At 40.4% G+C, this 72,089-nt stretch overlaps 1 protein-coding gene across 2 annotated transcripts; it reads right to left on the bottom strand.

Moving 5' to 3' along the window:
* Positions 1–48,521: 48,521 nt before the first annotated feature.
* arhgef7a (Rho guanine nucleotide exchange factor (GEF) 7a) lies at positions 48,522–71,429 on the bottom strand. 2 transcript variants are annotated; one of them, XM_026296355.2, is made up of 22 exons: positions 71,127–71,429; positions 67,554–67,637; positions 62,669–62,753; positions 62,396–62,529; positions 61,085–61,286; positions 60,202–60,290; positions 59,552–59,646; positions 59,251–59,346; positions 58,899–59,021; positions 57,571–57,709; positions 57,439–57,498; positions 57,171–57,317; positions 56,930–57,016; positions 56,700–56,778; positions 56,475–56,614; positions 55,596–55,817; positions 55,405–55,498; positions 55,068–55,157; positions 54,440–54,619; positions 50,626–50,725; positions 49,574–49,628; positions 48,522–49,488 (listed from the first exon to the last, which is right to left on the bottom strand). In XM_026296355.2, exons 1-22 carry the CDS (start codon positions 71,289–71,291, stop codon positions 49,366–49,368), a joined length of 2,589 nt encoding a protein of 862 aa, XP_026152140.1. In that variant the 5' UTR covers positions 71,292–71,429; the 3' UTR covers positions 48,522–49,365. The 2 variants fall into 2 exon arrangements, with proteins under 2 accessions (XP_026152140.1, XP_026152139.1); XM_026296354.2 differs by lacking the exon at positions 54,440–54,619 and having other exon boundaries at positions 71,127–71,427.
* Between the last annotated feature and the right edge of the window lie 660 nt (positions 71,430–72,089).

Raw genomic sequence — 72,089 nt, 5'->3', positions numbered from 1 at the left:
GGAGTGATTCTTTGTTGCCCTGTGTGGACGATCATATCCTGGGGGCTCTAGGGCAGAAGCAGCACAGAGTACCCTGTGTGTGAACCACAGCCGCCCAGCGTCCCTGTAAGATGACCTCACGGAAAATAGGTCTAATTATTGCCGTGACAGCCCATGCTATCATATTCTGCCAGATCAGTCACTACATACAGGAGCGGGGGTGGGCGGGGGGGGGTAAGAAAAATTAACAGAAATATATACCGCCAGGCCACCAAAACCAACCCTCCCACCCTCCTCCCCAAACTGAGCCCATTTATTTTTAATACCCTAATCAGCAGGTCCCAAAGGTGGCTTGGCTCTCACTCACCTGCACAGACAGACACAGGTGAGTACAGCTAAGGCAGCAGGGAGAGAGGAGGAGGTAGATGGTGAGCAGAGAAGCAGGAAGAGGCATGGCTTGACCTGAAGTTTTGATCAACAAATAGAAACTTAGCCTGCTCATGGTGCACCCCTCTCATACTCTAATAAAATATGAAATGGTGTCCACATATATCTTTCATTACAGGAAAATATATTTTTTAATTAAAACTTTCTTCCTCTACAGCAGGTAGTAGATAGAGGGAGAAAAGACATGGGGCCAAGTGGACACAGTAATCACACAATGCAGAGTTTAAGGTAGACGGCAGTGATTAACTCAAGGACTGTCCTATTCCTGAAGCCGTAGTCATCAGGGTTGGATCATTATATGATAGATTTCAGGGCTATTTGCCTGGTTTTGTTCCCAGAGACAGTATTCTGAGAGACGCCCTGGGAATGGGACATACTACACCAACAGCTACCTCCATGAGAAAAATACAGCAAATATCAACGCTCTGTGCTGATGTGTGGATGAAGACTGCAACAAGCATTGTCATTTTTTGTTACACTAGTGTGGAACTACCATCTTAATTTAACATGTATTTCAGATTTGGTCCATGCATTTCCTAAAATTAACTATTTTTTTGGTTTTGTTTTTATAACATAACATTGTTGTCAACATGTTCATTGCTGAGATCTGGAAACAGAGGCACCATGCTGCAACAACATTCACTCTTGCAAGATATGAGAACTCAGTTTGTACACAAGTCAACTGTATCTAATGTCTTTATTTTGAGACAAGGCTAAAAGAGAATACAGAAAAATATCTGTAATAAATGTTCATTATACAGGAAAACTGAACATTAACAACTGCAGTAACAGTAAAGTTAAACCCCCATGTTGGTTGGATGCTTAAGCTTGACAGTTTAGGATTTTTTGATTTGAATGAATGAATGAATGAATGGCAATAAGCTAAGATCACCAGTCGTTTTGTTTAAAACCTCATGATGATCAACCTGCTTGTGTTTCCTCTAAGTTAAACAAATACTGACTATCCACAAGAATAACAAAGCAAATAATTGCTGAGAAATAAAAACTGTTTTTTTTAAAGTGACAATACGTTTGTTACAGGTAGGTTAGGTTCAGGTGTAAACACGTTGAGAGAAAGATTTGACCCATTGATCCATCATGGCTTCTTCCCGACTAAGACTTACTATAACATCACCCGCCTTCATCCTTTGCCGTCATTGTAATGACTGGAGTCATTAGACTTTGTTACTTCAGTGTAAACATATTGCGCTGGGACAATTACAGGACCAATGCCGTTGCTCTTTCTGAGCGAACAGCTTTACAAAAACAGCATTAAAATGCAGCATTAAAAAAAAAAAAAAAAAAAAAAAAAACTAAGGACAGAAACTATCTTCAGAAACTACACCATGTTTAGACATGTTTAGTGTAGTTATGAGTATGAAGGAAAATGTCATAGGTGTAAACACACACACAAATCAGAGTAATAAAGCTAATGTGATTAAGTCCTCTGATTATAGAATCAACCTTCTTGAGATAACTTCCTTTTCGTTTGTGTGTGTGTGTGTCTGTCTGTCGCTTTTTGCTGGGAAAGAAAATAATACAGCAGTAGACCTTGTAACCCAGCCCTGCCCTCCACCTCCCTGTGCTGTCACTGGCCATGTGTAGTGTGTAATAGGCACTGACAGTCGTTGCGCAGGTCAGTAACCCTGTGGCCCTGTCTAATTGAGGCTAAGGATCCCGGCTTGTCCTGCCATCCATAATTAACCACATCATCTACAGCCGTATGAAAGATTCAACTGGACTGGGAGTGTCCGACACATGATCCTGCTGTTGGTGTTTACTGCTCTTGTGTGTAAATGTGTGTGTGTGTTAGTGAATGTTGTAGCTGCAGTAACTTTGAAGAATCTTATAATTCATCCCAAAAAACGAACATTTATGAAATTCCATGCTGGTTTACTCTTTATCTCATATCTTTTGCAAATTCACAACATGCAAACATCCCACCCTAAAAATGTAATTTATGTCCCCACATTTCTGTCCTTTTAAGGGTCCAGCAATCTCAGTTTGTTGTTTGTAATGTTACGCTTTGTGAAAGCCAACTGCACAGATACCCAGGAAGTGTAAGTCAGGAAAATTTGCAATAAATCCTCATGTATCCCTCTCTACTTTCCCTCTCATCCCACTCCAGCTTGATCTTTGCCTTGACAGAAACTTGAAGTGTACTCTGCCCCTTCAAACACCTTGGTTCAGCCTTCCCCTGCCCTCTCCTCCTCCTCCTCCATTCGCTCTGCTCTCCCGGCTCACCCTACCCCACTCAGCTCCTCTCTCTTTCCTGTCGATGCCTTTGAAATACGGCTTTCAAAAATGCTGCTTTTTGAATTAATGAATCATTTTTCGCCAGGTGTCGTTGGGGGAGGAGGAGGGTGTGGGGGTGAAGGGGAAGGGGAGGGAGTGGGGGGGCTAATAAATACAGAGTGGAGAGAGTCTCACCATTACCAGTCCCTCCCCTCCCATGCCCAATGCACCTCCACCACCTCTCCCCACCTAGCACACACGCACGCACACACACACACACACCTACACACACACACACACACACGCCATTGCTTTCCTCCCACACCCCTCCACCCCAGCCCTAGATGAAAGGCCTGGCTCGTTCCTGTACCTTTAATTTAAAGCTGAAAAGGAAAACGAGAGCGGGGGTGCATAACACGCTTATGAATATGGAGAAAATTGAATGAGAACCGTCCCTTTGAATAAATCAGTATGAATGTCCCTTGGCCTTGTTGGGAGGAAGGTCGCAGGAGACCCTTGGATATACAGATGGAGAGCTGCTTGATGGACCCATGTGTGTGTTTGTGTGCCTGTGTCATGTACTATATGTGTGTCCTTGTTTTGTGTATGCAAATGTTTTGAGAAGTTTAGACTGCTCACGATGCTTTATTGTCAGTTGTTCTGCACAAAATCAAACAGGGGAATGAAATATCCATTTGTGACTTAAACATTTACTGAAGCGTCTGCTCCACTGAAGCGATGAAAAATAGTGGCGGAAACCCCCCCCACCACCAAATCTGTGGATTGAAGAAGCGACTGCAGCCTTCTTCAAATTAATACAAGAAACAGACAGACGTCATATTGGCATCATGTGTGTTACTTTTTTATGAGCTCAACTGGTCCTCTTTATTACTATTAACGATTTTCATAATGGACTAATCATTTAGGTCAATTTTCAGCCTAAGAAAAGAAAAAAAAAAAAAAAACAACCCAACAATAAACAAATAAAAGCTGTTGAAATCTTGACAATTTGGGCATGAAAATTATATTTTTGGGATTTATCATGGACATTAAACTGATTTAATAAGTAAAGGTCATTAAACTAATCCATAATAAAAATAACTGTCAGTTACAGCCCTCAGTATCAGGGGAAGAGTACCAGTACACAAGAAAAAGGCTCTTGACTGCATTCCCACAAAACAATAACATACTGTACCCCAGGACAAATGATCAAATCATGCTATTCACTGTGCAACAGAAGCATCTGTTAAGGTGTCTAACTGATCAGAAAGGCCTTGCTAAGAGTTGTTCAGTCAAATATGTTTCAGGGGACCTGAAAATCCCCATTTGCTGACCTGATGTTAAATCACAGATCATAGATGGCAGACGTGATGGCACAAAAGATTTACACGGTGCCGACTGGTTAAGCCATGTGCCATTTCACCAGTGTTCCTGTTCGATAATAACCTTTTGTGTCTGATTCTACACTGAAATGTCACAAAAAAAAGAAACTAAAGTAACAGAAACCAAACATAGTGAAAATAGCTCAGATTCATGTTTTATGATTTGGTGACTGTGGAATCAATTAACTGTATGTGTAATTAAAAAAAAAGGGGTGGAATGAGACTTTGAGCACTCTGGATGATTTGTGTCTGAAAAGCAGGTTTTCACTGGTCCTGGGTTCTCTCAGAGACACACTGAACATGTTGGTCTATTATTACTTTGATCACTCACTGCTTTTTAAATAGCATCTCACCTACACATGATATATAGTGCAACTAAGTGAACATTTAATATTGTGTCAGTTACATATTGTATCAGCAGGATTTTCACCAAATCAGTAGTTTTTTTTCATACATATGTCCTTCTTTTTAAAATTACCAGTTTGCTTATGTTTCATGACTACAGCGCAAATATCAAATTCTATTTATCTGTCCATTCATTCATTTTCTTTCTCTAGTTCAGGCTCATGTTGGGCTGAAGCCAATCCCAGCTGACACTGGTTGAAAGAGGGGATACGCCTTGGACAGATCGCCAGTCTATCACAGGGCTGACACATACAGACAGAAAAACACTCACATTCATACCTAACAGCAATTTAGAGTCACCAATCAACCTTACCCTAAACTGCATGTCTTTGAACTGTGGCCGGAGCACCCAAAAGAAAACCCATGTAGACATGGGGAGAACATGCAAACTCCACACATAAACAGGATTTGAACCCAGAATCTTCTTGCTGTGCGGCAACAGTGCTGGCTATGTCACTGTGCTGCTCAAAAACCTAAAATAACATCTACTTCTACTCACTCTTTGGAAAAAAATTACAATAAATGAATGTCAAGTGTTTCATTGCAGGACACAAGATGTCACCTACTTCAGTGAAAAATCTATTCTCAGTGTATGTGATCTAAAGAATTCAGTTTCCACATCACCCTTGAATATGATACACATTGGACCATGTCTGGTACTAAACTAGTTGCATTGTTATAAAATCTTACAAACACGGAGCCTCAGATTTAAGGTGAGCACCTCTCTCTCTCTTTCAGCAGATGTAAGAGAAAACAGCCTTCAACTCTCAAACTCTGCACATCATTGAACAGAGTGAAGGACACTGTTGCGTGGAAGAGGTCATTAAAAGATTCTTTCACCCTTTTCGCTCACCTGCTGAGACAATGTGCAGCTACAATGGACAATAACCCAACCAACTATTTTAGAGTTTGCTGATTCAACTTTGCAAATATTCTGGGCACTATAGTTTGTGCTGTTGTTGAGCTCTGGTGGATTCTGCTATTTAGTCCAGTCTCACGGACATAAATGGGTTGGACATATAACACAATAAACAACAACAATCCAACAGCACCATCACCTTCATGAAGAGAGATGATCTATTTAAGAAGTGGTGTACCCTGACATACTCGTGTGAACAGTATGCAGTGCTCTCAATGTAGTTGTACTATAATGCTATCAATGTCACTATAAAATATCACAGAGAATCAGACTAGTTTTGATTTTTCAAAGTAAGGGACTATTTGATTTCAGTGAACACGAAGATACATTTAATATCAGGTGTTAATGATCTAGCAGAGCACGTTTAGACAAAAGACACGGTCCTCTCAGGTGTTAATGAGGAGTGCTTTAACACAGCTCGCAGCATAGCAAGCTCTCCGGCTGTTCTTTTCACCAAGACACACTAAAAGTGTCACATTTCTCGTTAAACTTCAGTGCATGAAGTGTTTCCTCTGCCAAATGCTACATGCCAATTCAGAACTAGCTGAAAATAGCAAAATGAAATTTTTAACCACTGTCACTGCCTTAACATTACTCCTTCAATAGCGAATTCTTGTTCTAAACATTTATCCTTGGATTCACTTAACTTTCACCTGCACTTTACAAGAATCTGATCCCATCTTTAGCTGCTCCCTCTTCTTGCCCAGACTAAAAGAATGATGTTTTGATTTTGTAGACTGCACATTTCAATCTCAGGGGATCTCGGGGGCAGTCTGCTTTGTTTGTAAAAAAATCATGATTGCATTTAAGACTAGTTGAGTGTAAGGTGATGTTAGAAGTCTACAAACAAGCCAAGATTAGGGTTACACCTTTCATTAGGGCTTGTGTAAAAAAGTGGAAAATATTCAAACATTGTCAGATAGTCAGTAGTTAAAGCTGACTTTACTTTAGCTGATCTACAATAAATGTCTGTTGATGTAATAGCTGTCTGTCAAAAACACTGTGCAATAGAGAAAACAAATGTATTTATATGCTCATCTACAATATCCAAGTGAGTAGACTCCTGATCAACTAAAATTACACAAATCATTTAAATGAAAAGTAATTCAGTCCAAGATGTATTGCACAAATCTGTGTAGAGATGTTTTTTGTGTTGTTGATCTACCTTTAGCTTTCTAATACTTCAAAAGGTGTTCTATTAGATTCATGTCAGTGGATACACTTAGTCAGATCCTACTTGTATGATTTTTGCAGTGTGTTTGGGATAATTTTGGGAAAATCCTATCCTGCCAAGCATCTTGAGAATGAATGGCAGTCACCTTTTCATTTAGTACTGGGTACAGAAACTTGCATTCATAGTAGCATCTACAAAACCCACTGCCCCTATACTTGTTGCTCTATATTAGTGGACTCTCACGGGAGTCAGCACTGTCATGGTGGTCCTGGCTGGGTCCACACCAAACATACTGGATCACACCTGGCCCAAACAAATACAAACTACAAATATTTTGGTTTCATTTAACAAAAGAAAATGCTGCCATAATTTAGGCTTCTTTTGATCACTTCCATCTTATTTAGAAATCATACTGTTTTTGAGTAAGTTTGTTTTACAGGTTTTCTGTAGTTTCCTAGTGTGTATAATCAGTTTAGACACCAATTTCCACAGAGAAACCTAGGCCCAAGTCAGAAGCATAATTTTTCAAGGGTGGATGCTGCACCTGCTGTTATTGGGAGTATGCTCTTCCTATACCTCCTAACAACTGCTGCAACTATGTTTCAGCTTGCAGTACGTTCAGCAGCCTATCGATAGTCTCACACACTGGTTTCTTACATGTTCAGACAAATCATTACCATGTGGAGCCAAGTTGTGTTCATGTTCTTTATGCAATTAGCCTTAACTGATAATCACAGGTATATTCACCTTTGTTGCCGTGATGCTGACCTTTGAGCCCTGTGGTTAGAAGGTAGTCAATCTCTTGTTTTTAACAATACATAAGATCAAACAGTTTAAAACAATTAGAATAATAAGATACCGTTTTAAATCATTAAACATTATTGTTAGATTGCCCAGGGGCATACTCAGTTTTTTTTGCATATTATAGATTTAGCCGTCTGTCATGTACAATATTTTGGTTAGTGTAGACACTGAACTGATATGCATCTCATTATGTTTACCATTTTGACTAAGCAGTGGCAGCACTGCGCTCAGTTTAAAACTGACCTATCAGAGATCTTTTATTAAGTGTCAGATTTTGACTTTCTGAACAAAATCCAATGGGCGACATGCCACAGCTGTCTAATTTTTGAGGCTAATGGCCCAGATCACACAAATGTCTTGTGTTGCCATGTAGAATAACTGTAATGCAGTAATAGCACACCTTCAGCACTACAAATCCACAGACTGTATTTCGACAAAGGCAGGGGTTTGAGCATGTCTGGGTTAATGAGTTTTCTGTGTATAAGGAGTATAAATGAAAGTATTTTACAGCACAGTGTTTCTATCTAGAGGGTCAGGGTGATGGAGACATGAGTCTTTTTCATCCACCTCCTACTTTCACTTCTCTGACTTTCACATTGCTTAAAATGTATACTGTATACTATACTTTTCCTACCTTCCTTCTTCTGCTGTTCAGTCAAGAAAGGGGACATTGCATCATGACCACTAAGCCAAAATCACATAACTGTACTGACAAGGACCCAAGAGAATAGAAACCAGTTTCCTTTCAATAAAGTTGAAAATGTTAGACAAGCATTTCGTTGCATTAAATTCTAAGTAGTGATTGAAAAGGGCCCCAAATAAACATGGCTTGCTCATATAAACATATTTTGTTGAGAACTACAAACCACACACTCACAGACTAGAGGTTACATGGGAAAAATGTACATTGTTACCGAGTGGAGCTAAAATTTCCTTCATATAAATACAATCGCAAAATGTTTACTTGGTGGTTTTTTTTTTTTTTAATGGTTTGTCTCAGGGACATGAGACTCTTACTGCAGTGCTAATTACAACCTTATTAGCCAGGAAGGACTCAGGTGATGCAGAGTCCTTCAGTGAGGGACATCTGTGGCTGACAGTGCCTGGAAGGCCATGTCATCCAGTTTCAATGGTTAATGAACAAACAAGGATTTTCTCTCAGATTAATTATCGTCACAATGAATGAATTCCAGGTCCTTTTGGTTGCTGTTCTCAGCATATTATCTTCCCATCGGCCTGTCACTCAGCTCAGCCCGCAAACAAACCCCTATCTGCCGCCACAAACATAGATGCACACTGCCAAACACACAAACACAGATACACCCAAACATACACAAAAGGCACACACCCACTCAGAAAATCAGATCAGCTAATTAAGATGTGACGGCCGAGTGGGAAGTAAACTCAAACAAGGCTGGACAGATGTCTCACTCTGGTGACTTCAAAAAAAGGAAATAAAGAACACAGGGCCATGTAATGTGATTTAGATATAATGCTTCTAGGTCAGGGGTGATGGCTAGACTGCTGGGCAGTGGGAGAGCAGCTGACAAGCGTGTAACTAACCATGACGGATGGGAATTCAATGGACTGCCTACTCTACACACTTTGAGCTAGACAGGAACAAATTATGTGGCTGACCACCTTGTCAGCTAGAGGAGGGGAGAAGATTCATTTGTTCATTTTTTGACACGTGTGTGTACTATAATCAAGTCAGACTAGACACTATTGTGAAGGAAATCCTCCTCTCTGGCCCTGCTATAGTAATGTCCAGTCACAACAGCATAATATAATGATTAATGTGGGAAAAAATTCTTCACTGGTCATCCAAAATAAGTGACAGTGACTGTACTTACTTAAAAAAAATAAATAAAAAGCACATTTTTTAAAAAAGCAATAACTTCAGTTCTATGTGAACATCTGTATAGAATGTAAATATGAACAGAACTGAGTGTATGTTACCCACACGCTCAGAGAGAAACTCACAACCATTGTAGTTTTGTACATAAACTATTAGAAAATACACTTTATGTATAAAAATATGTCTTGGGTCACATTTACATGTGTACAGTGCAAGAGAAACATAAGCTGTTATTTAGCCTTTTTAGGCAGCTGGATCAAATAGTTAGAAATGTATCTGTTCCCTTAGACGTGCTGAAATAAGTAGTTCGTAAAACATGCTGTTTGACCATGTCAAACATTAAACCTGATCCAAACAGCCACATTTGAAAGTGGAGTGAAAAGCCAGACACCTTACAGCGAGAAATGCAATATTGTTTAATTATGGGGTTAATGGCGCATATTTTCAGACAGCCACTCCAGGAAGACATTCAAAGTGTTGCACTCAGCTGTTTGCATAAGAAGTGCCATAAATAGTTGTATAACAGAAAGCTAGAGAGAAGAACAATCCTCAGCTCCTTTTTCCTCTCTGCACAGCTGGCCAGTCGCCATGGAAAGTGGGTGTGAATGTCAGTTGTCTGTTTTCAAAAGTTACAGAAATGTTTGGACACAGTCTTTTGATAATGCGGATCAGACACGGCACTGACTGTATGGGCAATGAAAGAACATGAATTAAAAGCAATGGCATCTAGTTAGCCTAGCTTTCTGTGGAAGCCACTTTTCAAGTGGACTATAATCACAACGGGTGCTCCCAAATGTCTGCCCTAAGACGTCTGCCAAATTCGCAACAGCTGCAATATGATTGTAGCTCATATTTCCTTTCAAAAAATACGAGGTAAATAAAAACTACGGTTAACGTTATTTTTCCAATAATAACAACAACAAACCCGTTAAACCATAATTTAACCAAATTATCCATTTTGCAACTATCATCTTCATTGTGGGAAGCATCAGGATGTAGAGAAAAGCAAAAAAAAAAAAAACATTTTTGCAGCTTAAGATAAAGCTGAGGTGAGTGCATAAGTAGTGGAGCTATTAAAAGACAAGCATGGAGACACTGGAAGGAGGAGGTAAAGGAAAGGAATTAAGGCAGTGAGGGGTTAAAACATTTTGCCTATTATGCTCCCACTCTTTCGTACACTCTGAGAAATTAATAGGAGAAATTAGCAAAGCAATTACCACTTTTAATTGGACTAATTCTTCTGGTCCTGTCACAGCTGCATCCAGAGGTACACTTTTAAACCTCCTCTTACACGTCTTTTTCACCCTTTCACAAACGCTATTATTAATTTCACAAATTCCCGGGGACTTCTTTGACACCTGAACCATCGAGGGTGAACTGCTGTCAGCTTCACCTAGATTATTATCCTTCGTTAGTATCTCTCTATCGCTCTCGCACACAGATGCACTGCACCCCCTCTCCCTCTGTATCCCATCACTTCTTCATCTTGTATTCTTAAAGGAAGAAAACAATGGTACAGTCATTTGTGACAGAGGAAAAAGGTTGCAATTAACAAACGATCTTTAACTTCTTCTGCTGGACACATAATCACATAGATTTTTGATGGTATATTATATTAATAAATATTATCTTTCCAACAATATGTGTCCAAAAGTCACTTTTGCTGCACGAAACTGCCTTGCATAGGCTGCTGCAGAGTTAAAACATCAGTTTCTGTAGCCCCACTTCAGCAGTGACAAAATGGCAAGAGTCAAATATATATTATATATATTTATTTTGTTGACCCCCCCAAAGCTGTGGCAGCAGTTACTGCAGTAGGAAAGTGTGAACTGCAGTGTAGCAGGACTCCCATTAACCCCTTGTGTCAAAGATAAATTCAGTGACTTGCTGACATATAACCAGGAGGAAGTTTGGTAGGCGCAACGCCAAATGCCAATGAATTCATTGTTTCATTTGGCAATAAATTGATTACAGGAGCGAAGATGCCTTTTCTTCGTCCACAGTGTCAGGAGAGACTCACTTGCTCAACGCCACTGTCTTAGTGATTCATTGATTCCATTGATCCTCGAGCGGTTTGTTGAGATGGAGTCAAACTGTATTTTTCACACAAGAAGGTGAACTGGGAGCATCTGTTGTCCCTGATAGCTTTGACTTATTTGACTTTTCCTGACACAGAAAGATGGGTGCCTGCTTTGAAGGGTCTCAGATACGTTAGCTACAATATGTTAACCCAGGCCTGCTGCAATGATTCCCACTGGGGCCACTCACAGAATGTCCTGCCCTGATGGGCTGATGGGAATCAGTGGAAATCAATAAGCAATGATAGACTTCTGCTGTCCACTCAGCTAATCCTGTTAGTGATAGCTGTGGATTTAATCGAATGGTTGCACACACTACAGTCGCTCAGACACTGGGACAAGTGCACACACACTTGCGCACACACACACACCTCCAAGTACACTTAACCCCATAAGATTCTTATGGATAAGATCTGTAGATCTTCCACACACTCTCTGCGCTGTCATTTTGTTGAGACAAGCAGCAATTTGAGAGACAATTCATTCAGCAGTTAGAGGAGAATCAGTCAATTTAATAAATCCTTTGCTCACAGTCCAAGTTGGAGCAGATTGCGGGAACATTTTCATTGGAGCTGAAGACGTGGAATAAAGACACATTTTGTCCCTATGATCATTCGATAAAGGATCTCTTTTTTGATATGGAGATCAGTGCAATGCATGGCAGTCTATGGGAAGCAGAAATGGACTTCCTTTGACAAAGAGGATCTCTCCACATGCTGTATACATATCAAAGTGACATAAACCCTGATAACTACTCGCAACACATGAGCCACACATATGTCGCAAAGTATTTCTGGGTTAATACTTTAACCCTCCCTCCTCCCACGAGTGAATAGACATTATAAAAGCAGGCCCCAGTGGCACATGTTTAAAGGTACATTAAGAGAGCACATCAATTGCAGATGACATAATCCGCAGCCCTCTTTTCAGTCACTCTCTCACTTCCTTAATCTCTCCGTTCTTTAACCCTCATCTTCTAAGAGGCTGAAAGCTCCCTTCATCTTTTCCTCAAGCTAGCAGAGAAACTGCAAGCTGCCTGGGGAGAGAGGAGAAGAAGAGGTATTACTGAAGTCTGATTAAATTAACACTGATGCAGATTTCTTGCCTTTTCCTCTCTTTTCTCCTTATCCGACTGTGTGGCGTCTTTGAAAATTAGATGAACTTGTTACATGAGGGTTTGCACATGTAGAATGTGTGTGCATGTGTTTATATGTGCATCTGCTTTAAATTAATTACACTTGTCTGTGTCAATAGCAGGATCCATGACTTGGGATCCTGTTTTGCATAGGTGTCTTTGATAAATAAATAAATACAAGATGTTGTAAGCTAATAGGAGACTGGAGTGTTCCTAATCCACCCACTCTTACCCTGTGTAACCTCGAGCCTCGCCCAGCTCTCCTCGAGGCAGAAAGCGGAACCATCCCCTGTAGAAGTACTTTAATTACAAGGTTCCTACATCCAAATAACAAGAGGTTTACATAACTCCCGCATGAGCTGCTCGTTATTCAGAAACTATTCTTGCTATCCCTGTTTCCCACCTCTAATACAAATGGTGTTCAACAATGTGTAAGCTCCCACAACACACATCCTATAAGTTAAAGTAAAAATTAAGCAAAGCTCACTTTGTCTGACCTTACGTCCAATTTTTCTCCTCATGAGTGGACTGAATTCCAGCTCAGACACTGATTGAATTCCTTCTATCGGAACCTAATTAATCATTCCCATTGTGTCTAATATTGTCAGAAAAAAGAAAGGTGCTTAGTTGACACTCTAATTCATACAATATGACAGTGTGATCAGTACAATATGACAAGAGTAGCGAGAAACAGAATCTAGCTCCAATATAAATTATAATCAATGTAGACACTGACCAAGACAATGTCTATGAAGATGATTGTATAAATGGAAATAGCTTGGTAATATAGTCACTCAACATTAAAGATCACAGTCAGGTTAAAGTTGCTTGGATCTCTGTGCGACCATGTGGACTCTACAGACATGTAACTAACTCAGTATAACAATGAAAACTGCCTTCATCAGCCAATCTTTCTTCCCCCCTGCAGAAATCTGCAGTACATCCTTAAATCACATTTGATCCTAATTTATCTAAATAAATAAAATAAAATAAAATTGGCCACCATATGGAAATTGTGCCATTTTATTATTTCTGGCCATTCAGTGCCTGAACCAATGCCATTGTCCTGCTTCTTCTTCATTGACCCCATCCTGCCTCCACCCATCTGCTCCAACAAGGTGATGTTTATCTCCAGCAGGAGGAAATTAAAGCCTTGCTTCATGAGCAGCAGATATGCAAATCCAATACAGTGCAAATAGATTGCAGAGCTCACATGGTGGATGGTGTGTATTGGGCTGCCCATTGAGCCCCACTGATTTGAAATCCAAATCAAGACACATGGAATTACAAGACACACGTGGCTTCCTCAAAAATCTGGGCTTTGAGATATTAAGGCAAATAAATAAAGAAAAGATGATGAAGAATTAATGGTGGGCCTAAAAAAAAAAAAAAAAAAAAAAAAAAACATTATTTATTCAGCTGGTCCATCAGGGTAGATATGGTTTAATAACTCTTGTTCGACCACAGGTGAACGCTTATCTGAAACTCTGACACACACGGCATGGAAATAAGTTCCTCTGATATGACCATTACATGGGATACGCATTTTCTTGAACTCACAAAATTGGAAAGTAATAGTGGCCATGCAAAATGCCTTGCAGTTGTGGAGTACGTAATTTTGATATGCATTAGTGTTATTGTCAGGCAGGGTGTATGGGCTGTTTCCTTGTGTGATTGCAGGTCTGGCTTGTATTGTGGGAGGGAAGCAGACAGGAGAAGATAGTATTAAACTTGTCCTTGCCATTCCAATCGGTCTGCATGTTTCTCTTTATCATTCTGCAGTTTCTATCCACTTACGCTATAATTAAGTTTCCTGACCCCTGTCTTGCAGCCTTAACTAGGCATTGGGAAATATACAGCCACTGCAGATCTCTTAGCCTGATGTGCTCTCTCTCCCGCCCTCTCTCTCTCCCCTCCTGCCTCCCTCTCTCATCTGCTTCCCTGTTTCTGAAAATCTCTCTCTCCCACTGTCCCTCTCGCTTTCTTTTTCTGAGTCTCCATGGCACTGTAATGGAATAAGAATTATTAATCGAGTAATTGTGTGGAACACATTAGTTTGCATTGAATTTCTCTCTCTCATTTTCGATGCCTGATTATCAGGCTGTTGGGCAGACTCTACCCCCTCCCTTTACCTCTCTACCCACAGCACTCCAAACACATAACACATGCCCACACACACACACACACACACACACACACACACACACATATATATATACACACACACACACCCACCGGGCTGGATCACACTTTCCTAAATGGCATAATCTCTCCCTCTTTCTCATGTGCATGCATGGGCACACACATACAAAGTCACGCACAAACACAATGGGTTGAAGTGTGTTTGCATCACACCTGACGCTTAATGTGTGTGTGAGGTGGTGCAGGGAAAGGCTCCTGGTGCTTTGGAGATTTTTTTATTTTTTTTGTAATGTCCCTTTAACCCTTCAACCTGTTTGATAAAAAAAAGCCAGGCAAAAATAACCTTCAGCATATGTGTAAACATAAATTACAAAAACAGAAAAAAAAAAAAAAAAAAGCCTAAAACCCTAAGATCAGAGACAGTCATGCTGGCACTAACATTCATCATAAAAACCCCCTCTTCAATCATAATTAGTCTAATTAATTTAAATCAGTGCCGGATGCCTATCTAAATACAGTGTCAACACTAAATGAACATCCTCCCTGCAGCACATAGCCTCAGCCTATACGTTCCCATAGTGAAACACACCCTCGTAGGATTAGAGCAGAAGAATAGGGGGATTATTATTTCATGACCTTTCAATCCGCTGCCTGTCAGGTTGAACTAAAGCCATATATGCTGCTGGAGGACTAATCTCCTTCTCCCTTTGTGTCCGCTAGGGATGTGTCATTTCTTTATCCCCTCTATCCAGATTTACTCCATAAAATAAACTTCCTAGCCTGATCTGATAAGAAGCCATCTCCTTACCGGGATAAGGCTGTGGTGCCTCGTCTCCCTGCTTCCCCGTAGCCGTATTTTTGGGTGTCAGATAACTCAGACGGGGATGGAAACAGTCAGGAAATGCCACTTTGTCTGTCTGGGAGCAGGTGACAACAAAACGACAGTGACTCTGATTAGAAAATACCCTCCTTCACTCCCTCACCACCACCACTCTCTCTTCGACTCTCTTTCTTAAACCACAAGAAAAAAAAAAAGAAAAAAAAAAAAACATCACATATCAACACTTGCCTGGTAGTGGTGAATTGAAAACACAAATTTCATATTTACAGACACAGCTTTAGACACACCAAATTCACTGCATCACAGACACACACTTTTGTTGCTCTTATTATCGTCCCACTTTAATAAGTTATCACTGCTCCAGTTGTCAGTTGTTGTTGTTCTGGTCTGAGCGCTGCCATCTGTCCATTTCTCCTGCCTCGCTTTTTCTTTCTTTTCTTTTTTTTTTTAAATTATTATTAAATGGACCTGAATCATACTTTAAACACCACAGTCTGAAACACTGACTGTTTGGGTGAACCTATATAATAGAGTTGATACACACAAATATTTCAGAGATTACAACACACACACTCTCCCCTGTTGCCTAAAGGTCACAGCCTACAGGTGGCAGAAATGAGCATTGTGGATTGGAAAAGCACAGGTTTGCAGCAGTCAGCACTAAAGCACTACTGTAAAAAGTGAAACATCAAAATATGTCTGGCCCTGATCATTTTCAAAACATGGAAGCCAAAACTACTGGACAAGTGTTTGGTGCTGGAGGGAATCAATGCATTGAAGGTATCAAGTATCAAGTCTGTGATTTAAAACAAAAGTTTTACATTTTTAAATTACACCCAGGGAGTGACCATGGCTACTCAGACTACACAGAGCCAGTTATTAGTCCGCACTCCATGGCCTCGACTCTTTAAGATAAAAACTCTTCAAGATAACAGAGGGAAACATGTGGACCAAAAATAAAATAAAATGCTTACAAAAAAAAAAAAAAAAAAAAATCAGGTTATGCTTTGCAATAATCAGCTGCTGGGTCAGTTTCCATCAATTAAATATCAGGGCAGAGATTTGGGGGCTGAAGGAAAAAAATATTTGACTGGCTAAACAGTGAAAAGATTATAGAGCAAATCCACCACTATATGTCTTTAATACCCATCCATATACCTTCACTGTCCACTGTTTATTTACTATTACAGTTTCCCTGGTGTTATATTCGAGGATATCGTTTATGTCTTCGGTGTGATTTAGTCTGATAGAGGAATTTGCGTTCATTTAGCGTGTTTCTCCAGTGGAGACAGACACTAAAGTGACCAATTTACCCCAAGTGTAAGTGGACCAATTCATTGAGAGCCATGCAGGCGCTGAATTGTCCTCCTGCCCCGGACCTCTCGCCGCGGCCGGACCTTCAAACACCTATTCATCTGCTCCTTTTGATTTCAGGCTACTGTTCCCCCTTCGCTTGCTCCTCACCTCCCAGCCTATTGCTCTGATTGGCACGGCGCAACATTTCTGCTCGCCTGCCTGCAAAACAGGATCCCCACACAGGCTGCACCGACGTCGGTTTTTCCCCTTTCTCCTCTTCAGCACGACACAATTTGAAAGGCAGGTGCATTTTCGGGAAAGCACTTGGCTATTTACGCGCAGACTGTGTCACCAAATTGCTTAAAAATTTTTAGCGAATCCAACTGGGGAGGAAAAAACCAAAAAAACAAAAAAAAACAAAAAAAACTCCAGGCTGTCTAAAAAGGGACAAAAATGTCTCTTTTAAAATGTCAGAGTTATGGTGATAAGAATCTGAGGATGCAGGGAGGACTTTGGTGAGAAGTGACTAATTACCCTGTGGACCGTCCTGATAGTGGAGAATAATTAGATTTGCACAAAAGACCGTAAACCAGCATCTGAATAACAAGAGCAACATTCTCAATAGAAATTTTAATTTGATTTTGTTGCGAGTTCCCTCCGTGCACTCGAAAGAGAAAGTGAGAAAAAGCATTATAAGGACAAAACAAAAGAAAAAAAAAAAAACGTCTTCCCGGGACGGTTTCATGCCTGATTTGGTAGGAAAACGCTGACAAAACCCACGGTAATCAAAAGAGGAGTAACACGGCCTGCTTATATATTCACAATTAGAGACCGATTAGATAGCAACACATATTGACTAAACATGAATTCAATTAAATAATGTGGCCTATTATGAAAGCAGCGACTAAAAGTTTTGTTATCGTTTCCTCTCGTTTTTATAATAAAATTGGAAGAAATTAAAAAAAAAAAAAAAAAAAGTTGAAATTTATCCATTTCACAAAAATAATTAGTTTACAGTTTTGATAAAAGCTTTTCTGACAGTAAAGTTGTTTAGAATTAAAGCCAGGTCTGAAAATGTAAGGATGTAAGGCTATCTGTGAAGCAATAAATCAGTCAAACACAAACTTTGAAGAATTTGAATGCTCTGAAGGTGACAACAAAAAGCAAATTAAAGTGGCTAAATGTAAATATTTTAATCCTAAAAGCCCGATTATTGATTTGTGTGAAGAACAGAAGCTGCATTAGAAATTTTAGTTAAATGAGGTAGCAATAAAACAAAAAGACGGTGAAATTGATGACTTTAAAACACAAAAATTACTCTTCCATCACTGTATAAAATATTCTTTTTTAGCACAGTCTATATAGACAGGCATATGCTAACTATGTAGGCCATATTTCATGCAAATGGTGTATGAGTGCTTCAGAAGATTAGAAGATAGACACCCGGCCCACAGTGGGCTGAGAGGAGTGGGCTCTCCTCCAAGACTGTGTCCTATCTCCTCAGGACTGAAAAAAGCATCCTAATCCTTTACCTTTCATAGTGATCTAAAGCCGATTTAAAACTGTCACTACCCTAGTTTGTGTTTATTTCATGTTCATCTGCAGCTCAAGGCGATACTCTGCACACCCACTTATGACATGAGCAAAAAGATGTGTGTGTGTATGTGTCTGTGTGTGTATAAGGGAGACAGAGAGCAAGACACTGCAGGATAAAGGAAGACAGAGAGAGGGAGAGAGAGAGAGAGGGATGCATGCAGCTACCTGACCAGCAGATGAAGGAATACCCTGTGTCTGTGATGTGACTACAGAAAGTGTTGTGTTTTCCTTTCATGTGTTCAGAGTTTGTGCTTTTAGTCTCAGACATCCACCTCTTATTTCATGCGCTGTCTAACAAAACCAAGCAACTCAGCTTGAATGCACTTCCAGAAATACGCACTCATACACCAAGAGATCGTCCAGAAGACAGATGAGTAAACAGTCTCCCTTTCTCTCACAGGCGCGCACATGGTAAGACAAACCATTGACCGCTGAGCCGGCAGAGCCACAGGCGGACCACCTTCCTCTCCCCTGCCTCCTCCTCCTCAAGGCCTTACTGTATTATTCTGTAAGCAGCAAGAGCCCAGCTTTGACAGAGCTAATCACTGGAGGCAAGGCCTCACACACACACACACACACACACACACACACACACACACACACACACACACACACACACACACACACACACACACACACACACACACACACACACACACACACACACACACACACACACACACACAATGATTGACACACAATGGCAGCAAATCTATGCAGTGCCCCCCCTGTCTTGCTTTTAGCTTTCTCTCTCACAGCTGAAAAAGACAAGGGGGGAGGCTATAGAGTGTACGTGCATGTGTGTGTTGGTGTGGGGGGCTACAAGGAGCGATGTCCAGCAAACTGAGGCGGAGCCAGAGAAGTGAGGATATCAGAAGATGAGCTTGTGACTAACGCTGTTGCTATCCTTACTCCTAATCCCCCACTCCGTTAGGTGCAACAGCCAATCTGGAGAGAGTCTCAACCCTTCTCATATGAATATGATCCCTGTGCTGGCTGATCCACAGTGAACCACTGATCCTGTTATCATCCAGCTGGGTAGAAAGAAAGGAAAAAGAGGAGAGAGAGGTGGGAGAAAGAAAGGAGAAGTAGGGAGGTGCATTGTTTACCGCTTACTCACGCCTCCCGTGTCATCCGCCAGCACTTCGACTACCCACAACCCCCACTCCCCATAAATTTTGTTACTTATTACTGGTGTTATTTATATGAGTGAGCTGTTCATTAATGAGGTTGTGGTTGGTGGTTCAAGCCCCTGGTTTCTGTAAAATAGTCTTTGAGTAAGATATTGACTATGAGAACACTGAACAATGATGTGTAAGTATTTTTTAACATGTATTCAATGGTGACAGAAAGCTTATATTGTTGTTTAACAGATCCATTACAGAATCAGGCCTGGCATTGTCACTGATTGGTTAGTATGAGATATTAAAGGTGCAAACCAGGAATCGACTTATCCAGTATTGTCAAGGTACAAGTGAATTAGTGAGCAGCAACTTGGTGTTTTAAGACATTCTTAGCAGGAAAATGAAACAGATTAATTAAACATAGTAAATCTGGACATTTCTCTTTTAAAGAAATTTGACATCCTTCCTTCTGGTCAAAGATTTGGGTTTCCAAAAAACTGTTGCAACAGATTTTTGTTTTAATTAATCTAAAATCCAGTGCATGCTATTAAGTGTAGTTGCCAATAAAATGCCCTTTTAGTATCTTTAACAGTCATTTTGTCATGTGTTTATTGTGTACTCAGTTAACACAAGTCAAGTTTTGGAAATTTTGTCATGAAGTAAAACAATATTGAAAATAGGCTCATTGATATGATGAAAACAATTTAAACTATTTTGACCATGTCCTCTAATCTTGTGTTATCTGTTATTGTTTTGACACTTTGAGCCTGGTCGTTTTCTGGCCGCCATGTGCTGGTTGGCCAAAGTGACAGGAAGCGGTGCGGTTAATTAAAGAGTGGACAGTACTCCAGACTCCACTCACACACTCCAGGTATTGTCATAAGCACCACTCCTACCACACACTCCCTCAAGAGTCATTTCCCCCTGTTTCTTATAGGACATGGAGGGTTGAGCTGTGCCCTCCATGCTACTGAAGCACACACTGCTGAGTCTCTCATGGACATGTGGAAGCCTGGATACATGCAAGTCCACAGCTGCCATCTCTGCATAGACTCATCCAGATAGCCAGTGGATAAGACTTTCAATTCAGTTTGATGTTATCATTTTCCTTTTCCTAGAGAAATATGAACCTGTCACATGGGGTACCTTACAGATTTGTTATATAGCTCCATAGTAGATAAATCCAACAATAGGGGCCAAGGCCTTGCCCTCTCTGCATGCAGAGTTAGAAGGAATGCAGCACTAATCAGAAGGAGAGAATCACATCTGGCCTGACAGCAGCTGCATCACTGTTTAGAGGAGCTGCCAGCATGAGAAACACACAGGTCGATTCCCTTTTCTCCCTGGATAGAGTGTGTGTGCTCTTCTAATTCATTTCCTCTTTTTCAGTCCTTTTCTTTGAGCTAGCCAATTAACCTGGGAGCAGTGCACTAATGAGATCCCTCTGGTGGCTCTGCACTGCTCAATGGAGAAGAGGGACGAGCAGGGTGAGCAGAGAGGGAAAAGAGAAGGGTCAGACAGGGACAGAACAGGGCTGTGTGGGGGTGGAGAGGTGCAGACCTGGCAAAGGCGAAGATAGGCTAAGAGAGTTAGAGAAAAGGGTAAAGAAGGGCTGATAAAGGGGTGAGGAGAGGGGAGGGGGAAAGGCAGAGGGGTTCAGGGCTAGGAAATATGGGATGGGTTGATGCAGCAGGACAGGGGACAGAGCACCATCCAGTTGGCCACTATGGGCCTATCACCAAGACATTGTCAGCCAGACAATGGGCTTATCAGCCTCCTTTTCACACCAGTCTGATTAACTGGGAGGAATGGGAGGAAGAGGAGGGGAAGGAAAAGGGTACGTCCTTGTACCAGCCCAGTAAATGTCAGAGATCGAGCCAAGCATCTGGACTAGCCTCATAGATTGAGTATACATCACTGAGAAAATGGGGACAGTTTTAAACCTGCTGTAAAACCTGGATCCTTACCATATGTGTATTAGCACTAGGGGCAGGTTTGCCTGTAATAAATCTACAACCTTTGTAAATTTATCTCACTAACCAGATTAGCAACGAAGTGATAAGCACCTTTAAGCGCCATTAGCTAAATCTCTGTGTCATCAGCCACAGAGCACCATAAAGCACAGTAAGGTGCAGTACAGAACCATGTTAGTACATGGTACTAAAATCAGTAGCTACTTCCCAAAATAATTTCCTCCACAGAGTCAACAGTGCACGTCAGTTTCAGTCTGACTTACAATTTTAACAGTTAATATTGCAGTAGAGATATACTTTTTCAAGTCATATTACCCCAAATCTTTCTCAATACTCAACAAATCACAACTGTAAAAAGGGAACAAATAAATGCCACTGCTTTTAATGTGAATATATTCCTCTCTGTGGTTATTTATGAATTATCAGATATGTATAAATTGCTATAATGAATTGTCGAACATCTGTGTGTAATGCTGGTTTGTAGGTACTAGCAGATATTGTGATCAAGTCGGTCTTGCCTGCCAGCCACACTTTTTAAGCTTGGTGACAGCCATCAAGAACGACTGACTAAGAGCAAGCTTCAGCAAAATTGTTTGTGTCATTGTTCAATTAGTCTCCTGGGATATTGATCCTGGCTTGTTTGTTTACTTGCTCACTGCTTCCCATTTGTAAGGCCTTGACAGCCATCTGTCACACAGAGAGACGGTGAGAGAAGTGAGGCAGGAGGTGGGAGGGAAAGTGATTTGCAATGTGAGTGCTGAGATAAAAATGGATGAAACAACTTCCAACAGGTTGCGAGTAGAGACTTAATATAATATGAAATAAGGATGGCAATGGGATCTTTAGTGATACAGAGCTTGAAATGTTCTCTGCAGTGAAGTTCTTTGAAAATAGAAAATTCCTAATTCAATGAATCCGTAAAACCTTGCGTTCTCATTGCTCAATGATGCCATTTCAAAAGGGGAGTGTTAAAAAAAAAAAAAAAACAGTGCTTGCAGCAACAAGTGGTTGGTGGTCCACTTGCTCTTCGTTTCCTTCTTTTTTCTCTATTTCTTTTTGCAGAAGAATGGATGCAGTAATTAGAGGGTAGACCAGGTGGAAGTACACAACTCAAGAGCCCAGTGCTAGCTTGCCCTCTCCTCCACAGGAAGATGGGAAGAGGGAAATGTGGAGGAGGATAGGAGAGGGTGACCATGACTGAAGAGGAGAAAGTGGAAGAAGAATACGTCTAGGTAGAGAGGGGAGCAGCAACCGGGCTTGGGAGCATATTGGGTCAAAGAAAATAAAACGTGTCATTTAGCCAAAGAAAGAAGATGAGAGCAGTGTGCATTATGGAGGGGTGGGGGGAAGCTAGAGCTGAGACGGCTGGGCGAGGTGAAGGGGAGGGTGGAGGCGACGTTAGCTGTTAAATAAGGTGGGGGGGTCATAAGAGAGGGGGAGGATGCCCACCGTGATACAAATGAGGGTCTGCAGGCAGGGGGGCCACCCACAGTACAACTTGGCCAACAAAGGTGCTTCTGTCTTGGCCTCCCTCCTCCACAGACCTCCTTGAGTGGGCAGGATTCCATTAGCAAGCTGCAGAACCTGGGGTCTATTCAACCTCCTGTCCAGGCCTGACTAGTGTGTTCATGAGTACACACACACACACACACACACACACACACACACACACACACACACACACACACACACACACACACACACACACACACACACACACACACACACACACACACACACACACACACACACACACACACACACACACACACACACACACAATGACCCACACCAAACACACATGCATGCACTCATTCACAGTCAGTCACACATACACAACACAGCTAATTAATCCTCAGATTACCCAGCCAATTATTACCACACTTGTACTAATTAGAAATTATTTAAAGCATTTCCCAATTAGAGTTTACATGCTCAGTTGGGCAGGAGTCTGCCTCGATAAACCAACTGGTTTTATAGTGGGGGGTGTGGGGGGGGGCAAGCACATTCATATACACACATGGATGTGTGCACACACACACTCTCTGAAACATACACACACACACATTTCTGGATCTGACTGTGGTAATCAGGCTGTCTCAACAAGTTCCTCTGTTAGGACGAGGTGGATGAGGACAGACGAGAGGAAGAAAGAGAAAGAAATAAAACAACAAAAGACATGCTCCTTCAGTGCAGCAGCAATACTGTAGGTCGCTCTTGTTAGGGCTGGGGACAGTGATTAGGAGAGGCCACAATAAGACCTGCCAGGAAACGCATGCCAATTACGTTACCAGGAGAACCACAGGCCCTCATCGCTATGGGAAACCCACTAGTCTCTGCACCACACAGCCCCCTCACACACAAACACGCACACCCATGGCATCATCCACTAGCTTTTTCAACCCTTTGATTACATTATGACATGGATAAGGGGAGGCCAAAGGAAAAAAAGGGTAGAAAAGAGGAGATGACACTGCAGTGCAACGGACAAAATGATTGTGCTGAGCCAAGAGGGCAAAATGGAAAAGCAGCAGTTCATGCTAGAGATCAAAAGTTAGTTGCTAAGATGGACAGACTTTTACAATCTCTCTGTAGATAGAAAGTTTGTCCTCTGGTTGTCTAAACCTTCACTGAGACAATGATGGAGGAAGTGAAAACAGGAGAGGGAGAAAGAGAAATGGAAACGCAACAAACAGGCTGTGCTGGGAAAACAGGGCTGGGACTCGAGGGAGAATTATTAGCGGAGAGAATTACAGACTCATCCATGGGTGACATGTAAGCCTCAGCTACACACTCAAATGTTTACAACACTGATATTTGCTCAACCGTGATGTTATCAGGCCTCAATGTAATACTCAAAGCTTTTGTTCTGACTTGCACGGCAACACTCACCATGTCTACAGATGCAATAACCAAGAAGGAGATAGCAGCGGCACAATGTTTGCCAGCAATGATTCCTGAGAAACTGTGACATGACCCAGGCAGAACAGAGAGAAAACTCACTCTGGAATATTTGCGCTGATGTGATGATGGCTGAGATGTTGATTAATGTGCTCGGTCCCTGTTATTAAATAAACAGGGTGAATACACAAAATATATTGAATAAATTAGAGCCTGAACCGATCTGCTCTGCAACATCCAGCTCATTAGAATGCATGAGGAAACGATGTTCTGATTGCGACAAGAGTCACTCATTAAGCCATGTTTGTCCCCTGCCAGAGCACCACTCCCTGCACACTACCCCCCTCTGTCCCAAAACACTTACCCCTCTTGCCTGCCATACACTCCACACCAAATCCCTCCCTACTGCACACTCTCCTGCTAAAAGCTCCCTGACTTAACATCACCCCTTCCCAGTGGATGTCACCAACAAACCACTAACCCTTTTTTCACCTCATCTTCCTTACTCCCCCACCCGCACATGTCCCCCATTTTCCTCCACCCCCTCCTCCTTCTCCTCCTCCTCCTCCGCTGGGATCTGTGTCATCATTTTAATTAATTTCTAATCAGGCGAGAGTAAACTAATCAGGGGAGGCGTTAAACAATGACAGCTCTGCCCGCTCAGCCTCACACTGGGGGCCGCCAGACTGCTCTGCATGCCGAGAGGAACTGCACATTGATAAACAAGTCGTGTAGACGAGGTTATCTACACACATCTCTTCGCCCATACATGTTAATATGGACCTCGATATAATGCATATGTGGTCCATTTGCATGTGCACAGATTAAATAACCAATATTCCACAATTGTAGCCACTGTATGGTGATGTGCAAGGTAAGAGAAGAGAGATAGGTGACTAAATAAACATATCCATCCATGGACATAGGATAGAATTCAAAGGAATTGACCAGAATGGAACACAAACACTGTCTGAATGGTACACTATGTTTCTGCTCAGGATAAGTTGCACAAAGACTACAGTTATCTGTAGGTGCCCAGATCCTACCAAGGCTGAGCCAGAGAGACAGACAGACAGAGCACTTTTGGACAATACATTAACTGAGACAATTTAACAAGAGAGCGTTGATTAACCTCTTCTTGGCTTACCCTGTGCCCAAAACACCTTAAACCAACATAAGTGAATCATAATTGGCAAATTCTAACTATATGATTGCACGACAATGAAGCTGATGACAAAAAATTAGTTAATGACCACCATCACACTGGTTGGTGAAGCGAAATTTTGAAGGTTCATTTTCTGGTGTAAGTGTGTGATTGGCATCTGAGTGAGCCTTCAGATGTGCCTTATCCTGAGCTACATGTCTGCAAACTGAGGCAGGGTTCACACTCAGTTCTTATAGTTCATGTAGCTGTTATAAAGAAAGAGGCTCTCATGTCTCTCCCATCAAAGCTTTGTAACCGGACCTGATTTCTCCTCCAGCCAGAGCTATGGCAACTGATGACCATCGACCTAAGAACCAAAGACCACTGTTTATTTACATGATAAATAAACAGATACACACCACAGACAGTCTTTAGTTTTAAACTTGTGTGTAAAGTCATACAATAACAAACTGAAGAACAAGAAAAAGACAACATTACAGTGTAATCTAAGGTTAAATCAAATGTATTTCTGGGAATAAAGAGGGTATTTCAGAATTAAATACAGATGGAGTGTGTTTAAAAAGATTTTTTAAAATATCAATGCCCCTCCCCCCACCTCCCCTCCATCACCACCTCCTTCCTTGCCCTCCTTGCCAAGTATTAGATTCCCATGCCAACCTCTTCCCTGGGATAGAATAAGGATTGCGGAGGTGGGAAGCTGAAACCCTTCCATAACATGTCAAACAACGCTGGAATCCAAAACGCAAGAGGAAGAGAAAAAGGGTTAGAGACAGATTTTCTACAGGGAGAAAGAAACTGTCACATCATCAGATTGGTTATTCTAAGTGGAGGGATGTGGGTATGGGGGCGGGGAGCGAGGGGCGGGGTGGCAGAGGCTTGGGCTGGCAGAATCTGGCAGTGATACACGATGGCGGTATTTCCACTAAAATAATCAGCCCCCAGGCAACGGAAGGGGTTGGTGGGTGTTGTGGAGGGGTTGCAGGGAAAAGACAGAGGGGTTAGGGATTGTAGGGGTAGGAGAAGGAGACAGGGTGGGTGAGGGAGAGGGAGGATATAAGGGAGGGAAATAGCAAGATTGAGAGAAAGAAAATCTGGGAAGCTAACCAAGGAAATCTTGCTTCTAAGATATGCAGCTGTGGAATTAAAATTGGTATAAAAACACAAGAACAAAAATATACTTCACACTTCACAAGCCTATTGAAGGGTGAGGGGGGGTGGGAGGAGGAAGATGTGCCACTCTATGTTGGCACTGATACCTCAGGCACAAGGGGTAAACAGCTATTCTCCTCACTTCACTTTGTCTGGTGCAGTGGTTTCAGGGCGTGATTGAGCAAATGTATGTGTGTGTGTGTGTGTGTGTGTGTGGGGTGGGGTGGTGCCTGCAGGGGTCTCCATCAGGCTAGAGGGCGAGCTCAAGAATAAAGACACGGGCCATCAGAGACCAAGAAACGCAAAATGCCCCATGAAACAATTTCTACACTTCTGTGTTCCCTCAAGCACATCACAACGAAACAGCGAGGCATTGATTCATGATCAAACGACCGTGATTGTCACTCAAATTCAATAATAACAACCTTCACAATCAAAAGCGCTCTAAATATACTGTACCTCCACTTCAGGCCAGGATTAGGCCTTTCTGTGTGCACATTTGAGTTGATGTGCTGCATTACAGAACAAAGAACTATCAGAATTGAAAACAACCATGCAAACACACAGATAAACGACAAATCAATTAATTTTAAACGTGGTGAAATAAACTGTACAAACAACACAGTGTTTGATTGCAAAAATATGGTTATTATGGAATGGTTATTATAAAGAAATCCTACTGCAGAGCAGTATTCCCCACTGTGTACAATACACTAAAATCGCACAAAACAGAAAAAACAGGAGATGCTTTTGTACATATTGACATGCATTAAATTCAACTTCAAAAGACTTGAAAGAAATTTCAAGCTGTATTTCACTCATCTAAACCAACCAACTTCTTTCTTGATAGAAAACGAAAAAACCAATTAATAACTATGAGCTCTGAGAGTCATGTTATCAAATCCAGCGTACTGGAGTGTGACACCACTAAAATAATACAATCATCAAGTATAATGAGTGAATTAAGAAGTTCTTCCTAAAGCATGTATGAGTGTAAATGGTTACAGCTGAGTATTGTGTTACTTCACCACTGCAGAGACTTGATTTTAATACAAATCTCAGGGGAGTGCAGGCCTAGTTATGTAGCTTGCCTTTCCCATCTGGTTTAATTAATATGTGCTCTTCTGGAGAAGTATTCTATTTAAAAAAAAAAAAAAAAAAAAAAAAAAAAAAAAAAAGGCTCCTCTTTTAGTTTTATCAGAAATTAGATGTTGCCATACATAGTAACTTCAAAATGTTGTGTGCCTGCAGGCATGAAGAAGTGCGTGTTTTACTTAGTGAAAGTAGAATAAAGTTGGGAAAGATCATTTTGGTTGAAAAGACAAAGTTATCAATTTAAAGAAATTTTATATTTTGGACTTTTATGCTACATTCAGCCCTATGTGTTTAGTTGAAATTATTAAATGAGCAGAAAAAAAGAACATGCTCAAATTTCCGAGATGAGATCGGAATATTAGAAACAGGAGGACAATTAAGCAACCATTAAAAAATGGAAAGAAAAGCAAATGAACAGCAAATCCACCTTATTCAGAAAGCAGTGTTTTGTTGGAAGTAGTCTCTACTGAATTCGTCGGCTTTCATTTTATTTCTCTGACATTCTCTCTGTCTGACCATCCAAGTCCTCTCCTGAGACAGATGAGTGGAAGCAGAGTTCCAGAGAGAGCTATCAGGATTAGGATAATTAATATCATCTCATTTCACTGTGATCCTCTCTGCAGCCCACTGCACACACAAGGACAGGATGCAGCGAACACAGTAGCAAGAGTATCCAGTCTGCTGTCAATCTAGGCCGCAGTCCCCCCCATTCTGCACGCACACACACACCCACACAACTCACACACACAAACGCACCCTCCTCAGCGGCTAAATTGCAGTTTGAGAGACACAGGGGAGAGGCAGCGGTGGCAGTAGTGGTGGTGGTGGGGGGGTCTGCCGGGCCTGAGGGACGCCATACAATGGAGTGTGTGGCTGACCAGCGTTCAGGTGAAATTGAATTGGAAATCTTCCACGGCTGGTTAGCATAACAAAGGGCCTCGTGGCTTTAGACAAAGGCTGCTTCTCTAATGCACAAAATCAATCTCTCTACGGGCTCGGTGCATTGTTCCTTCCCGCCATACAGGTGTTCCTTCAATGGTCCTTAATCAAAAGTGTCAAAACAAAGTTAAGAGTTATCTCTGCTCCTCCACAGCTGCTTCTGCAGTGCAGAAAGAGGAAAAGAGACCAGACACTCAGGATAGAAAACAGCTGAGGTACTGTGTGTATAGGATGCTGAATGCATTCACTACATCCTACAGTATGCCATGGTCTGTTGGCGCTAACGTTGAACCACAGAGGAAGAGTAATCTCATTTCTACCTGAGCCCTGTCCAAATGTGAGCAACTGGTACTGTTTGAGGTGACCGTTACGAAAAAGGAGGCAGAATTCTGTCTGGCTTAGCTTATTTCAAAGAGTATGAGGCATATGGAAGGCAAGGCAAGTGATGCTAGAAAGAAACATCTATTCTTTTTTTCGTTTTTATTTACAGATGCAGCCTCCGCATCATTCATTATCTACATTCAATCTGAAGGCCTGATTGGTAATGGCTGACTTTCTACCCAAAGGTTGTTTAACAATAGAAAAACTCAAGTACAACCCCACCCCCACGCCAACTCCCTTATGCTCCTGAACGTAATACTCAGCTCGCATTCTCTCCATTTCTCTGAAGGCCCAAGACCTTGACTTGTTCAGGGTAGACTGCATGAAATAAGGAGAGTTAAAACACTGAATAAAGGCCTTAGCCCACTTCCTCTTTCTCTTTCACTCTGTGTGTGGGCTAACCGATTCATCCACTAAGAGATGGTTAGTGTTGTCATTCCTTCCATGCTTTATCTACTGTCTGTCCTGCTTTGACTGTGAAATGTGAACTTTAAGCACCCTATGTCTGGCTGCGGTAGCCATAAAGCAAAAATAAATACAGGCAAACAGATCTAGTCTTCAATGTCCACACATCCTTACATATGTTTTTGTCCATTTCCTTCACCCCAAGCTCCTTAAAGTGCTCGGCATACAGCGCTGTGTGAGGGCATTACAGTGCATGTATCATCTGTTCTATATGGCGAGAGGATGCATTTGATGATTCTTTCATTTGGTAAAGTGAGAATCTCTGCCGTCACTAATAATATAAATATTCTGTGGACTTCTAATATATGGCATCATGGACTATGCGACAATGCATGTCAACCAATACACATTCAACTCATACTGTATCCCATGGTTTAAAATGCCAGCCGAGTGGCAAGAAAATCTCTGTATGAAAGCTGACATTTTCATGATTGTGAAGAAGGATAAAATAATCTATCAGATGGAATCATATACAAAGATACTCAATATATATCTCAATCTTATGTCAAGTTTATGAAAATTTAACAGATGTAAATGACTGTTTTTAGTTAATATCTGACATATCAAGTTGAAAAATCCTATAAATATACACCATAAAAAGCAGGTGACAAGTCCATATAATGTCAATCAAACTTACAGTGCAGAAGACAAGGACATGTGGTGTAACTGTAAGAAAATGTATTGCAAGACTGGGTGGGACATGAAAACGTGTTGGCTGACTGCCCATGTAGTCCATGTAATGATCAAATAAGTGCACTTCTTTGGAAGAACAAAGAAAAACATTTCAAAGTCCTATTTCTGTGTTGAGCACCACTGCTGAAAAAAAATTCTAGGAGAGACGTAGCAACAGAGACGAGTGGAAGCTCTGCAATTTTAGAGAAAATAATTTCGTCTTAATTCATTAACACCAAATAACTATTTTTTTTTAACCATTTGTGGCACTTTTCATTCAAACACCAAAGTACAACAGTGAATGTCTTCCTGGACATTCGATGCTGTACTTTGAAAACATTTTGAAGTGATGGAGCATCTCTCCTCTTCCTGTGAGGGCTGGCTTTTGACTCTGTCTTTGAATGTGACCGTGATTGTGAATGTGATCAGGTATAAACACTTTCGATGCCCAATGTGGTTTAATAACACATCTTATAAACCACACAACTGATAGTCCATAAACCAGTGCTAAGCTTGCCAAGACATGGTTGGAGCTTCTCTAACTCTAAAAACTTCTTGCCAAGACCTTTTTAGTGGCCTGTACCTCTCAGTGATGACAAATTTTAGATGCTAATTTAGATGTTAGTAGCTTATTATATGGATCACAGGCATTTGTGTTGATTTGATATGATTACTTTGAAATCATAAACTCTGTGCAGCAGGTAGCTGTAAAACATGTTGCTATTTTCTGCTTTTTAGTTTTGTAAAAGTATATTAAGAAAGCAAGGCAAATCTTAGTGGCACAGCTATTGCATAACCCAGGGCAGTGAGGGATGAGGCAAAACTCTGTCCTTGCAAGTTGAAAAGGTTTCAACTTGAGCCAAATATTATTCCAGCAGCTTTAGGAATCTTAATCATAAACAGAAATGACAACGACTAGAGAGAAATGAAAGAATGATCAGAGTTGAACACAAACACGGTTCTCATTTAGCATGTATTTCAGTTTTGTTTTTGCAAATAAATAAATAAATAAATAAATAAATATATATCTATATTAGGTTTATTTTCAGTGTTTTAAGACAAATCCCCATCAGCTATAGTAGTTGCTATAAGATGAGACCCTTCTCTGAAGGCTACTAATATCCAATAATTTCATAAGCCATTAAGAGTGTTTCTCTTAATGTTGTTCTACCAACTTTGATATTTTCTAGCATGAGGAACAATGAAACCTCAATCTAACAGCTGGCCTGTACTTCTGTGAATCCAGTTTCCTTGTTACTGTACAACTCATCTTTTCCTGATTTGTAATCACTCACTGAATTTGTTAATATCAGCTCACAGCTGCTTCCAACAAAAATCTACTATACTGTATGTGTACAACATTGCATGGAAAGACAATGAAATTACATCGGCTCCATGACAACAATGAAGTATTGATTCTTTGCGTATTAAAAACACAGCATTGGTTTTCAGAAACAGCAAGCGGGATTAGAGTATGAATGGGGATCTTAATGAAACTGAAAAACACTGGCTATACGTTTTAACATATAAACAGCATTTTCAAAATTAGCCAGATTACTATGGCTATAGTCTATAGCTCTTTGCACTTCCACTATCACCAGCCAGCCATCCTGCAACCCTGAGCTCAATCTCTCACAGCTTCTGCTGCTTCGGCCCTTGGGAGGACTCATGCAGACCAGTTGATTAAAAATCACTTAGTGGAGAACACAAACAAAGCTGTCAGCCTTTGGCTTGCCCTTGGGATTGGAGTGAGGGGGGTTGCAGAGGAGGGGGTACAATGAGCATGTAGAGATGAAGGGGAAGAAGAGCAGATGAGAGACACTTGGGTTGAGCTACATTAGACAAAGTTGAAAAAACAAAAACAAAAAAACCTCAACACCATGATTCTGAAAAAGCCTAATTATTACTAACATGTCATTACTGTAATTATTTATAATACAAAATTACATTTTCTTTAATTAGAAGTGTAAAAGTACATTTAGGTGTACTGTCAAACTGGGATTACAATGAGGTTTCAGGCTTAGTTTGAATATTTTTGCTTCTTCTTTGGTTGAAATCTAAGCATTTATTCTTCTTAATGAGAGGGATGCACAACTTCAAAAGTTCAGTAGACAAACTTTATTTGGGCTATTTTATTCAAATACAACAATCCAGAGTCATTTCCCAACTCATGCCAAAGATATTTCTTACATGGGTAAAGTTTTCCCATTTAGGTGAATTATAGAACGACTGGAAGGGAAAATTGTTGACATGTTCAAAGAAGCTCTGAAATTGAGAGTTGTCTATGGGCTTCTTATCTCAGATCAAACCAGACATCCTTTAACATATTACCAATTGGTAAATGGATTAACAAACACAAACAACTGCAAGAATTTTGTATGAAACAAAATGAACCCATAAACTGTAGATATGGCGTAATCCACTCATCCTAGCTCACCTTTTTGTCTCAATTTAACCATTGGCTAACTTTTAAATTACAAAACATGGCAATGACCCTGCCAAATTTTATACAATCAGTCGCATAATGTATTACCTTTTGAAAAAAGGGCAGTCCTCCCCAGGCTTTAAGCAAACTAATTTCTCAACTGTTTGACCGGCAAAGCCTTTGAAAATAGAAAAAATACCCATCACAGTTTCCTAAAGAACAAGGTGATGTCTTCTTGTTGGCTTGTTTTGTCTAAACAGTCTGATATGCATTAACATTTAGGAAAACAATTGATAGAAAAACAGATAAATAGCAGCAAATTCCTGAATCAGAGGAGCTAAACAAATCAATTTAGCACTCCTGTTTGAACAGCAACTTTCACATCTAATCCTTGAATTATTTCCCTCAACAAGAGCCAATCTAGGACCTGGCTCCTGTTTATTCCACCACATATAATTGTTAATATAAAAAATAATAAACACTGTTTCTCATAATTTCATAAAGAAAGACTATTACAAATTAAACAAAGTTACAAAAATTGCTGTATAAGTCAGTCGGAGGATCGGTTCAGCTGATTAGAAACTAGATGTGTCAACACATGATGACCATCACTGGTTTGATCATATTGCACACAGCTGCCACTGACAAGGGTAGGTCAGTACAGCTCCAACGGTTTACTGGCCTTCACTACCAGATGGTTGTTCCCACTGGTTCTCTCACACACACACACACACACACACACACACACACACACACACACACACACACACACACACACACACACACACACACAACACACACACACACACACACACACACACACACACACACACACACACACACACCACACACACACACACACACACACACAGCCTCTTCTAACACACTGAAAACCCACACATGCTAAGACACATTCTTAACACACTCTACATTCTAACAGTCATATTATGTCCATTATATTCTGGCTTGAAGGACTTACTGCATCCATGTCCTTCAGCAAATACAACATCATGTTTAACAAGCTATTCAACAACACATTTTGCCCTCCACAGTCAACACTTTATTGACATTACTGAGAGGAAGTCAAACCCTGAAAGAGTTTGCACTTGATTGATTTGCATTATGGCCCAATAAAGGTGGGTCACACAAAAAAATCCAACACTGACCTGGATGAACATCCTCAGCGTACAGGAGCAAGGTGAGATGTGTCCCTGAGGAGGAAAGTTGAGAGAGAAATTCAGAGTGTATAGTAAAAGAATGAAGTACACAGATACAATAAAAGAGAGATAGGTATATGGAGGGAATAAAAAGGAAACAATGAATATGGAAGTCCCCTAAGCTGCAGGAGCAAAGTCACCCCATCGATATCCCCACTGGGGCCTTTAAGGGTGAACTCAGAACTAAGAAGTACATTGGTGTCCATACTGCCTGGACAGACAGATGGGAGAGACACAGCCTTGTTTGGCAAATTATACATACATTCAAGCACGCACACGCACGCACGCACAGGTTACACTGTCTCTCTCTCATGTCAACCTTCCTCACCGCTGTTGTGATTCTCCATCTTATTTTTGCTGACCTGTATGTGGCGGGGTTGACAGAGGTGAGCACACAATCTCTCGATGCCCAAACACAGAGAATTGGATCACCCCTGGGCTGACCTCCTTGGAGCAATGCTTTGCCTATCTGCACCCCATGCTGTCAAGGGGACCATTTAGGGCAGACGGTGACCCCTGCTTGGCCCTTGGGTCCGTGGCTGCTCTGCCTCAGCTGCCGGGCAACATGACAACCTATACATGGCCCTGTCAAACATATGAATGACACATCCCCGCCCATCACAAGCAAAATCAACACCCGCCACAGCAAATTACCCCAAATGCCAGACAGACAACTACATCCAGGCTCTGTATTTTCGCTCTTGTCCTCTTCCATATGTTACACTCCTCTATTATGGATTAATTTTGTCAAATAATGTAACACTGGAATGTGCTGCAGCTTATAAGAGATGAATTCATTTTTTTCTGACTGAATAAAGGTTGTGCAAACTGAACCAAGGCCACAAGACAGACTGGATATAAAATGGAACAGGTTACATGGTAACTAAATCAGAACAAATACACTGAAGGCTATTTAGTCATTTTTAAGTTTTTCCATCCTATTGTGATTGATTTTGTTACTGCCTCAGGCCAGTCTGATCACACACTGATCTTCATAAATCACAATATCTGCCATGCCTTTGCCATACCTGCGGCGGAGATTGGCGCACGCACGAACACAAACAAATTGCAGGCGCACATACAGAAAACCCATACACACAAACACAAAAAGAGGGTCCCCGCTGTGAGAAAAAGAGCTACAGTACTCCCTACATCAACAGTGGCCTAGATAAACACAATACACACAAAAGAGTCACCCCATGAAAATAACCCTCCATCTAAGCATCACTGCACTTATCTACTCATAAACATAGGGATAAATCAATTCAGTGAGAAACACATTTTTTTTTCTCTCATTTGAAATTACAGCTGCGGGACCAAAGCTAGCATGATAGCATAGGTCAAATTCACTAACCTCCTTTCTCCATGGCAACAGTCTACCTCTTACAAAAAAGGCTCTGTGTGGTTTGTTGAAGTCATTGTGAGATGTTTTTCCATGACCTGCAAATGTGTGTGTCACGAGTGTGTTGGTGTCTCTTTGCGTGTGTTTCACAAGGACACAAGAATGCATCCATGTACATGTGTATACGATCACATGAAAGGTGTATCTGCCTGTGCTTGAGAGTGCATATGTGTGTGTGATGACAACCCTGTTATCACAGCGTCTGTATTAGCATTGCAGCGTCTCACCGCTTTGTTTTACCCTGACCTGTATAATCAGTGTCACATTAGCAACACAACAAATCAAACGCTATGAGTTTCCCGCCTGCAACCTCTCTCACACACAGACACACACACACACACAAACGGCATGTCCTCCTTCATGCTCCCAGCTGGCCACCATACTGTGTCAGACAGATGCTAATTAATATGATAACTAGTACCTACTACACAACATACAAAGCTCCAAAACCACTAATTTAATTTCTTCTTATTCAAAAGCAAAGAGACGAAATGAATTAAGTGCTCTTCTTCATGTTATGCTAGTACAGTAAATATCTGAGTAGGCAGTTACTAAATCAAGCTCAACTGTGGTTACTATTGTCAAGTTTTAAATTCCTGTGTTATTAAAATTTTATTCTTTATTTTTGATAAATTAAAAAAAAATCTGTTTAAGAACCAGCGTGATTGGATGTTTACTTGACAAATCAACAGAAAAATAATTTGCACTGCATTATTGATTAATTGTTTAAGTTGTGAGGATTTTCTACTTTTTCTTATGTGAGAGCAAACTAGATATCTTCAAATTTCAGTGCTTGTTGAACAGAATCAGAAAATGTAATGTCACATTTTACGAAAGCACAAATGGCATTTCTTCTATTTTCTGGCATTTTAGACAAAAAATGAATAATTTAGACATTTCAGTACAATAACACTAATAATTTGTAAAGCAAATTGCATTTAGTTATTTATATGTAACAAATATGTAAATGTACCTCATCTTACAGTTGCTCAATCACATATAAATGTCACCCTAGTGCAGTTTCTGAAACAAATGCATACAGATACAGATGCTATCCAGTGTCATGAAGATAAAGTAAATAAATTTATACTCCTTATAAACATCAAATCTTGTTTTATGAACCATTTTGACCAAAGGAAAAAAAAAAAGAAAAAAAAAAAAAATCAAACAACAGGGAAGTTTTAAAAATTTTATGGCTGAAAACATAATATGAGGTAGGTTCTTTACCTTGACAACCTTTAACAAATATCATTAACTAAGAATCACAGAAAGTCCTTTTTTAAGCAAAGGTGAAGAGTACAGTAAGGACTCTCTGAGGGGAAAAATACTTGCGGAGTGGACAATTAAAATAAAGATAGTACATATTGGCACAGATCACCAGCAGTGCAGACTCTTCTCCTTTCCTGATGTAAGAGCAGGAAAGTCAGCATCCACTCTGCTCCTGCTACTGTAAACCCTCCAGTACTGAAAAAAAGAGAAGAAAGAAGAGAGGAAGGAAGAAACTGAGAAGAGGGAAGAAAAACAGAGGAAGGAAGGGAGAGAAGACAGACGGAGACAGATGGGCAAAAAGGACAAGTGCGGAAAGACAGACGGGAAGAGGGAGCTGAAAGGAGAAGAAGAGGAGATAGTGGGATAGATTGAGCGAGGACAAGGAGGCGTACTGTAGGAGATCCAGCTGACATTAGCGGGTAAGTTTATGAGATGTGATGATTAGCCAAATCCTGCTAATCAATGATACATTCACACGGGTTCCTGCTCTGTTGCTAAACACTAATTGGTCTATTCTGCAGCAAATAGGGAGATGCTGTTCCCCACTTCACTGTAAGCAATGTGAGCTGACACGGGGGCACATATGGGTGCACACACACACACGCACACACACACACACACACATCAAATATTACTTGCTTGCACATACTTTACATCTGTAGCAGATTCTGGTACACAAAAGGTCAAATTGAGACTGATCCAATTTGAGAGTGGATGAGGAGAAGAAGATCCTGCTTGACTTGCTCTAACAATAAGGAGAGAATGGGTTCCTAGAGCAGGCCAGTTGAACTAGCAGAAAGAGAGGTGGGGGTGAAGAAGGAGCCCTAAATTCAATTTAATTTTGTTGAGTATTTAGATAATGTCTCCTAATGTAATGCTGGGCCGTGAGTGGATCCACAGTGTAGCTGTAGCAGTCATTAATCACAATGTAGCAGCAGTGCCACCACTGTCCAAGCGCAGGCATTGCATCACTGGGCAGAAGGCTGCAATCAAACACCTGAAGACTTGATACAGGGACTACACCTGCAGCTGTACTGAATGTGGAACTGTAAACATTCGCTTTATGTCATTCTTGGGAAATGGCCAAAATGATATTACATCTACCAAACCTATAATTACGCAATAACATGTACCTGCACATATTAATCATAGTCATCATATCTATTATATATGTACATGTGTGCACACTTGAAGGGCTGCAACTAATAATCATTTTCATTCTTGATTTAACAGATGATTTTCAATTAAGTGGCTCATCATTTGGCATACAAAATGTATACAATTCCCCCAGCACAGGTTATGAAATTGCTTAGTTTGTCTGACCAACATATAATGTCGCATAAGACAAAGAAAAGCAAAAAATCCTGAGAAATGAGAGGAATTAACCTTTGGGAATGTTTAAAATGTATTTAAGTTAAAAAAAAAAAAAAAACAAAACAAAAAAAAAAAAAAGGTCAATTACATTTCTGCCCATCAACAAATTGATTAGTCGCCTATACATTGCTGCACTCTATACATGCAAATACACACACACACCGCTGCAGTATGTAAAAATCAGTTATTACAATACCATTATCATCATCACTGATTTAATTAGATTTCTGCAACTATTATAACTGCAGTATGACAATAAATATTGTAACTTCATTTTATTCCCTGAAAAAATTAGCCAGAAAAACAATCAATAACTTGAACTATTGATCATTTAGTTTATTTATCAAATAAAAAGATTCAAGCCTCTGCACAGTTCAGTTTTATGTCATTATGAATTGAATCTTGTTGGGAACTGTTTAACAGCTTTGTGAAACAACTGTCATTTTATACAGATGCACATTTTGTAGATTAAAGATTTGATTAATTTATTTTAAATAATTGAGAGTTATTGATAATTGTTGGTCCTATTACATACAGCATTTTCATTTACAGATACATATACACCTTCTCACCTTAGAGGACAGGACTGTCATAATATTTGCACATACACATCTCTCAGTCTCTGTAATACAGTACACAGCCACACACATACAGCACATCCACACCCACATCATGATGAGTACGGTCAATGCGGGGTCTATTCCTCTCTCAGTGAGTGCCAGTGGTTAACAGTACTTTGCGTTGGAGAGGAGGACAAGAGGAGGGTTCACTCAAACACATGACTGTTACTACCTAAATATTAGTGCAGGGACTCTCCCTCTCTCTCTCTCTCTCTCTCTCACTCACTCACTGAGTGCGCCTAGTGTGTCTGCGCACATGTGTGTGTGTGTGTGTGTGTGTGGATGTAATTATGTTCAGAGGAGAGGCTGTTTGGGGGTAAATAGAGTTGCAATTATTCTTTTAACCTGTTAGATTGTCAGCTCAACTAACGCACAGGGCCAGGACGAGCCAGAAAACAGACAGAGACAGATAAGTACTACATTTAGCAACAAACGCATAACTCAAAACTAAATGCCTAAATTTCTCTATGATCGGTATTAGCAGAATTGTGATTAATGCTTACATGTTCTAAAGCACTGACTAATGTATGCAATACAATATTTTTATTATTTTAAATAAACTACTGTAGCACCTATGATGATTGAAGTGAAAAACAATGAAACCGATTTTGGCATTGCTTTTTTCATATTTCAACACCCATCGGATGTACAAGGAGCGTTTAAAGCAGGTGCTAAAATTACTGCTATAAGTGATTTGATTTCTGTGTCAAGACATGATAACATGGAGTTGATTTAATTTGTGATACACTTGCTGTTGACAGCTGTTTGACTGAGCTGAAGTGCAACGCTCCATCAGCAGCAAATGGAGTAACCCATTCAACACCAACACTGCTGCATTAGAGACAGGAAGTACATTTCATTTTCCCTCAATACTTTTCTAAATGGCCTCATAGCAAAAATGATGACTAGCTTTTGAATTATACATTTTTCTGCAAAGATTTCATGTGGGAGGAGAGTAATTCAGACCTTTCTGAACATACTCACCACGTTTAACAGCAATTACATTATATTCAATAAATTAATATTAAAAATAAATTAAAAGTCTTAATCAGGTTTTTTACAATACACAGATCACTAAAGAATTAAAAGAACAGTACATAAATCTGTCTAATCAACTGTTCAGTTTTGAGTGATACCTCATAATATCAAATACTGTGTGAAGAATTATTACAGCAATTTTCCTTCTCCCACTTTTCTCTTGCTATATTTTGCACACACCCCACAGGCTAATAATGCTATCAACTCAGATCACCAACTCAGCAGATCTTAACCACATGTCACCAACGATAAACTCAACGCATGCGTGCAGACATGCACGCCCGCACACACACACACACACACAGACACACAGATGCAGAGTTGTGTGCCCCTTGTCAATAGGATGTTAAGAGTTTTGGCACTAATGACCAGTGTAGAGATAAGAGAGGAGAGGTTAATGTGTTGCTGTGGGTGATCAAGATAAGACCGATCCCCTCAAGCTTGCAGACAATGAGACAGTGAGGAAGGGAGAGAGAAAAAACAGAAATACAACAGCAAGATAAAAGAAAAAAAAATGCACAGAACTAAGAAAAAGCATCTTTTGGCCTTCAGACAATATGTAATTGTTTTTGCAAAACTTGTGTACACCACTGTTCATCATATTGGATAAATTAAATAAAATAAGAATTTAGTCTACCAGTGTGGTGCACATAAACATGCACACAGCACAGCAGAGCACTAAACACTAAAAAACTCAATAGCTACCACCAACTAATCGAGTCTTTTGCTGTGAATGGGTTATCTGTCCGGCTGAAAAGACAAATATACGACCCTGTCTCACATACAAAAGAGGCTTTATTTGGAAGCTTTCTTTGTGCAGGTCAGGATATGTGTATTTACATGCAGGATTTTCACTATGTGCGCAAATCTCAGATGATTTGGATTGTTCAGCCTGTTCTTAACCTATTGCTAAAGTAGTTGTGCAACCTTAACAGGCACTAAATGCATGTATATATATGTATTTATACACACACACAAACACCTTTCTTCCTGTGATTGAAAGTAGCATAAAATGGCTGCCCCCCCATCTGTGTGGCCGGCTGGGTCGGCTGACATTTGGACACTTGTCAATCATCTCTTTCAATAGCCAAGCGGCAGGAAAAATTGAGTCGGGGGGTCAGCAGCTCAGTGTATCGCCATGGCAACCACTGCACTGAAGTTCATATGCCTGCTGGGACTGTAGTTCTAACAGTGTGCATGTTTGTGCAAGTGTGTGTATGTGCGTCCATTTTTGTTTCTGGTTCAAGTGTGTGTCCTTGTGTGTCCAATTGTTCCACATCAGCCAGAGGCAAATACTCCTCCCATTTCAGCTCTTCCACCTCTCACCTTGCAACCTCACATGCAGCTTTAGTCTTTTCTCCCTCCTTCCCTCTCTCCCCTCTTTTTTTTAACCTCTTTTTCCTCTAACCATCAGGTCAAGGAAGAAGGCCCTGCAGGAAGTATGGCATCAAAAAAAAAAAGAAGAGTACTTAACCTTTCACCACCTTGGCCTTTCCCTCTTTTTGCCCCTCTGACCCTTGACGTTTTGCTTTTCCTTGCCACTGTGTGTTTCACTGTGATCCTCCACTTGCATCAGCTCTATATCTAATTGTTTTGTCATCTTCAGTAGTTGTGCTTTCATCTGTTTGCCAGCGCTGTTTTTGGACTTTGCTGTTGAGTGGGTGAGAAGTGTGCATGTTTTATCCCGTGTACAACCGGTTCTGTTTTTAGTCAAAGAAAAAGAAAACAGGGCAACTGAGCAAGCAAACACAGCTACAACAGCCTACGAGGAGCCTGCGCCATTGGTGGTCTGTTTATGGGATGAATATGGAGGATAATTTGTGTTCGCAGTCAGGAAAAATAGCTCAGATTGAGCCTCGGAGGACAATCTACTGACCCGTTTACTGAACACTTATCGCAGAGAGGTTCACCGTCACTATTCATCCTCCTGGGGCTCCAACAGCCCCATACAAGCAAGCAACTAGTCCCTCCTATCTACCCAGACTTTAATGACAGCACAGTGTGCAGTAACAGCAGCCACACAGAAATGAATGCAATACAATGCTCCAAATGGCTTGAATACCTGTAGCTCTGGGAATAAATACCTCTCACGACAATGCTGACACACTCAACATTTACACAGCAGTTTGTTCCAGATTTTAGGGATTTTATGATAGCTCAGTTCGACGATTGAAATTCAAACCTCTCTGGATTAGGTTCGAGTACAACTGTGTTTCTTTTTGGCACAAAAAAAAAAAAAAAAAAATGTTTCTTGGAAAGCAAACATGCTGACTGTGAGAGAGAAAGAAGTATACAGGTTGTTAGATCTATGTTCATTTTTGTGTCCTTCCTCTTCCTGTAACTAGTGACTTTTATGAGTAAAATCTGCTGTTAATAGCTGTTTGATGTGAATTAACATGCTCCATTACCCCAATGTACCAACACTGCCAGAATCATTACAGCGCACACACAAACACAGAAATACCCGCTCCATGACACAGACACCAATACTGCTCCATCCAAATCTCCCAGACAACATGCACATGTGCACAGACACACAAACTCCATCGTCCAACACTCTCCCTTTTCCCATTCCCATCAATGGACAATGCCTGACTGGAATGGCGTAATTCTGGGGGATAATTCATGGATAATTTTGGGATAATCTCCAGCAAACCATTCGGAGCGCTGCCACCCAGTTTGCCCGCAGCCTGATTACCAGGCTCTGAATGCCAGCCACTTGTAGTGACCAGCACCGCCAGCAACCACTTTGCTGCATGCAAATAAACAAAACAAACAAGGACCTCCAGCAGGGAAACATCCAGCTCTACTTACACAGATATTCACTGCAGGTTATAGAAAAAGCTCACACAAAATAAGGAAACCAAAACACACAAATGTAAAATCATCTTGTGGTATGCAAAAGCATGCCTGTTGAGAACATACACTCTCAGCTTCATCCATGCCCTCTGCCACAGAAACACACACAGCCCCAGACAACTGAGAGCATTTCCATTGTGTGATTGCCATCTCGTGGTAGGAGCAACCATAAAATTAAAAATATATCCAAAATATATTAAATACAGTGACATAATATATTCAAATGCATAGTCTACTATTTTAGGTATTACAAACATAAAGGGAATTGCTCTGTTTTTTGCTGACATTAGGATAGTGAAAGTAGCGTTATTTAAAATATTAAAAACACTTAAAATATTAACATATCATCAGCACTAATTTACTACTGCATGATAGCTTGATGTTAAGTGTATATACACACCAGTCAGTTCTATCATACTGTGCATAAACACCATGCAGACAAGACAATTGAGTGGAGATCAGCACATACATTTCATTTTACAGTGAATTTGGTTCAGTGTAAAAAAATGCAAGAGGTGCTGCAAGTTCAGCCATATATTGATATATACTGACATCTAGTGGCTCAGACCAAAAACTCACTGTCAGGTGCATGAGGGTGAGCCATAGTTTGTAAATACCACCACCTCTTGGTCAATACTCACATATCAAACAAATAAGGAGGGTACATATAATTTTTACGCAGTTCTTTGGTTAATAGCCAAAAAAAAAAAAAAAAAAAACAAATTCTGTTTTTTACTCACATTAGTACATTACATAAATTTCTCATAAGAACATTTTCATTTTTGTGTAAATGCTAAACTTGAATAGACCTGATACAAGTGATATTCTACCCATCCTTTTAAAACCTTTTCTCAATATCTAACAAGTTATTCTCTATTGAACTTAATGTTCCATATTCAGCCATGTGTTTACATAGAAGCAGGATGCACACACATATTTCTTTTCACACTTCGTGGAGACTTTACTTTGACTTACATTCATTCCCATTCATACCCTGACTTTAGAAATAACCACTACTTGCTTAAATCTAAGATTTACCCAAGTCTTAACCTATACTTCAGCTAATTTACATGGTAGGGTCCAACACAACATGAGTAATACCCGGAAGACGTATATGCACATGCACAGAAATACAGGCAGGTAAATGTACAGACAAGTATACATAAAAATTAAAAAAAAAGTCATTTCATAAGCCATTTTGTGTTCTCAGTAATTTTTTGTGTGATATTCTGCTATAGATATTCTTGATGTTTATTTCATAAAAACAAATTATGCCAACTGTGCGCTACTTCTCATACTTGAATTTTCTATCTTGTTCCCTATTGTGTGCACATGCAGATGAAGTTCTTCCTGTGAGTGCAAAAGCATGCGAACACCAGTCACACTGTCAGACACATGTACAAACTTAACTCAAGTCCACCCAAAAAGTCTTATTTCAGGTTTTACTCACCAAGAGGCATAAAAATCACATCAGAGTTGTTTACAGTTTCACTTTTCCATTCATGTCTTCAACATCCTCTGTCTCCACTGTCACAAAAAATTTTCCAGGTTATACTGTTTTTACTGTCAAAAAATTAAAAAAAAAAAAAAAGGATAAAGGCTGGAAGTCAAGCGTATAGTACAAAGAAGTGTTTGTCCAAGAGTATCCAAAGGTATGGGTGTCTTCAGTCCAACAAATGGTACAAATCACTCCCTAATGGGAAAAAGGCTATAACATGAACTGAAACAACTGCTAATAGCAGATACAGGAAGCCAGGTCTCCCCAGTCTGTCACTCCACAGAGCACTTAAGTCCAGCACTTTCTTGGTCCTGCTGTTTGAGAACATCAAAGAGAGAAAAACTCACTTCTTTAAGAATGTGTAGACTCAGCTGAAGATCAGCACAGAGAAGCAGCTTTGACCTGTACAATTACAGATGATAACAGCGAGCGATACCCTAAATACACTGATGCATCTAAGTGTCAGGAGCTCACCTGATTTTAGCCACCCATCATGTCTCCAGGCGGTGAAAGCCCTTCTGTCAGATTTATACTGCTGCAGACACACTGGTCTCCTCTCCTCTTCTCCCCTCGCCTGTTAGAGATTGACTGCTTTTACTCTGCTGTATCTCTACACTTGACCAATCCACTCTATCAGCTCCACCACCTTCAACTCCACACAGATTTGCTCTCTGCAACCTATCCATTTTTATGATTGTCTCAGTCACATGCCTTCTCTTCCCAATGCTGCCAAACCAGTCACCTGTAGACTTAGAGGTACTCAAAACCATTTCCCAATCTCCCGCCCTCCTTGCCTCATTCTTATCTTGTCTATCTCTTCTATTCCTGTCATTTTCACCTCCCTTACTCCCACTCACTTTTCACTCCTACCCACTTTTAGTCCTTTCACTTCCTGTAATAAGTCGTCTGCCTCTACTCAACCATTACCAATTTTCTCTGACCCACTATTTGCTATTAGCCCCTCGTCTTCCTCCTCCCCTTCCTCTTATCCCTCCACTCTCCATCCCTGTCTCTGCCTATCCTCCTTATATATCCTCAGCCTTCGCTTTGCCTTCTCCCCATCTCCAGCGGCATGAATATATTATTATCTACACAATGGGGCCCTGCTTATTGTTTATGAATTACCAGCCTTGCGGCCAAACAAAGCCTATTTTCATAAGAAACCTCCATTTCATTTCAGCTCCAATTAGATTGGGGGCTAAAGAATAGGAGTCCTCAGGCCTCAGCCCCTAAGGATGGCAGGTCCATTCAGCTTCGTTCAATGGGGCCTTATTGCTTTCCCATACAAAAGAGCACGTGGACAGGCTTTCAGACTGAAACACCAACCAAAAATGACTGGGAGACAGTACTGTACAATAACAAATCTTTAAAGAAAGGACACTGAGTGCTTATCCTCCCATCCATCAATTCATCCCTCACTCTTTGCTTTCTTCTTCTCCTCTCTTGGTATATTGTAAGACCTGGACATTAATGACAGACAGTTGAAAGAGAAAGGGAGTGAAAGAAAGAAGAAGAAAGAGGCAGAGCAGCTCAGTTTTTCACAATACATGTCAAGTCTAAATGATCACTGGCTGCTGAATAGACAGTGGGAAGGGAGAAGTGAGTTGTGTGTATGTATGTGTGTGTACAGCTGATTGATTCTCTGCTTTGAAAAGAGAGAGAAAAGAGTGAACGAAAGAGAGAGAAAGACCTTGATGCTTTTTCTGAGCTCCACAATAGTCGGGGGGTCTGAGCTGTATTGTGGAGCACCCACAGTGACAAGCTGTCACTCCATCCCGGTAGGAAGAAAGAAGCAAAAAGAGTGAAGAGGGGCTGGGGCAGGTCAGAATCCTGATAATACATGTCTGCCTCTTCAATTCACAAGTTTCTCACCCACCAGACACTTGACAGGAAGAAGAAGGCGCTTAAGTTTCTCCCGGTAAAGAGGGAGTAAAAATAAGGGGAAATTGGAGCCCAAGTGTTACAGCATTATTTAGTTATGTACCACCACCTGGAAAGCAGGTAAGATCAGCTAAGAGATCCAGATAAACTTCCCAGTATCAAGCCAGTGACTGTGTTCACGATCTGGCTCATTATTGGGCAATGAGTGGCAGTCGGCCAGCCAGAAACTGCGAGAGTCAGGCCAGCAAGGTCAGAGCACGACAGCACTGGCTTGGCTTTATCTGCCAGGATCAGATTCATAGGATGAATGTGAATTGTGCTTTTGTTCTTATGAAGGAATATTCAATGTGAAACAAAAGGAAACTGTTTTCATTACTAATGAGTGGACAAGGTGAGAGTCACACTGAAAAGGTTGACATCTGTGCTTATTCATCCAGCAGCAGCAAAATGGAATCATCTCCCCCACAAAGCTTGTCTCGATTATCAAGGTACACAATAGATTTCAATAGACTGGCCCTTTAGAAAAGGGTTGGCATACACACGAATACACACAGACAAATATATACACATCCATGAGCATGAATGAGTTTTTGTTAGGGTCAAAGACGAGATGCAATCAATATCATTGCTGTACAAATTTACTTTTTGTATGGCTTTCATTTAATTCAAAATGCCACTATGGGTTATTTTTATGAATCTATTTCAGTCATAAAACTTATGGGGAAAGTATTTGTAATGTGAACACACACGTATTCACAGACTTTATTTCTACTCCATCATCACTTCATGCCAACACCAGTAGGACAGCACTCCACTCTGATTGTGTATTAACGCGCTGAGGACAGTCAGAAGGTGCAAACTGACAGTGTTACAGGTGTGTGGCTTTACGTCACAAAGCACAGCGATGCAGCCATTTCTTGGAGTCGTAAACAGTTTGTATTGAAATAAGGAGCTTGCAACAACAAAACAAGTTTCACCCTAACACAGTTCATAGCACAATAAGCACCAATATAAGAAATCAGACCAATAACAGATCCAAGAACACAGCAGGTCTAAATGCATTTCTTGAAGGTTAAACCACCTCTGTGACCATATAGCACAATTTACTGACAGTATGATTAGATATAAACACTGAAATGTCTGGCTACTGACAACTTAATATGCTGGACATCCAAAAACACATCCCCAAATAAATGTTAACATTGTTCTATGTCTGCTGAAAGTGTACATAGACAGTACTCCTTAGACAGTAAGGCATCATTCAGGAAAATCAGTGAATGAAAATAATCCATTCAGATGTTAATTATTCCACAGTTTGGATAATATACACTACCAGTCAAAAGTTTGGACACACTTGACCATTGAATTGAATGAGAAAGTGTCCAAACCTTTGACTTGTAGTGTATCTTCTTATGAAATGCTACATTGTGTTGATAAACTGTGCATGGCCATCAGTGCAGCAGTATAAACTGTACAAACAGGAGCTTAGCAGCCTAATAATTCACATTTACTGACAAATACACAAATATACTGGACAAACCAACACTTACTTAGTTTGGTGGAGTGAAACAGTTGTTCCTTTAGCCCAGTGGACTCCTTTGGAAAGAGCTGCTGACGGTCTACAGCTGCCTTAGTGTTACCAGCGGAGTGAAACATTTACTTCCAGCTCAAACTAGGTGGGAAAACCGGGATATTTGGAGCAGTAAGGTGAGCGATTCAGCGGGAACAGCCGCCGCCCGCCATTACAGAAATACGTCACCGCGTCAGCCATGTTGGAGAGGTCGCGCCTCCTAACGCAGGTAAAGCAGGAAGATGCCTGTCCTTTAATTAATGAGCACAACACGCTGCATTTACAACCAAGTTATCCAGAACTGTGTCTGTAGCTGAGGACACTGGGGTGTAGCTGGATTCATCCACATTTTGAGGGGAAAAACCCATTCCCAGTAACCCAGGTGAGGTTATCTGGGTCATGCTTTTTTTTTTCTTTCTTGTTAGGTCTACAGAGAGTGAGAAAAAGAAACAATAGGCTAAAAGAAAGGAAACAATGAGAGTTTTTAAAATATAAGGAACAGGCAATATGGAAATATGGGAGTCCTTAGGTGTGAAAGGGTCTTGATCTTTCCAGGGATAAAATGGCAGCATGAAAAATAGGACACAAGACCTACACTCCAACCTAACAATAAAGACGACATGAGTTAACTTCCAGGTGAATATCTAGATCAGGGGTGTCCAACACCGAGCCTTATGGACCACTGTTTGGGTTCTAACTATCCCTACCCTAGTCATTCCAGATTACCTGGATTAGGTGTGTTCAATCAGTCAGAAGCTGGAAGATACCATGTCAGAGGGTCGCGTGGGGGAAGGCAAAGTGAATTGGTATCTCCCAGCTTCTTTTTGGCTGAACACACCTGATCCAGGTAGTCAGCTGTGAGCAGAGTAGGGATAGTTGGAAAACAAGTAGGACACTCGACAGGACAGTTGTTTTTGAATGTATTAGTCTGTAAAGTAACTAGTAATGAAAACTTTTACATAAATGTAATGAAGTGTAACTATGGCACAAAGTGGCACGAAAGGTATTTTGCTCAAGTACATGCAAGTCCCTCAAAAGTGTACATAAGTGCAGTACTTCAGTAAATGTACTTTGTTCTCTGTGCCTAATACAAAATACTTAATGCTTCCACACTAAAAATCCTCCAAATAAAACCATCTGAGAAAAAACCCACTCCCAACCCACCTCCAGGTTCTTATCTAGTGTAGTGCACACAAATATAACCAGTGCTCCATTGATGTTGTACCTCATCTTATGGTTTTATTTGTATCAGGTAGTTTGAGACTATTTGATTGGACACAGCTTAGATGTAAATTCCATGCAAGTAAATTGTAAACTTAGCTCAAAGTCCATCTTCTAAAGAGGATAAAGGCTCGTTTCAGCAATATTTACATTATACAGTACACGTTCAATAGCTGTACAATTCCCTAAAGATCCCCACAAAGAAAGTCAAACCACAAACCGGTCTGACAATAGAAAGGACAGAAAAAAAAACAAGCTTCCTGGCATAGGCCCAGGCTGTCAGAGAGCCAACAAAGATGAATTCATAAAAAATAAATAGCAAAAAGAGGATATGAAATGGCAAGGATCAAGTTCACACTTGTCTAAGGCCATATAGTACTAGTACTCTTTATGTACCGCTGGACAGTGCACTAGTAAGTGACTGTAAACGGAGGAGTTCTCCGATTGTCCTCCACACGTACTGAACATGGCTAAATATGCTGGTGATGAATGTTGAAGTACAGGACATGATTTCCTCACCTTCTTGCTTGGTGTTCAAGGAATGTCAAAGTAAAATATATGCTCGAGACTGTTCAGCATTACACAGGACTGATTCCTGTATTTATAAAAAGGGTTAAAGGGAAAAGTTAATGACACCCTTGTACCACACACACACACACACATCCATCTCAAACAAGTACACAATTACCTGCTTACAGATGCACTCTTGCTCTCACTCACACAATCAGCCTTAAATTATGTATGAGTGTGCTTTTCACACACGGTGCAAGCAAGTCCACACACATACACGATCTTCCTTTTTTCGAAGCTTCCGATGGAGATGGTGTAGAGGAGCCTCACAGGTTTGTCTCATCCCACGTTGGGTCATTCATGCTCTTTAAAACCCTCCTCACAACCTTTTCCAGATCCTTCCGTGCTCTCTGCTCCTCCTCCAGTGACCTCTTCATCTTCTTATTATCCTGTGGCAGAAAATAATCATGTAATGCAAGCCTTTTGAAAGGGCCTTTAGTGACAGTGTCAAACCTCTAAGTTTATAACATTCACCTGTTTCAGCTCCTGAACCTCATCCCTCAGGGCGTACACCACATCCACCAGGCTCCTTTAAGACAGCAAGACTTAAAGGTCAGCACATCAGTCATCAGTCACAAGACTGGTTATTAAAGGATAGGTTTACGTTTTTTAAAGTCGGTTTTGAAGAAAACACTCACATTACAATATGTATGTCTCAACAGCAAAGGTTTGCTGAAATCATTGTACTTTTGCATAGAATGGGTGTAGATTTTGTCCTCCAACATTTACAGTTTACTTTAGGTGTGGGTCAGTATGTGCAGGAGAACAAATTAGATCAACTAGAATTCGTTTCTTTGCATATATATGTGTGTGAGCTGTGTTTGGCCACACATTTCAGGATATAAGCATATCCCATTAACTCAGAGCAGTAGTATAAACCAAAAGCACCTGGTTTAACAATAATGATATTGAGTTCCAGTGAACATTTCACTTAAAGGACAAATATGGCTACATTTATATCTTCTTAATGTCTACAAATATAACAGTAAATTAAAATGAAAGGAGTAGGCATGCGATTTCTTTGACCCTAAATATTGGAATATGTTACCTTTCACTACTAGATCAACTTAACTGATGTGTTTGCATTTTATTTGGTTTAATCTCATTGGCGTTTGTTTTTATCATGCTCGATGCATTTTCTTTGCTATAGTTTATTTCTATGTCACAGAGTTGCAAATAAAAATGAAGTGATGATGCATATGAAGGGGTTCTGTGGTTTGTTTGGAGTTAAAACAGTCCTGTTGTAAAAACTCACTTCAGCATCATGTGTATTATTTTGCAACTAAAAATACAGCCCAGCAAATGCAATATTTGTTTGAATGTGTGGAGTTGAAAATGACTGATTTTTAAATGTGAAGTTATTTATTTTTAACAATGTTCTAAAGATTATTTTGAAAGTCTTTAATAGAAATGAATATGCTTGGGTCTGTGTAGCCAGACAGGGTGGACTTTATATGGGATTTATAGTATATAAAAACTGATTTAGGGTAAAGAGACGCATATTAAAGATGTATCTATTATCTTACTTTTCCTCCACTGCACTTTGTCCATTGCGACTGGAATCTTCCACAAGGACTTTCTCCTCACCAGGAATAATCACATGTAGGCCTGTTTCCTTCTGCGGCCCTGTTTCAGAATAGAAGAGCACTCAAAAACTGGTACTTTATTTTTGTCTCTATATTTTTTGTCTCACTTTATAGTAGAGTGAGTCAGTACCAAGCCATCTTCAGAAAATTGCTTATTATTACAGCATCATCCACAAGCAAACATACACTGCAATTTGTAGTAGTAGTGTGTTAGTCATGCACAGACCAGTTATCAGACAAGAGCCAGAAGACAGTGAAAGAAATGAATAGCAGTGGAAATATCGGGCAAATAAATAAATAAACCAAAAAAGAAAACATAAATCCCTTCATTCATTCACAATACAATTCTATATCAATCTGAAATTAATGAGAATTTTCCCCAAATGAAAAGTCAAACCACACATACAATCACATCTCCCGTGCTAACAAATCACCAGAATGCCATTGTCTACCAAAGGACAGATTTATTCAAAACTCATAATACAGAGTTTGGGACTTGAACACTTCAGCAGTGTAGAACAAATACACTGACGACGCTGTTTGCAGAGAAGTCATGGTCACGTGTGAACTGAATACAGCATTAGAGCACACAGAGGACAATGTTGGTCAAAGACAGTCTCTTCACCCTGCCTGTCCCACAGATTGACTTAAGTTTTAAACCACAGAATACACCTGTCACAAAGTATAGCACATGATATAAGGACAGTGATATTCTTAGCTCAAATACTCATAGAATCATCTTTTTTTCTTATTCCATGACATCTAGTATTTACAGAAAAAGGAGACTATGTGCTCTTTATATTTCAAGTCCGTTCTGACAGTATTCTGAGGTTGAATGAGTAATTCACATAGAAATGTTCCTGTATAATCACAGTCTCTTGATTCTTCTATTTCTTTTTTTTCCCTCAATGCTTTCAAAACACTGAAGGTGAGCATTTACACTACGAATGAGCATTTACTTTACAGTAACACTGAATACTTAAGTCTACCTTTTGGACTATATCGTACACACTCTAGGTAGACGACAAAAAGTACAGAATGTAACAGTTTCTATCCCCCCCACCCACTGGCCCGTTACATGATTGTGCAAAATAATTCAAACATTTCATGTTAAGTAAAAAACAAAAAAAAGTAAAAAAAACAAACAAAACAACAAAAAAAAAAAAACACATTCCTTCAGGGATCTTTTTGTAAACACTCACCTACAGAATATCATATAAATAAAAAAATGTCTGTATACAAAATAATGAATACAATAATGAAATAATTTCAGAAACATTAAATACTACTGTAACAGACCGATATATTCCATATGTCACTCAAATTGCTTCCTGTAAGAGGAGATAGATGTCAACCTGTACTTTAAGTAACAATACTGGAAAAATACTTCTTCATAAAAATAGTTATTAATGCAAGATAGCATGGGAAAACTTGTAAGCCATGTCTGGCTTGTGAGGCCGAAGCATAGGTGCTAGTTTGTTACCTTGTGACACAAGGGATGTTTGGGTTTGATATTCCACTAACCAGTTCAAATGATGGCAACAGCTATACATTAAAGAATTACAGTGGCTTTAGAAAGTATTCAGGCATGACCAGCAGTTGAAGTGCCACAGCAAAGGGTCTGAATATTTGATTATTTTCATAAATGCAAAAGTTTCTAAAAACATATTTTCTCTTTGTCATTCTGGGTTATTGAGAGTAGACTAATGGCAGCTTTATTCATTTCAATTTAAATCTACAACACAATGAACAATGCAAAAAGTGAAGGGAGCTGAACACTTTCTGAAGCCTCTGTTGTTCAAAAAGTTTGGGAAATATGCTTATTTGCTTTCTAGTGTGGAAGTGAAATGACCAGCAAGATACGTAGAGTAAAAATGAAGCTGGAGCTAGGAAGAACGGAAGCCGAGAAACACTTGTTTTCTTTCCATGAGTATGACAAGATCGATGTCAATATCTTATTTGCACAACAGCTGAGTCTGAGAAATGGCTCATCTGGCTCTGTCTAAAGGTAAAAACATCCACAACCGGCACATGTGAAGCTCAGTAATTAATATATTTTGTTTGATTATTTAAACAGCAAACACTAAAAGGAGCCATTAGGTCTAACCTGGATCCCACTTCACAGTAATATTCAATTAATAAATATGAAAGTGGGGTTTGTCTTCATGTCTAACTCTTGACCAGAAAGCAAATAAGCCTATTTGGCAAAATGCCGACCAATTCCATAACCAACAGATTCATATATTTCAAATAAAGACATTCAACTAGTACTACAAGACCGAAGCTGTGTTGGGTTGTAGTGTATGGTTAGTTAGTGTCTGGCTGGTATGCTGTTCTGAGTTGTACATCAACTGCTATATGAATGGAGTAACTTGAGATTTAAAACATAATGTACTATAAATGCAACCCTGTAGAACCACTGACAGACAGCAAAATTACTGGACCTAAGACCAGGCTTAAAAGGACGAGGCATAGGAGACTACACAGTTCAGTAAATTATTAAAATTTATGGCTTAAAGGATCAGTTCACCAAAAAATACACTTAACTCTACTAGAGTTATCTAGTCATGCAGATAGTTTTGTCCAGGCTTCACGCCTCTAGTCTAACATACCAGACAGAAGATAGAAGAACCAATAAATAACTAATTAAAAACAACTTCATTGTGCCCTTTTTGACCACATGTTAAACAGTTTTCAGACAGACCACTTTTTAAGTTCCAGCTAAAACTACAGACAGTGAGGTCTACGAGTCATCAACACTAACTGAACACTATTTCTACATTATAGCCGAAGATATTTCTAAGAAAACACATGAAAACCTGGACAAATAAAATAAAAATCTACAGTATCTGCACGGCCAAATACTATTAGCGGTAAGCGTGAAAATATGTGTTTTGGAGGGTGAACAGACCGACCATTCACCATTCCTAGTCCACTAGCTTTTATGCCATTGGTAAAAGCTGGACTACAGAGTGAAGTGTATGTGATGATCTCCTCTTTCTGTAGCAGCTACAACAAAGAATGGACTGAGTTTCAATTGATGTCAGCAAGGAAACTGAATATTTAGTAGCTGTCTAGTTATGTTATTCTGCCAAGGGCTGGAAATATGGACAAAACTTTAAATTATGAAAATGAATGAATATAAATGTTAAGAATTTGGATATTACATTTGTAAGCTGCTGTATTTTCAGGCAGCAGGAGCACATGTGCCTGAACCTGTGTGTGCGTATGTGTCGCGTCTGTGCTATATTTGAGCATACATACTCTAAAAACACATACTGGAGAGAAGTAGTATATGGTAAATTGAATACACTCATTCCTGAATTACATCTGAATATCAGACAGGAAAAGCTCAGTCCTCATCCCTCCCTCCCTCCCCTATATCCACTCCATCCTGCTACTCTGCTATGAGAGTATGCCATATTTGTGGTCAAACAATGGGAGTGGTCACATTCAAGATAAATTAACAAGGATTACCAACTACAGAAAGAGAGGAGGCACATAAAAGGGAAAGTGGCAAAGGCAACGGGGAGATGCTTTAAACATCTTAAAATAAGCTGTTGAAAAATAAATAAATCAAATAAGTTAACAAAAAAAGAACAAATATCAAATAAAAAATAAATACATAAATAAAAAAATCTAGTTTCTTTTAATACATTGAAGGTAAAAGAGGTAAACCTGCTGTACGTTACATTACAGTACAGCGTTGCAGCACTGTACGTTCTTTAGTTCTGGTGAGAGATGCAGCTCTTGCGCGGAACTGAACCCATTCTGTAACTGTGGGTGGTCCAGATGGAGTCATAGTCAGAGTCCTCCGAAAGGTCGGAGGTCAATTCTGGCCGTGACACGCTGCTACGGCGACCTGGCGAGTCCACACAGGACCGGTCCACATCCGCCAGCACGTGGTTGTGCATCAGGTCAGTGCCCTGCCAGGCTGGCCGGGGCAGGCCAAGTTGACAGTGAAGTTGCAAATGTGTAGGTAAGAAATGGAGGGCGATGAAAGAGGAGAGACAGTGCAGGGGAAAGGAGGTAGCATACGTAATACGCAACAAATGGTAAATTGTAGAATCAATAAGCGATGCAGGATGAGATGATGGAGCAAATCAGAATACGTGGAGGAAATTATAGTACAGTATGGAGAACACAAAAGGAAAAAAAAGCAGGAACGCCAAATAAACCGGAGCAATGTAAAGAGTGAGGAGTGAAGGAGAGACAGGAAAAAAGAAAGACACTGTTAGAAGGATCGGCTCAGAATACCAGTGTTAAAGAAAGGCACTGAGCAATAGAATACAGATATAGCTGATATGAAGACAGCAAGCTCCAGTATGGCCTTCTCTTTATTTGTGCATGCACATGTACAGTAGAATTATGTGTTCTCTTACTGGAGTTCAGAGTCTGCCTGGTTTTGGCGCTGGTGCAGTACGCCTCAATAACCTTCAGGATCTGGGCATCTTCTTCCAGGGCAGCAGTGCCTGATAACAAGAGGGTGCATGGGGAGACACTTTAATCAACTTGCATATGTCCCTCAGATTGTTGGTCACTGCCTTTCACCTACTCTCTTACTGCTGAGAGTGAGATGAGAATATCAGTATCAATCTCACATCTGTTAAGTAAGAAGCTACAGCCAGAAGATGATTAGCTTAGTTTAGCTTAGCATAAACATTTGTGTTCACCACACACTCTGGACACACTCTGCCTTAGGAAAGACAATGAACATACTCTTCCTCAAAGCAAATTCCTCCTCAGACTGTTTCCTCTCAGGTTTCCGTTTGGGAAGGAGTTTCTTCACACTCTTAGGACTCTTACTAAGATCCTGTACACAAGATTTTTTAAATAAAAATTAGAGAGTTTACATTTAAATTAAACAAACATATAAAACATCAAAATTACATAGGAAAACAGTTTCTCACCTCCTTATAGCAGAGAGCAGCAGAGGGCCGCAGTGGGGGTGCAGGCCGTAGGCAGCTCAGGCTCCAGGGCTTGGGGGTGTTAGGTGGCTCCAGTGGGCCCCACATCATGGTGCTGTGAGACATTCCATGGGAGGAGGGGTGAGGCAGAGTGTGATAGGTGGGGGCCACTGTCATGGCTCTCCCTTCGGCATGCCGTGATGGGGTGAAGGGGTGAGATGGAAGCTGAGGAAAGCAAACAACAAGGCCTGATTGTTACACAATAGACTGTTCTGCTTCTCCACTGAGTAACAAACACCGACTGTTTAGCAAAAACATGCCCTTTATTATGCTTTTACTTATTACTGCATAAAACTCATACCACTGACCTCAAGGACTGAATAGAAAATCTTTTACTTAGGCACTGTGTCTCGTGTTCAGGGTCAACTTCCAGTTAGATACTCTCAAAATCACCTCAATATTAGAAAGCTTGAGGCACATCACACCCCCTTCTAATAACTGCAGATCAATTTCTAGATATTAAAAGTTATTCTTCAGTTACCTCTTACCATGATGCAGCCACTAAAATGCAGACAAAATTATCATTACTGTTGAATCTTTATTCCAGGGCCTATGCTTCTTATTATGTATATGTACTCATTTCATTAAATGCAACAGCCACTCTTGTAGGAGAAATAAGCTACTTCACACTAGACTTTATAGTAATTGTAGATGACTGCTATGCATTATGTCAGCCAGGCTCTCATTGTATGTTGATTTGAGGGTTCACATTGTAAAATCACTAAGAAATCAACATATACATTTAGTGTTACCACTATGACAGGTATCAAATGCATAGAAAGAATATAATCTGCATGTGGTAAGTAATCATCAGCTCCTGACCGTGTGGCAGGGAACAGTGAGTGGTTTGTGGCTGGGAGCTGTGGCTGTAGCATGTTTGATCTGTCTGCTCAGGTGTTCGACCCAGTCCTGCAGATCCTGCTGGTTGGTGCACACCACCTGGAGACGGTCAAACATTGTGCCTGCAGCGAAAGAGTCAATGTTGTTAAAGACACTGCTTTTAAATAAAACTGAACTCTGCATCTTGGTCATCTCATGTACCCTTACCGCTGAGCTCAAAAGCATTTTTATGAGCTTCACAATCTTCTAGTTTGCTCACTGTCATACTGGCCAGGGGCAATTTTCCCTGCAGAACAAAATCAAAACATCAGACAAAAAGACACAAAAGAGAAATTACCTTTCATCTACTGTGTTACGTACATAACTCTGGTATTAAGTCTCAGAAAAGGAAGTTTCAATCAGATTGATCTGAGTAAGTTATTGAGTAAGTTACTGACCTGGAATATGAAGCCACTCATCCTGGGACTGGCAGACAACATGAGGAGGACATGGGGGAAGAGCATGAGGTAACGCTCACTCTTCTCCTGACAAACAGGAAGGGGGTCAGGAAAAACAGAGGAGATGGAAGAGAGTGAACACTAGTGTTATTTTAGAAATGCAGTGGTTTACAGTAAACAAATGACTATTTGCAGCAATTTATAGCCAAGTAAAGAGCAGGTGAAGGATGTAAGCTGGTACCTCTGAGCCAGGACTCTGGACTAAGACCTGGCTCATGTAAAGCACAGAGCCTAGGGTTTTAATGTCATCCCCCTCCCACAGGCGGATGGTCTCGGTAAGAATCTGCAGCTCCAGCTCCTTACGCTTCCGCACCTCCTGGCACTGAGCCTAGCATGATGGGAACAAACAACTGCTTTAAGGCCTGCTGTTAATTCATGTACTTCAATAACAAGTCATGTTTACAATGTACATCTGACTGTGCAGGAAATACATTCAGCTTTCAGCTTACAGACAGATTTTTGAAAGATGCCATGCACTTCTGAATGTCTGGCCTGTCAGGATGACTCTCCTGTAAGACAAGAAACATATTGGTTATTGAACAGAAACAGCTCTAGACAGGTGTTTATGCACGTACACGTACCTCCATGTGTCTCTCCAGCTCTTTGAGTAAAGTGGGGTATTTGTCAAGTCTCATGAAGGGTTTACTGAGGCCTGTGGTCAGGGTGAGGATCCCAGGATTTACTGCCCCCCTTCCTTCCATAAACTCCCCCAGGACTTCACTGCAAGAGGAAGGAAAGAGAGAGAGAGAGAAAATTTAACAAATTACAATTTACTTAGCTACAATCTAATATTTGCTATAAATGTAATTCTTAAAACAGATACGTTTAACATTGCTTTCTCCTGAAATATATTTACACAACAGTTGTTTTACATTTGTTCTGTGATTTTAATTTAATTTTATCCTATTGTATTTTATTTATCCTTGTTTTCTGTAAATCATATGAATCGTTTTGTATGTTTGAATTATTAATGCTTTTTGTATAGATGCATCTAGGGTTGCAGCTAACACTTATTTTTATAATCAATTAATTTGCACATTCTTTTTATATAATTGATTATTTTTATAGTCTATAAAATGATCTAAAATAGAGAAAAATGCCTGCCAATATTTCCTGAAGCCTAAATTACATCTTTGTTTTCACAATGTCTTGTTTTGACAGTATGTACCAAAAACAGGAACACAGCAAAACTACACAAAGACAAACTTTAACAATACAGACTGAACAACATGATCACAACATGTTTAAAACAGTTCCTCTTGCACAACCTTGTGCATGATGGGGGCTGCTCACATGCGTCATGTGATGACGTCAGTGTCGGTGTTGTATGTCTAGACTGGTAAGGGCTGTCCACATTTGGGTCTGGTTTAATGACTCTTGTGCGGTTCTGCTGTTTTCTGGTCCCTTATTTTGAGAATTAATTTATGCATGTCAGGTTTAGGTAGGTTTTTCACAAACCTGTTTTGGATTTGCTCTGACTTTTGGACCTTCACCCTGTTGTACTGTGCTTACTTTAATTAACTCACGATGTGGAAAAATATTTTTTCAGTTTCTTTCCTCAGTTCTACTTGGATTATTTTGCTTTCTATAAAAAAAAAAAAATCCTGCCTCAGCTGCGAAGGTTTTGCAAATAATGAAAAACAGACTGCAAAGTATGCACTTAGTCTCCAGAATCACAAACCACAATAGCCACAGTCAGCAAACAGCAGGTAGCTACAGCTGCAAAAGTTAAACTCCATAAAATCCAAAAATACACCCAGTACCCTTTCTCTATTCTAACAATAGTGGTTAGAAACAGTTTATGTAACATGACAACGTTCTTCTTTTTCCATGTGACCAAATGCGTTGCATAAAGGCCAATCGAAGACACAGTAAAATCATACTAAATGTAGCTGATGCATAAACATACCTGTGTTGAGTGAGCACATTAACCGCAGAGGGGTGGTTGGAGCAGTAACTGGCATTGAGAGCCTTCATCTGTGGCATGAGATTGAGAAAGAAGCCACCTACCCTTTGCTGGCTTTCTGGAAGCCTACATGAGAAAAAAGATCACACACAAAAAAATATTCTGAAACACAAGTGTATGGAAAATGTATGTGTGCAGTGGGCTGCATGCATTCCAAAAATCACAGTACTTCATATTCCTGTAAAAGGGATAATTTTGCATTCCTGTAGTACAGTGAGTCCAACACTAGATGTCCCTCTGCTTATTATGAAACACTGCTGCTGCAGTGGGGTTGTGCGTGCAGGGAGGGACTAACTTGGTGCAATCCTCCAGTGATTGGACGAGCATCTGCTGGAAGGTGCTGATTTCCTCGAGGTTTCCTAGAATCAGAGCCACATCTGAACTGTTCAGTCTGGAAGGAAAAAAAAAAGGTAATGAGAAAAGCAAAATGGTGACTACATATTCAGTGACATGCAAAAGAAAGTTAATCACTCAACCCAGATTTGCTGTTAGGAAAAAACATCAAATCTGACTGATTCAGGATCCTGCTGTGCAACAGCCATGTTAAAATAACCAGTTTCTGGTTTCATAAAGCTTTATTTGTAAATGAGTCGTACTTATCAATACTCTGAAGAGGTCGCAGGTAGTTTGTCAGGAGGCTCTGAAGGTCCTTGGAATATTCTGTCTCTGTTTCTAAAATGTTCTGCAACACCTAAAACAGAAAAAAGGGGAAAACACCTTAAATTAATTGTCCTTAATTAAAACACTGGAGGGGGCTTTGCTAAAATAGCTTTGTTCTTTATTATACAGACTCTACGTGGGCAATAGTGCCACAGTTTAGCATTACACAAACACAAAAACACTACAACACTTGTTTGTTGATTATAATGCAACTGTCACAGCTTTGCAATATCACTTCTTCCTTCGGCTACAGCAACATTGTTGAGAACAGTCAGAGCATTTTAGACAAGAGAGGAGAGAAAGTGTGTCAGCGAGTTGTTTAGAGACAGCTGCTGAAGAAGCCAACTAGATTTTATCCCAGCACTCCATTTAATTATTTTCAGACAAGACAATTTTACAAAAGCTTAATGGAAAAAACATAGATAGACAAAGATAAAAAAAAAACAGGCACTAACAAAACCTTTCTAAACAGAGGTATTACCTTTGTCAACATGATGTTAGTGGAGAAACCTAAAGACAGAAGCAGTAAAGAAAAACAACTGGAAAATAAGAATCATTTCAATAAAGTGCCGAGTTGTGTCCTTACCAAGTTATAGTATGTCTTGCTGATTGCAGACGTGTCAAAGCCTTTAGGTGGGCTCTTAAGAGTGCCAGACTTGGGGGACACTTGTTTGTCTGTCACCAGAAAGAGAAATATGTAAGTAGGGAACATCTACCTATATACCTGAATGATTAAATATCATGTAAAATGGACTAATAGGCAGTGTTTTGGCCTAATCTGCCCTACCCACGTACATTTATATTCAAATAACCTTACTACTGTAGTACAGTATCATGACTTGTAATTCCCAAATTATCTGCATACTTTGCATTGAATTTCTTTTAAAAATCTGTGTTTTCAAACCAATGTGCCTTCTTCTAAATTCTGAGACTAAAGACATAATTGGCTGTGTAAAGAAATGCTGCATCTTAACCAGTTTTAAAAACAAACAAAAAAAAAGAAATCCCAGCAGGCTACGAGAGGCAACTTTAGTTATGTTACTATCATGAGGGCAGATGACAGTGATTATAAGTGAGCTGTGATGTTGTTTACAATTTGGCAGTTTTTGTCTGACAGAGACTTGAGAACGTCTGTTTAGAAAATTGTTTAATCTGTCAAGCTGCTACGTGATCATTCAGAAACGAAGGCTGGGGCAGCAGACCTATTCACAATTTTGTGGTTTGAAGGCTGCAACTACCAGTTTTGGAGATTGGATCGAATGCAGTCTGATATAATGAATCACCAATGTTAATATCTTGTGAGTCCAAGTTTGAAAATACACACAGAAGCTTTCTGTGAAAACATATTTAGTATTTACTTGTATATCACATCACAGTGTCTTCTAATCTTATTAAATCATGAAATTCAGGACAGGGTATCGCTGTCATCTGTCATATTTATACTACCTGCTAGCTGCTGAGGCACCTACCTGACCCTTTGACCTCACGGACATAGTTGCTAGGAAACCACCCGGTCTTGCCATTGAGCATCCCCTCCCACCAGCCCCCCTCCTCCTGACGTGTCACATTGATGATGTCTCCCTTGGTAAAGGTGAGCTCATCCTCATTGGTCTGTTGGAAGTTGAAGCGTGCCTTCACCAGCAGCTGCTGTCCGCTGTTTTCCGACATGTCCTGGCAAACGAGGGAATGTTGTCACCAAGGTGGGAATGAAACAAAAAGAAAGTTTTTTTTTTAAAGAGTTTTGTTATGATCCATTTTTTGAAAATAAAAACTGTGTAATATTATTTCTCACCCTACCCATTTTTTTTCAACCCTCAGAGACTATGTCGCCTGTTCTACAATGACTTCAGAGCTGTGGCAGACAGCAGGTAGAAACAAATAACTACACATTATGGATTTCATTGGAACATGCAGAATTAAGACATTCTCTGCTGAGTGTTCTTGAAGCTGGCATTGTTCCTGATTACTTGCATTTTAAGAACCCTTAGGTGATTTCAATTTAATTTCCATTTGGAATTATTTATTTGTCAACGACAGAAACAGTTAAGACAGTGGCTGCTTATGTTACTGCAGCACGACTGTGTGTACAAACGAAATGTCATGCACTTTTTGCTTTCTGATGAAGAACTATAGCTCAAGTATGACAGTGCTGATGAACTAGTATACAGATGTAATTGCAAAGATGCCGTATATACTTGTTTTGCTTCACTTTTTTATTTATTGTAGAAATAAATTTAAACCAATAAACATCTTCAACACAAGTAAACCAGGCGGAATCAGTTTGTGGAATCATCTCATCATATTGCTGATGTTAATGGGGAGATAAATGTAGATTTATTTCCATGCAGGGTCTGGTGGTATACGTATTTCGCAGAATAGCTCTTATGACCTAAACAAAGGTCTAATCTGCAGAAATAACTTGAAACACTATGTGTGGACGTGCAGGGCCTTTAACTATCCATTTATCATTATATAATCACATCCTGCAACAACTTGGAAACCAGTCTCAACATTAAAACACTCACTGAGCTACTACAGTTAATTAACCACTTTGTTTTGTTATTGATTATTGATTAATTCTTGACTGTTGCAGTAAACTAGCGACAACACTTTACCATTATCCAACAGGATCATTAATAACTAAATATTAAAAGCTTCACAACAATAGACTTAATGGCTGCTTTGGATTACATTATATTTGAATAGTATCATTTTGTGCTATTGTGTCTACATTTTGGTTTAGCTCTATTGTGCTCCTAATCTTAGTGTGTTGACCTCACCAGACTGCGAAACTGGTTCTGCAGCAGCTTTGAGGTTCGGCCCAGTGAAGTCTGAGAGGACAGTGACTCAAACGACTTGATGCGGTGGGCTGAAGAGTGTCGGGAGCACACTGAATCACTGCCCACGCAGATATCTGAGCAGAAAGGACAAAATATAAATACACCAGACGTGGTAGTTGCAGTCAGTGCCCACACACCTATGACTACCCACCTGTCTTTCATAAAAACACCCCCACACCTATTGTGAAACACATATTGCACTGCTTCACTAACCTGCTGTTACTTTATTCAGAGCAACCAGACTGCTCAGCACCTTTGAGAAGTTCAGCCCCAGCAGCAGGTCACTGGCTTCAAATGGCTGTGGATGAGAAAGGGCAGGGAGCTGAAGATCACAAGGGCCAGAAAGTCATCAGCAAGTACATTTCCCCTTTAAAGCTAATCGCTAATTTCAGTGCAGCAGGATTGCGTCATCACTTGGCCACACTGACAGCACTGAGCGGTCAATCGATAGCTCTTGTTATCTCTGACAGCAGCAGCTGGAGAAACACATAGGCAAACAAATATATCTGCAGCAACTACAAACAGACACAGTACTAAAAGGTACTGACGGAAACTGAGCTTCTCTGTCATCAAAACGTAAGACTGGCACTGTTAAAGTTTCTGTTACCGCTGTCATAGCTCATGAAGTAAAAAACAATCCATCTTCCTGACAAGTACTGTCTGCAGAGTCAAACCCTTGTTTACTAAAAATGCCAAGAAGTTCCCAGGGCCCAAAGTGACAACTGTAAATTACTGGGTGTGTCTGACCAACAGTCAGTAACACAAAGATATTAAACTTTTATATAAGGATCATAATGATTAATGGAATACTCAAATCTTTTCTGGTTGTACAAATGAGCCCTGTCGCACTGGGTGACATGTACATTAATCCACAGCTGAAAATAGTAAAAAAAAAAAAAAAAAAAAATTGGTCCAAACAAATGCACTATTTACTCTTGGGTGGGTGAATAGCTAGGAAAATTTTACCAAACAAAATATGACCCTAACACCGAGTAACAAAAACTGTACCAGTGGCATCAAATATGTAGTCGAAGAGTCAAATCTTATTATTTGATGAGGTAGTCCCCGTCTTAAATGTTAATTTTACTGATTTTAAACAGCTCTTTGTGCCAACATAACATTTCAGTTTTGACATCTTTGGCTTGTTAAACAGGAAAAGGGTTTGTAAAAACCTATTTAAACTTCTGTATGTCATTCTGCTATCCTTATGGACACTCAGGACCACACCAGTACTGGTATGGAAAGGTTTTCCCCTGCCCTGTGTTTGAGTAGCTCAGCTGTTTGGGGAAATTACTTTGGCTCTTTAAAAATGACTTCTGAGCTGTGTTTATCACCAGTACGGATGAATGGGCGTGAGGCTGGTGCTGCATTCATGTCACGAGTTGTATCATACGCATGGGAAAACGCATATATGATGTATAGAAAAGATACCCATGTTATCGCCTTCCAAGCATTCACATCAGACAACACAGTTGTATGATTGCAGAGTTGGTTGAAACACTATAGATCCATCACATTTGGGTTGAATCACATTAAACAACAGACTAATATCAACCATCCCAGGTTTTCATGGTTTCCGGTGCATCTAATACACCAAGTCAAACATGTCAGAGCCTTCAGAAAAATTTCTTTCCCATGACTGAGATGGTGAAGCGAACGCTATTTAGAAATCAAAAACTTGTAACTACTATAATGAAGATAAAATGAACACGTGTGTCACAGACCAGAAGGAAAGTCTGAAAGTAAGAAAAAAAAAAACAATGCCAGCCTTATGCTTTAGCTGCAGTAAAAGCGTAAGCACTGTCTGCATCACTGCGTGACTCTCACAAGCCACTTCGTTAGTATGAATGGCAGTTATTGTATCTGTGTTGATGACTGTAGCTGTCCTTTCTCTTCCTGTGTAATGGCTCCAAGTGATTAGTTACTTCAGTTCTACTAAGAGTGAGTGACTGTGAGATACGAGTCTCTTTCATCTTCCGCTCTGATTGCAGATATGTCCTCAGGGAATATGAATTTGAAAAAGTGCAACAGAGAGTACTTGTGTATATGTGTTTGTGTGCGTGCACGTTAAAAGATTTGCCGTCACTGGTGAGCATTCATGTGAAAGCACTTCCTCACCTGTCTATACTGTCACTGGGACTTAAACAACAGCCCACATTAAATATTTATACTTTAATCTTCCATGAATACTGCAAAATCTGAGCTCTTCCTCCATCTTATACGCTATTTCAATAGGATTCCCATTAGAAAAAAAAAAGTCACCCATCTCTTTAACAGTGTAGCACAGTGACTGATGCACATTAAACATTCATGCAGGGAGATAATGAACATGACTAGCACGACAAGCTTAGACATGTCTGCTAGGCCTGAGCATCACAGTCAGGTAACGATCGCTCCGAGCAGGCTGAGACAATAATGCAACACCCCTCTGTGACTCAGCAAGCTGCAACAGCGTGACGAACTGCTCCCACACTTGTCATGATGGAGCAAATGAGTGTTTACCTGCATAGGGTATTACAACCAACGACTCAACGTTTACTACACATAAAGGGTTATGGTCACACATGAGACCTCATAAACAGAGATAAGAGTGATAGTGAAATATTAATGTTTCTATAGTAACAATCTAATATTGTACAACTGTGAGAGAGTCCAGAATACATGCAGTGAGGAAACAAAACACGGGGGTTACGGACTAAGTGTTAGGAGTTTTCGCGATGGTCACACTGGATGGACTCATTGTCCTTTCTTTTTTTTAACAAATGGTCCCCGAGTTTTAGGACAATGCAGTAGGACAATAGTCCTAAACACACATACAGCCCAGCCAAGTAGTTTTCCATCCATCCATCCATTGTCTATACCTGCTTCTTCCTAACCAGGGTCACAGGGATTTGCTGGAGCCTATCCCAGCTCTCTTTGGGTGAAAGGCAGGGGTACACCCTGGACAGGTCACCGGTCCATCACAGGGCTAAGTAGTTTTCTTTAGCACTAAACAGTGGGAGAGTCTTCACTGGCCTGGTCACTCACCTGACATTACCTCGACTGACCATATTTTCCCTTCACGATGGCCAGACTGAAGATAAAAAAGCACCCAAGGCAAGCAATCACTACAGAGTTTTTTAATCTGATTTGATGTTTTGACCTTTCTGCTTTATGGGTCTACCTCTGGTGAAGAATGCTGCAGTACAGAATTGCTGCACTTGTTTTGTTCCACTTTGTTTTCACATTTGTTTAATCAAACAAAAGTGGCAAACATGATCTGGTTCAAGCTTCTAAGATGTTATGATTTGCTCCATTTTTGCATTTTACATTACTTTAAATTAAATAAGAGTCAGATAGCTCAAGACATCTGAAGATAAACCCAGGAGAACTGTGGTGGCCATTTTTCTCTCTTTTAATTAGTTTAATTAGTTTTTTTTTATAAATAGGTTCCTTCAAATATGTTAAAAAGCCTTTGCTTTTATTTTAATGGCGATGGACAGATTCAAACTCTGCCATTAGTTGAGACAGATGGATCTGTAATTACTGCCAGGGTAGACGCAGGATAAGGTTACTATTCCAGAGGGACCAATGAGGTCATGGGAACTCTAATGATCACTTCCTGCGGTCAAAGGCATTAAAGGTTAAGGGTCAGCAACAGCAGCTGCCTAAGTGCCAGACATGGTCATGAGTGCCTAATCCTCAAGAAGTATCCAAATTATTTCGAAAAGATCAATCCTGTTGAAATATTCCAACTAGACACGCAAACACCAGCACGGTGATGCTCAGGCAAACTTAACTCTACTAATACGAGGTAGGTCAGGACTGTAGAAAGCACAGCCTCAATCTGTCCGTCTTTCATGTGTAAGCAGCCTCTGCTCTAATCTGCAGCCGCAGCTACCTCGGGTCAGAGCCAGCAGTATTCTGGGCTCTGGAGAAGATCCATCTTTGCTCTGTGGTGAGCGGGAGCGCTGCCATGTCCCAAACTACAGTAATCCTGCTGTCTGGTTCACTCAAAACAACACAAAAAAACATCACATACATATAAAGAAAGTTTCACACATAGGGCCCAAATATAGTCTGAAAACACAGGAAACTGATGGCAAAATAGAGCACTGCACATTGTCCTGGACATACAGGATGTATGGGTGTGTGTGTGTTTATGCGTTCTGACGGGCAATTAGACTATTTTTTATTTTAAAAAACTGTAATTATTGTTCAACGCTGTTGCCAAGACCTGTCCCTGTAGCAACGTGTCCCTGCTTCTGTCTACTAAATGGCTTGTTTCACGCTCGCACTGTGATGGTGCTCTGTCTCACCCCATCTCCATCTCTTGCTCAGTGGCTGGAGATGCAGCTGGGAGAGGCAAAGCTGGGGAACACTGAGTTGCATTGTCAGACTGGACTGGTTCAATGACCCTCTATGCACTGGCCAACACACAGCCTTAAAACAGCACGTTGCCCTCAATTTGCAAGAGACCATGGCTGTATTTTCATTACCCACAACTAGACCATACACTTCTCTTATCTCTAGATGGGCCTGAGGTACATGTTTAAACTCCCAATAATAACACTGTAATTACAATACTACAAACCCTACTTACATAACAATGCTCCTATATGGTTCATTGCTGCAGTGGCAATGTGTTTTGTTTCTTTCTAGCCAACTACTTTAATACCATGGCTACTGTGAGCTGGTGGTGACAATACAGCCACGCATGAGCCCGACCACAAAGCCTTGCATTAATTAGAAAGCGTAAACATTATCCAGGCGCTTCTACATTTAAGTGACCAATCTGAACAGGACACATTGCGACTGTTTCATCGATCAGTGTCACTTCGGAGTTGCCAAAATGTTGCAAATGCATCGCAAGTGGACGGACGAGCAAAGATCTCTCCACCCGGCGATGGGTGATTGTTCTCGGCTGCTACTTCACTCCTCCTCCCTCTCAGCCAGGGGCTCCGTGCGTCCACTCCACGGACCCATTGTTTATTGCAGCAGAGCCTCCTCTCCAACATGCAAACAGTACACTTCAAACAGCACCTTCCTATGGTAGGATATGCAGAACAAAGTGCCACATAAACACCAGATACGAGCCCAAACGAGAAAAGGCACTTACCTCGACGCGGAACGATGTGCAGCCCTTGAGAAACTCCTTTATGTTGCTCAGGCACTCGCCGTCATTTTTGGGCTCTTGGTAAATCTGGAAAGACGGAAACGCTTGTTAAAGACGCACATCCAGCGCTTTGCCTTTCACACTGCACTTATCTGTGACTTTATGAGCCCAATAAGTGGATCTGCTTTAGCGACGCTCCGGGAAGGCTGAACACAAATCCCACAGCGGGGAAGTGAAGGCTGTAGCACTGGGACGAGGGAAATGACGTTGGCCAACAAGGATCCCCACTGATGTTACAGCCTATGGGTGATGGCTTCTATATAAAAAAAAAACCCTTCTTTGACAAAATGGGCACGCAGATAAATTGTAAGAAAAATACAAGATACCATGACTGATAGAAGACAATGGTGGGAACACACTGAACCACACACTGAATTCAATAAAAAGTCAATACAACCATAAACTCCACCTTTACAGAGTTATTCATGTTTAGCCTGTGTATAACGTGTATAATGGGATGAGGAGATTATCAAAACATATACATTCGATTGAGACCTTTAAAATAAATATTTACATTTAACTGTGAAGTTTAAAATTATATTGAGAGCTGTTTCTAATTTCCCCCATTGACATATATGAGAAGGGAATATTAGAAACATGGATAATGCAGCCCTGTACAACACCATCATTTACTATATAACCTCAGTGATAAGTCATGTAAATGCATTAACGCCTATATGACAGTGTCAATAAAAACCTAACATACATGCATCATAACAGTCTTTATGGGAGCACAGTTGCGTTGCATTGCATTATTATTGATACGGATATATACTTTATATCTGAGTCTGACTAATAAAGATTTATTTTTAGAGGTCAATGTTCAGTCATTATCATTTATTTAGTTTTTACACTAAAACACAACGTATAAAAATTTGATAACAATTTATTAAATTCGACAGTTCAAGATTTAAGACCATGATATCCACTGATCAGTATATTTTCTACTTGAAGAATAAAGTTATCAGTGCTCTCTGGTGGACAAGTAATGTAGTCACTGTTTAGCTACCATATCTTTGGCATTTCTGTACTGACATTTCTTGATACGTTTCACAGACACTGATATATCTACAATGAGATGGCAAATACACAGAGAGTATCTAAAGTGTATATTTATCTTTACCATGGGCCTATTTTTGATCCCTATTCTCTGACAGTGTTTTATTTTATATATTTCTACGGGGACTACTTGAAGACAATACTTTTCTTTATCGCACCTTCGCGTTAGGAGTTCAGGAAGGGAAGCAAGGAGGACTTTTATAGCTAATTAGAAAAAAAACAACATGATATGTTTGGTCTTCCTAAATGGAAACTGACATCTGGCTCAGTTGTGCCCCACATCTACCACTGAATGACAGCCGTTACTCAACCTGAACATGGCCGTGGCAATTCAGGACAGAGCTACAGTAGAAGAGGGCCACATAGTGTGAGTGGACAAGGATGCATCAGATACTGTTTAGGACTTCAGAGACACTCTACTTTTTCTAACATACAATAAGCACTAATGACAAAGGAAATGTTGGATATAATGGACAGCACAGAATGGGGGAAAAGAAAACTACAGTAATATTATAAAGAGTGGGAACAGCAGTGTTTAGAGCATGACTGATGCATCAACAAGACAAATGTAACAGCCAATGCTATGCTTATCACAGATATAATCAGGAGCAAGAAATGTCAGTGGGGATACAACAAAGATCTATTTCAGGCAATGAAGAAACAGTGTTTCCTCTACATTGTTTGTCCACCAGAGAGCAGTGATGTTTATTTATCAGCTATACTGTCTATGTTCTGCACGGTACAAGTCCTTCCATCCATCCATTCTCTCTACCACTTAGTCCAATTTAGGTTCAGAGGATGCCAGAGCCAGTCACAGCAGACACTGAGTGAGTGAGAGGTGGGGCACACCCTAGACAGATCATAGGTCTATCACAGGGCTGACACATAGAGACAAACACTCACATTCACACCTGTGGGCAATTTAGCATCACTAAATCCAAACTTCATGTCTTTGGACTGTGAGAGATAGCCAGAAAACACACAAAGGCACAGGGAGAACATGCAAACTCCACACAGAAAAGCCCTGGTTTTGAACGGGATTTAAACAGAGAACATTCTAGCTGGTGAGGCTAGACCACCGCATCATTGCGCCACCCACAGTACATGTGCTATCCCAACTTCTAATAACCTAATTTAAGTGATCTCAATCAAAAAGATTTGTGCTCACTTAAAAAAAATCAAAGTAATTCACACTGGTAAATATATTATCAGGTGTTTAAAATACCAAATACCAGCCTAAAAAAGTAAAAAATAGCAGGCAACATAATAATTAGAATAATTATTATCAGCTCATTTTGAATTCATTTACAGTTCTGGCTCATCAGATCTGTTACTGTTACTGTCATTTAACAAGTTATGTGGTGCACAGAAATAATAGCCATGTAAATATACCAAATTAGTGACTATTTGCTCGTTTTAAGAGTTTGATAATATAAAAATACTGTTGCTGGGCTGGACCACATAATTTTTCAGGTTTCTGAAAATCTACCTAGCAGGTATTAAAAAAAAAAAAAAACATATTAAATTCTCCCTGAAGAGAGATGTCAGATCAGCTGATTGTGCCACACTGATTTGGATTTCATCCATTTGAATGAGGGAAAAATCTCAAATCTAATTTCAAAACATGTCTGTGCTGCAGATACACACCACAGCAAACGCTCCTGTGTATAAAATGGTTAAACATCATTTGAATATGTCACAAATTCAGACAACAAGCCTTTCTCTGTGAGGGGAAATGGAGGAACCTGTTTGTCATTTAACAGGCAAATGTTCTTCAGGCTTTATATGGAGGAGAACATCCTCTTTTTAGGAAAACATTACCCATTTTACTTCTCCATCTAAACAGACTGACGCTGACTGACAGGCACAAGCTGCGCTGTGTCTTTAAGTGGGGAGAGGGTCCATCGCTGTCTGTGCGCCTTTGCAGTCAATGGCGGCCCACTCTTATAGCCTATCTATGGTCTGTGTGTACAGATAGCCAGTCATCTTTGCAATGCATGAAAACACATTGACATACAAGCTACATCAGCCTGGATTAAAGAGGAATTTAAAACAGAGGCTTCTGTCTGTTGAGTGTTTAAACCTGCACTGAAACACATTAAACGAGGCCTTCACTATTAAGACATTAAAGCACCAGATGACCCAACAGCTTCTGATAAATTTGATCAATTATTTTCATTTTGCTGCGCTGCTGCCTTGTTTGGAGCAGATCAATGCGCAGTGGAAACAACGGGTTTGCGTTTTTACAGGCTGACATGCATATGTGCAAGGATATATAGTGCATGTTTTCGCAGACAATAAGCCGTGCTGCCGTGACCTACAAAAGAAATCGCCTCATGGGCCAGTGGGCAGAAAGAGAAGGCAGACAACAAACCGCGGTTACATGGATCTGGGCAGCACACAGACGCGCCGACGGCGGTTGGTTATTCAGACGAGGGGGGAGCGTATTGCCCTTACTTTCTCCGTGGAGCCTGGGCTGAGCCGCTCCAGCAGTCTACACAAGACCACCCCATCTTTCAGCGAGCTCTGCAGAAATGCTTCAGGATCCGAGATGGTCTTTTTCGGCGATTCCAGCACCCCGAGCGTAATCAACCATGTAACCGTCTGTTCCGCCGAATTCATGTCCAGTCACAACAGATCCTATTCAACAAAGCGGCTGTGTTTGGGTAGGATGTCAACAGCTTAATGCCCCGGCTAAGCTGTCATCGGTGCGTTAGAACAGACACATAATTAATCCAAAAAATGATGCACGGGATGTCGATGAGAGAGAGAGAGAGAGAGAGAGAGAGAGAAAGAGAGAGAGAGAGAGGGAGAGGCTGCGGGAAAACCTCTCCCTGGGGTGGATGCGGATGACGGCTGGCTGATGGAAACTCAGCAGGTCTCGTTTCCTCCCTTCAGTGGTGTGTTTTTCCCCCTCTAACCTGGCAGGCTGTCAAGTGCGGTTCACTGTGATGCGTTGAGGCGGTGGACTGTGGACTGCATACATGCGCATCGCAGCCGCCAGCCGCTCATCCATTGGATGACATCACACAAGAGGGACAAGCCGGTCCAACCAGTTGTTAGGACACTTGAGCATGACACGAAAAGGCTTTCTCTCTTTGCTTTGCATATCCTGCTCTTTTTTATCCGTTTATTATAACCACACCACAGGCGTGTTATCGTGTTATCTGCCTGGAGCTGTGATGCTCTTTGGACAGGCCTCAACTTAGAAGAGGAAGCAGATTGATCAGATAAAGACAACAGCACTGACTTCGATGATGGGATTAAGTTTAAAATGATCTATGTACTAAAGCCAGAATCTGCTCTAACATCAGTGTTATTCTTTCCTATGGCTTTTATCAAAGAGAATAATTTCCAATATGATAAATATGAGGGTCATAAACAAAATTCTATTTATTATGACCTCTAAAGGCATCTAAG

Source organism: Mastacembelus armatus, chromosome 21 (genome assembly GCF_900324485.2).
Source record: "Mastacembelus armatus chromosome 21, fMasArm1.2, whole genome shotgun sequence".
Taxonomy (NCBI): Eukaryota; Metazoa; Chordata; class Actinopteri; order Synbranchiformes; family Mastacembelidae; genus Mastacembelus; species Mastacembelus armatus.
Note: the sequence above shows the minus strand (reverse complement) of the source record. Positions and strands in the feature narration are given on the sequence as shown.

Bases quoted from the DNA above. Each gene is read 5' to 3' on its own strand.
- arhgef7a (XM_026296355.2), bottom strand. From the start codon at position 71,291: ATGAATTCGGCGGAACAGACGGTTACATGGTTGATTACGCTCGGGGTG. The intron at 67,638-71,126 runs GTAAGGGCAATA...CCGTCTTTCCAG, and splicing joins GCCCAGGCTCCACGGAGAAA to ATTTACCAAGAGCCCAAAAA. The intron at 56,779-56,929 runs GTCAGTAACTTA...TTTGTTCTGCAG, and splicing joins TGAGTGGCTTCATATTCCAG to GGAAAATTGCCCCTGGCCAG.